The sequence below is a fragment of the Homo sapiens genome, chromosome 9 (assembly GCF_000001405.40).
Source record: "Homo sapiens chromosome 9, GRCh38.p14 Primary Assembly".
Lineage (NCBI taxonomy): Eukaryota > Metazoa > Chordata > Mammalia > Primates > Hominidae > Homo > Homo sapiens.
In genome coordinates, this window is record NC_000009.12 from 2,802,800 (window position 1) to 2,874,888 (window position 72,089).

The 72,089-nt window shown below is 39.3% G+C and overlaps 1 protein-coding gene across 1 annotated transcript, besides 7 other annotated features; it reads right to left on the reverse strand.

The window, feature by feature from the left end:
• Positions 1-1,352: 1,352 nt before the first annotated feature.
• Positions 1,353-41,296, reverse strand: PUM3 (pumilio RNA binding family member 3). The gene is made up of 18 exons (NM_014878.5): positions 41,246-41,296; positions 35,627-35,718; positions 34,381-34,602; positions 31,232-31,367; positions 30,558-30,633; positions 28,452-28,545; positions 28,163-28,229; positions 26,975-27,149; positions 25,876-25,979; positions 24,274-24,352; positions 21,918-22,016; positions 20,982-21,035; positions 17,219-17,299; positions 9,421-9,563; positions 8,562-8,784; positions 7,545-7,632; positions 5,015-5,105; positions 1,353-1,664 (listed from the first exon to the last, which is right to left on the reverse strand). The coding sequence occupies exons 2-18, from the start codon at positions 35,706-35,708 to the stop codon at positions 1,532-1,534; spliced, it is 1,947 nt and encodes a 648-aa protein (NP_055693.4). The 5' UTR covers positions 35,709-35,718; positions 41,246-41,296; the 3' UTR covers positions 1,353-1,531.
• Positions 5,689-6,564: an enhancer, noted in NCBI's record as "NANOG-H3K27ac-H3K4me1 hESC enhancer chr9:2808488-2809363 (GRCh37/hg19 assembly coordinates)". NCBI's record gives its function as "activates a minimal SCP1, AML or CMV promoter by ChIP-STARR-seq in primed H9 embryonic stem cells {active_cell/tissue: H9 hESC(primed)}" and the evidence as "EXISTENCE:reporter gene assay evidence [ECO:0000049][PMID:30033119]".
• Positions 8,316-9,189: an enhancer, noted in NCBI's record as "NANOG-H3K27ac hESC enhancer chr9:2811115-2811988 (GRCh37/hg19 assembly coordinates)". NCBI's record gives its function as "activates a minimal SCP1, AML or CMV promoter by ChIP-STARR-seq in naive H9 embryonic stem cells {active_cell/tissue: H9 hESC(naive)}" and the evidence as "EXISTENCE:reporter gene assay evidence [ECO:0000049][PMID:30033119]".
• Positions 21,830-22,124: a silencer, noted in NCBI's record as "tiled region #9529; HepG2 Repressive non-DNase unmatched - State 17:Gen3'". NCBI's record gives its function as "represses a minimal TATA promoter and a strong SV40 promoter by Sharpr-MPRA in HepG2 cells {active_cell/tissue: HepG2}" and the evidence as "EXISTENCE:reporter gene assay evidence [ECO:0000049][PMID:27701403]".
• Positions 40,325-40,886: an enhancer, noted in NCBI's record as "H3K27ac hESC enhancer chr9:2843124-2843685 (GRCh37/hg19 assembly coordinates)". NCBI's record gives its function as "activates a minimal SCP1, AML or CMV promoter by ChIP-STARR-seq in primed H9 embryonic stem cells {active_cell/tissue: H9 hESC(primed)}" and the evidence as "EXISTENCE:reporter gene assay evidence [ECO:0000049][PMID:30033119]".
• Positions 41,270-41,564: an enhancer, noted in NCBI's record as "tiled region #29; HepG2 Activating DNase unmatched - State 1:Tss, and K562 Activating DNase unmatched - State 1:Tss". NCBI's record gives its function as "activates a minimal TATA promoter and a strong SV40 promoter by Sharpr-MPRA in HepG2 and K562 cells {active_cell/tissue: HepG2 | K562}" and the evidence as "EXISTENCE:reporter gene assay evidence [ECO:0000049][PMID:27701403]".
• Positions 41,270-41,627: a biological region, named in NCBI's record as "Sharpr-MPRA regulatory region 29".
• Positions 41,388-41,627: an enhancer, noted in NCBI's record as "active region_28138". NCBI's record gives its function as "activates an Ori minimal core promoter by ATAC-STARR-seq in GM12878 lymphoblastoid cells {active_cell/tissue: GM12878}" and the evidence as "EXISTENCE:reporter gene assay evidence [ECO:0000049][PMID:35858748]".

Genomic DNA, 72,089 nt, shown 5'->3' on the forward strand with positions numbered 1-72,089 from the left:
CTGGGAAGGGAGGGAAGAGGAGTGGGGAACAGTGATGGTAAAAGTTCTTAATCTGCATTTCCTGTAATAGGAAATCAAAAGAAAATACCTGCAACTGATAGATGTATTTAGACATTTAGCAGAGCGAAGAATAATCAGTAGTTCTGGGGAGGGTGAGGCAGGGGTGCAGAGGAATGGGGTAGATTGCTGCTTCTGCTATAAGCTTTATAAAAGTACTCCTCAAATTATGTACACATTATCTTAGTTTCAAAGATGAAACAAAGAGCAGGGGTTCTTTCCCCCTTTCTCTGAATGGCTTCTTTATACAGAGAACACAAATCACAATGTATTAGCCAAACAAATGCAAGCTCTACTGTTGCCTTTTCCCCATTCACCTCCTTATCCCATCCCAGTTCCTCCAGCTCTCCACCCACACCCTTATATTGGGTGATGTGAGAATCCATGTCAAAAGTTACAGCCATCAGCGCTTTTGCAGTCTGGGAAGGATTCAATACACCGTGGCAGGAGGGGTCCTGGTAGTCGGTAGGCTGGAGTAGTCCTGGGACCCCATGGTCTGGAAAGGAAAGGCACAGCCAATTCCTCAGCAGGTGTAACTGCAGTGACAGACCTGAGTGAGTACCCCGTTAGACTACTTTGAGAAAGCAGCCAGATACTCATAGGCATGACTACATGAGCCTGACTGAGCTACCAATCCTTCTAAGCTTTGTTTGCTCAAACAACTGCAGTTTTAAAATTCAAACATCCTAGCTGTAGTTAAACTTCTGCACGTAACAAATTTCCACCTTCTTCCTTCTTATTCAAACTCCATAGGCTTTGACATTTTAGGGACAGTCTCAAGGGAGAAAGTCTAATCACAAGGAGCTATTTACTTGGAAGGCCCAAAATCAGAGACAAGGAGAACTTCCCAGTGACCCTGACTTTAACACCGCAATCCACAGTGATCCCCTAATTCATTTAGCACATTTCCTCCTATGAGCTTAACTTACCTGAGTGGCTTTCAAACAAAATCTAGCATGGAACCTAATCCATAAAACAGCTAGGTAGGCAGCTGTGAACCCCCCACTGCCCCGGTACTCATTAAATTCCACTTTACTGTGCCCACGACTCCCCCTGGCTCTTCTTTTCCACATCCTGCCTTCCTTTGACAGGATGAAAGTCCTCTCAAGTCCCACCTTCTCCAGGAAGCCTTCTCAGACTATGCTCACTGAAGATGTCTTCTCCCCTGAATCAACTCATTCAACTACACTTTATATATCTGGTTGGTCCCACCATATATGATTGGTAAACCTTCCACATTAATTGCCTCACACTGATATGCTTACTACTCAGTGTAACAGAGGAGACAGCTGAGATTTTTAAAAAAGACCATTTAAAAAAACAATTTATATAAATAGATTCGTATACAAAGAAGAAACACATATACAGAGTACCCCAATTACCAGTATGGTGGACCCTACCCCTTCTTTTCTGCATTGGGAAACAGAACAGAGAACAGAAAAAATCATTCCATCTTGCTCTTAACTCTTTCCACCTATGTGCTCAGTTTTTCAAGTAGAATTTCTATTCCTTTGCTGGTGCTTTTGGTTTTTTCCAATGTAGGAATCAAGCTTTTCAGTGCAGCTTTGACTTTGTTTGCAACTTCCAGGTCACAACTCTGGAGGAGGCTGAAGAGAGGAAAAAAATTAAATTTCATAAGCATTCCTAGATCATCTCCAATACTACCTGTACCAACAGTAAAAAAGACTTTGTTAACTGTGACACAAGCCTTGTAACTATATACACATTATTTTTCATTCAAAGGATGAATGATGAGACCAGTAGCCCATATTATAACACCACGGAAAAAAACGTTTTAGAATCTTGCTGGTGGAGTCACCCAAGCAAAGACATTTGTAGGACCAACATCATTCCATACAGAGTTGGTTCTACCTTCACATTATCTTAGGACTTACTTACATCCTGTCTTAAAATGATTCTACATGTATTCTATCTTCCCTTCCCCATCTCAGGACTATAAGCTCAAGAGCAGGGACCGTATTTTATTTATTTCATGATGCTACATTTACAGAGCAGACAGCCAAAATATGCCCACCACGTGGCTGAATGAAAAGGTGTGAACAGAGGCACAGAGAGGTCAGAGTTAGCAGGTCTTCTCACTGAACTCCACAGCACTAACATTGAGTGAAAGGGCGAAGGGCTTCACTGTGGAGCTTCACTGCTTGGGTGGGAAACCTGCCTCTACCACTCAGTAACTGTACAACCAAGAGCATGCTATGTAAACTCTCTTAAGACTCAGTTTCCCGAATTGTAGAATGGGATTCACAACAGAGTCCACCTTCCACCTCACAGAGTGGTTTTCTGAGGCTCAAATGGCCTTGTATCTAAAGCACCCAGCCAGAGCCTGACACTTAGTAAGCACTTAATAAATGTTAGCCATTCTACAAAATAAGCCCGGCCTCTGCGTTCTGAAACCCTGCCCGAGTACTCTATCAGAAGTGAAAGGAGCCATAGAGGCTGGTAACAGCAGGCCCATTTCTCTGTGGATAGGACCTACAGCTCTGACCGCAGAGTACCAGTCCTGAATTTCCTGTTCTCTTCTTTTTCGGGACCCTTTGTAAATACGGACCTCTGAAACACATTTTAGAAATGAGGTACTTGGTATTTTCCAAAGTCCCTGGTCCCAGTAACTTCCAATATGTCAACAAAGAGGAGGATAAATTATCAGCACCAAGCAATATTCTACTGCTTATGGGAGATAAGAAACAATTCAGCTTGCCACCTACGATGCTAAAAAGTAAAGTTCCCTCGTAATGAATTTGTGACTCACTAGGTGTTTTTATTTCATACATCTTGGCTAAACACACAGTTATACAACACATAATAGTAAGTTATTGCTTACTGAGCATATGCCACATATTAGACATAATGCTAGGCATTTTATATGCATCATCCAATCTAGTTTTCATAACGACCATAGGGTTATCATTAATCTCATTTTTTTTACCACCAAGAAAATTAAGGCCCAGAAAAGCTGAATAATTTTCCCAAGGCTATGCACTAAGCTAGAACCCAGGCAGTCTGTCAAGTGCCAATGCTCCCAAATGTTAGAGAATTCTGCTTCTCTGAGTTACTTTTCAGCCAACATACAAGGCTGATTTTCTTTTCACCCAAAATTTACAAAAACAATTTTTTTGTATTATTGTTATATATAGCTCAACTTCCATTTAGAACTTCAAATATTTCCTCTGCTCCTGTTCCAATTCTGAGTAGTGCTCCATAATAAACCTATAGTATCCTTCCTATGTTTGAAATCCACCTAATGGGAGTTCTGATTGATGAACAACCTTTATAAATTAATTTCATGGCATTGCTGAAATTTCCAGTTAATTGAGTGTAATGAAAGAATGTGTCAGTAGGTGTTAACACTCCAAATGCCTGGTAAAAAAATTTGTAATGAAAAAGTTCATGTATCAGCTAACGAATTCTGACTGTTTAACATCAACTGGAAAATTAACTAATTTTAAGCAGAAATGAACAAAATGATCTGTAACACTTATATATTTGGAGACACTGACATACCTGAAGCTATGAATGCTCCTGTGTGAGTATTATGTGTACCAGATCACGTATATGTTGAAGAAACACTTAAAATAACATTTACAAACAACATAGATTAAGTTGCATAGCATGTTGCAAGTAAAGTATCTTGAGAAATTCAAACTAGGGTTGGTATCTGTTTTCCCAAACCTTAATAACACAGCAGGGGAAAAATCAACAGTAATTGCTTCAAAGCAACATACAAATCTTTTTTTAAATGAATGCTCTTAACAGAAGGTTTTCATCTGCACAGAGAATGTATGGAAAATTTCAATGATTTGTGGATTGATTATAAACTCAACTAAGTTCAGAGAATAATACAAAAGAGGCCATAGCTCATCACTGTTTTTTTCTCATTTTAAGTCAGATATCAACAAATAGCACACACACTTCAGTAGCAAATGCTCTTCCAATCCTTTTACAATCTTTTAAAACAATGAAGGAAATTACATGTAGAATTAGGCATGATTTAAAAGTCAACATTGTCACAGTTTTCACAGGGATGTAAGTTATTCATTAAAAAAAATACAGGCTGGGCACAGTGGCTCATGCCTGTAATCCCAGCACTTTGGGAGCCCGAGGTGGGCAGATCACGAGGTCAGGAGATCGAGACCATCCTGGCTAACACGGTGAAACCAGGTCTCTACTAAAAATAAAAAAAATTAGCTGGGCGTGGTGGCGGGCACCTGCCGTTCCAGCTACTCAGGAGGCTGAGGCAGGAGAATGGCATGAACCCAGGAGGCAGAGCTTGCAGTGAGCTGAGATCGCACCACTGCACTCCAGCCTGGGCGACAGTGTGAGACTCCATCTCAAAAAAAAAAAATTATGTTTTGGTCAAAACCATAAATGTGGTGAAGCCACCTGATACCTTGTGAATGTTATAATTTGTCAAAAAGATGGTAGTTTAAAAATCCTAAGGGCCAAGCACAATGGCTATGCCTGTAATCCCAGCACTTTCGGAGGTCAAGATGGGAGGACTACTTGAGCCTAAGAGTCTGAGATCAGCCTGGCCAACACAGGGAGACCCCCATCTCTACAAAAAATAAAAAAATAAAAATTAGTTGGGTGTGGTGGCATGCGTCTGTAGTCTCAGCTACACAGGAGGCTGAGATGGGAGGAAAACTTGAGCCCAGGAGGTTGAGGCTGCAGTGAGCTGAGATCGTGACACTGCACTCCAGCCTGGGTGACAGTGAGACTCCATCTCAAAAAAAAAAAAAAAAAAAAAAAAGATTCCTAAGGACTGACTGAAAGAGTTACATTTGCTTTCTAATATTTGGTATGTTTGTCTAGACCATGAGTGACTGGGAGTAATATTAGACTACTGAGAACAAATATTAGAACTGAGAAATCAACGTGAAGGAAGTGTGTCTTTTGCATGACCAGGCCCTGCTCAGAGAAGGGCACATGTTATACATACCTAGAAAGAATAATGGCACCTCGATTTACACTAGCCCAGGACTTCAGGTTCTTCATACCAACATGCTCTACAAGTGTTTTTGCAAAACAACCTGTAAAATATACTGAAGCTTAGTGAACATCACATAATAAGATATATACTCCCTACCCCCTTCTCTACTGCCCTTAAATCTGCAAATATTTTTAAACAAAAAAGCTAACAAAAGTAGCTTTCACCCAATCTCCCTTTTAACACAAAAAATTCCAGTGCAGGTTTATCTAATGCATTTCTAAAAGAGCCATTTCTTTTAACTCTGATCCAAAACCTAAGCTATGTTTAGCAGTAATTACTCAAGATAAACTATGAATTCTAATAAAACACTCACTTGGTTATGTCTGCACTTCTTTGTATTATTTAATGATTTAACTTTGACCTGAAAGCTATTCAGGAAATAAATGTTTCACAGTAGCACCTCATGCTTGGTTGAAATCAAGTTCTTCCTCATGGAGAAATGCTCACTCACAAGGTGCCATGAACATAACACAGTGTTCACGTGTTCAACAGTGGTTGATAAATGACTGTTCTAGCTTAAACTTGGCATTTCTCTTTACAACGCTTACATACTCACAAATCAAAAATACCATTTTTCTCCCGTTATTCTAGTATTTGATTCCCAAGGTCGTGGTATTATCTTTTTCACTTTGCAATTAATGCTTGGACAAAGGAGAAATTCTGATAGCTAAGATTTAGTGCAGATGGAGGTAGGGACAACCTATCTTGAAGGCAAACATCATAGTCAGGTAGCATGTACTATATAATTCATTCAAAGATACCTGAATGTAAGGACTCTTTAAAAGCCAAGAGGCCTATGGCTATTCAGCCTTTCATGGTACCTGCTAAAGAGGGACAGAGTTCAGCTAGTGAGGCAAATTGTTTTCCAAAGCTGACCACAATAATATCTCCTGTCCTGTGTGCTCTTCTAGAATGCAGCCACTCCCCCATCTATAGGGGGAATCCATGTCTTCTTTTGAATCACAGTGGGCCTCTGTGATTGACTTGACCAAGACAGTATGATGAAAGTGGCATTAAATGACTGCTAAGGATAAATCATGGAAGTGCCACGCATTTACTTTGTCCTCTTGGGATGCTCACTCTTAAAAAAGCAACCACCATCTCGTGAAGGAGCCCAAGCAGCCTAGAAAGGGAAACTGAGGCTGTTGGTCCCCAGCCAACAGTCAGTACTCACTTGCCAGCCATGTGAGTGAGCTAAGCGAAAAGTGGACACTCCAACCACAAACCGAGCAGCCCTAGATGACTCTGACTCTGAGCATAGAGGGGCAGGCTCCACCAGACCCTGATCAAGTCATTGTTTTGAAAACTACTAAGTTTTAAGGTGGCTACTATCCAGTAAAAGAGAATCAAAACAGCTAGACGTGCAGGAGGACAAACTCATTTGGTGCTGAATACGACAAGACAAACACATCAGACCCAAACTGGCAGATTTTAGGGTTCTCAGCACATTTTAATTAAGAGGGAGAAAAACCACTGGACATTAAGCCAGACTACTTTTCTGGCATAAACTCAACTATACATCAACTTTTTAATAATGAAAAAGATTATTCCATATGTTATTTTTTTCTTTAATATTTATCACAAGGCTTCTCTTTTACAAAAAAATTTAGTGAAAAATAGCCCCAGGTCCCCATTCTTAAAGGTAAGGTGAGAAGTGACAGCTCTACTGCTATACTGATTGCCACACTAGCCATCAGAGCTGCCACTTGCCGCAAGACATGAATTCATGATCTGTCACTTTTTTCCAGACATTGTAATGAAAAGCCCAAACTGTTTTAACTCAGTAGGGGAAAAAAATCTCTCCAGTGGTTTAAATACCAGATGGAATTTGGATTTTGTAAGTGAAGGTCTGGTTGGAGATAGGACTGAGAGGGGAATGGCATGCAAATGCTAATGCTGTCCTTCTCTAGAGAGCTGAGTTTCTACAGAGCAGCTGTAAGGCTTACAAAAAACCAGAAAGCGCCAAAGACTGGCTTACTCTTTGGTCACATGTATTTCAATGCCAAATAAACAGGCACTAGTCCAAAACTCTCTTACGAGGATAATCTTCTTCTGCTTATTCTTTCTTCAAACATAGAGATAAATGTCATGCCTTTCTACTGAGGTAATGATACTCAACAATTGGGGCCCCCTACCCCCTCTCACCATCCTCATTAGAATGGCATTTTAAGGCATTGACCAAGCCAGGTTAGAAGCCTGCAGCAGCACAGGAAGGAAAACAGAGAGAGTGAGGGGGCGGTGGGGGGGGCTGGCGGGGGGGGTTTGGAAAAAAGAAAATTAAAAGAGTTCTCAGGCACAAATATTTCTAGGGGAAAAAGCATTACCAGCAACCACTGAATCATTTCTTATTCACAGACACCATTTCTAGACACTTGGCAAACTTCATTTGAGCTTAAATGGCTGGTATAAAGTTCAGGGATGCCAGGAATTACTGGAATTCCACATGAGATACAAGAAAAGGTCAAATTTCATAGCCTACCTTCTCTCCCATTTTCTTTCATCTTTTTATCTTGCTCTATTAACCACTTCAGAACTAGATGTCCTGCAGGATGTTCTGCAATGTGAAGCTATGAAGGGTCAAGAACAGTTAATTTTAAAAGTTGTTTTCATTCATACAAATACATTTGAATGAATACATACTATTTATGCCACCACATACAGATAAGGACTCAGCCACTTTTAAAGTTCCACAGGCTTAAGAGGTCTTTATCTAGGACAACCATCATACTTGGGGGGACCACAGATCTATTCTGATCCCCAGACTGAAAGACAGTTATGCCAGATAACACAGCCACGGCACAGCGCTTCAGTCTCCGCTTCATTTAATCTGCTCTGAACAGTAGCAGCACAAGGCTCATCTTAATGCTAATCACGTCTTGGATTGAAATATGTCATTCTCAGACACAAATAAACCTACAGGACAGAACACTATAGCACAAACATCAAAACCCAATGCTGCATGCTGTTTAAGTACACATGACCACCGAAGGGGATTATCTGATGAGCGAATCAAGAAAGCATCTTTTCAGCTCAACCTTACTCCTCTTCAAGAGCAATACCAAGCGTTCCCAGTTATTTGGGCTACTCCTTAGCAAGTATGGGAGGCAACCGGCTCAGTCTCCTTATAGAGAAACTTTCAAGGTACATTCATCTTTCCCATTTGTTAATATGGTCAGGAGCCAGGGCTTCTCTAAGATCCATGGCCCACTTCTCTTCCCCAATCGCAGGTGTCAGAAGCACCTTGGGCACTCAATACTTGGCAATGATTTCATTCATAAGCAAATTCACATCTGTAAAACATTCCCAAGTACCAGGCTTTGACCCAGATGGTTAGAGAAAATTAAAGATGAATGTAATTGCTGCTGTGAGAGGTTCTTGGTTGTTTATTCAACAGGTATCTCCCTCCCCAGCTTTCTTACTGACACCCCACATCGTCCAAAAACGAAGTTTTTGTGGCCTTTGCAGCTTTCCTGCCTGTGCTTTAATGGCACATTACCTCTCCGTCCTTGCCACCAGGATGCAGTCCTGTTGCTGCCAAGCTGGCGATGGCATTCATGGTAGGCTGAACGTCTCCAGTGGCAGATCCCAGAATGTCAGACACCAACACACACGCAGACTTATCTAGCACCACTTCTTGGGCGTGTTCTTGCAGGTAGCTTAACAAAGCTGGAGAAATGGATTCTAGGAGCTCCCGTCTGCGGACCTCTGTATCTTTCTTACTGTTGAGTATGTTGAACGGGGTATTAAGGTAAGATAAATCGCAAAGGAAATGTGGTGATATTATCACAAAAACCTCTAAGAGCTTATCACAGACTGTATCGCACTCTATTATTATTGTCTATCTTTCTGTTAAGCATGTAGACAATAAGTGATACGAGTATGTGTTCTGTTTTTAAAAATGTTTGTGTCCCACGATCTGAATAGTGCCTGGCACAGAACAAGGGCTCAATAAAGGGAGTCTGACTTGTGTAATACCAAAAAAAAAAAAAAAAAAATCCAAAAACCAAATAACATACCCAGAAAACAACACATTTACACTGCTGTATGGACACCATACTCTAGGGTACTCAAATATGTGGTATCGGTAGCTTTGAAAATAAAGCAAAATAAAAGCCAAACCACGCACTTGAATGCCTACTATGTGCCAGGTGCTCAGGTGTTCTTTTGGCACGACACTTTTATTTCCTTGTCAAGATAAAAACTTTAGAATCTGTCAAAAATATAGGCTTGAAAATGGAATTCACCTTTTCAGCAGTTTTAGAGAGGGTATGGATGGGTAAGTGGACTTCTGGAAGAATGCACTACTCAACATTAACAGAGGAATAAAGAAGTCAAGCCATTCTACTTGGTTTTACCTGTGTGCATTTCCATCTCCTTTTTGCAGAACTTCAATGATTTCTCGTACTGTATGTGCAGGATCTCTGGGGCTTAGTAAGTACAATAGGACCTTCCTTCCATATTTGTCATTTACTATGCTAGGCAATGAACTGATAATTTCCTATAAAATTATAAACAAAAAAAAAGAATCAATATCTGCATTCTCAAAACAAAGTACCACAGGACCTTTCTTCCATATTTGCCATTTACTATGCTAAGCAAGGAACTGATAATTTCCTATAAAATTATAGTATATGTGCTGCCAAAGTGAGCACAATGTCCTATAAAATTATAAACAACAACAAAAAAATGAATTGATATCTACATTCTTAAAATAAAGTATGCCTAGAATTTCAATGGTGAAGAATACATACTTAACTACTATTTTTCCCAGCGTACTTCATGGAAAATGTGGAGCTAGTTCTGAAATTGTGTCATTAAAGCACACAGAGATTTACATTTAGAACACAGAATCAATTCTCTTTTGTGACTAGCATTACTGAACAACTCATTTGTATTAACTGACCAAGCCCAAGGACTTAAAAAATATTTAAAGGTGTTATCTTCATTCATTATGGCCAGTATTTCTTGGGCCACTATTACTAGGGACATCACTTGCTGAGGTCACTGAGTAGAGGCAGTTAACTTGCAGCTGCATTTAAATGTAGCACCGGCATGAATGAAGAACACTTCTATTAGAATTTCCCTGCTGAGATGTATGTGAAAGGAGATAAAGAAACTCTGTTAAATCGAACAAGTGGATAAAGGCTTTTAAAGTTAGGTTGCTTATTCATGGCAAATGAAGGCTGTTTAGCTACCGCAATGAAAAACAAAAACAGAAGAGGAGGGGAAACCAAATCCAGAAAGCCTCGACTAAGCAGTTACAAATTACACTATATGACATTTCCAATCAACATACCCAAGAACAGTAACCTCCTTTTCTAGTTGTTCGAATTTAAGGGACAAAAGCAACGTCATCCCCACCCTAACTAAACTCCTGTGTAAATCTGCTGTTTTCAAAGATAGAAAAGTCACTTGAAAATTTTTAAAAATTCCTTTATTCTTAATAGAGAAGATGCAACAGAAGAGTCATCAATTTATTTCCCCACCTCTAACACTCCTATTTCTTGTAACAAACTTTATAAATATTCAATGCATGTTTGAGCACCCCATATTCTTCAGAACTGGCTGGGCCTCGGAAAGAGTTCTGTCCAACTGGCCAGGTTTACAGATGAGGCATCCAGAAAGAGGAAAGGATCTGCCAGGGGACTCACAGTGGCAGTGTCCTGGTCCTCCAACTCCAAATCTAGTCTCTTTCAAAGAAAACATAAAACCTCCTCTTAAGGAAGGGAATTCTCTCTGAGATGATATATTCAGATCTGCTCTTCTTAAAAGGGCCTATTTATTATGATGAGATTAGTAATTTTAGTGTGAGGAACCAAGCTCAAAATCAAGTCAGCCATCAACGATGGGACCGTGAATCTCACTGCATCATGATCCTATGGCTGATGATGCTGCTCCAGGTTCCAAACACCATGTTTCTCTTTTTAAAATCTCAACCTTCCCTCATTTTTTGCACAAAAGTATAGCATGCTTCTGATAACAGTAGCTAACACTCGTTAAGTGCTTACTAGGAGTCAAGCACTACTGAGAGCTGCACACTGATCATCTAACGTAATCTTCTGACCACTATGTCCTGTTTCTACCAGTCCAATCCCCATTATGCTCTCCTAACTACTTCTGAAGTTTAAGATCACAGTATAAAGATTCCCATGTAACACATAAAAGTTTTCAGAGAGCTGAAAATTCAATAGGTCTAACCACCTCAAAATGAATAACTAATTACAACCACTCAGGGAAAATGAACTTAAAATTTCAGTAACAAACGGGAAAACACACAAAAAGCATACAGAACTTGTTACAAGGCAGGGAACTCTCTCAAGGAAAACAAGCTCCAAAGTGAACTCCAACTATTTTTTTTTTTTTTTGAGACGGAATCTCACTCTGTTGCCCAGGCTGGAGTGCAGTGGCGTGATCTTGGCTCGCTGCCATCTCTGCCTCCTGGGTTCAAGCAATTCTCCTGCCTCAGCCTCCGGAGTAGCTGGGACTATAGGCTGCACTATGACACCCAGCTTATTTTTGTATTTTTAGTAGAGATGGGGTTTCGCCATGTTGGCCAGGCTGGTCTCGAACTCCTAACCTTAGGTGATCCACCCACCTCAGCCTCCCAAACTGCTGGGATTATAGGCATGAGCCACCACACCAGGCCAATCTATGTGTTGCTGATAATGAAGTGTTTAGTGCCCCAAATATGGCATACCTTGAGTGTGCCTTTAGTGTACCTTTAGGTACCTATATTAAGCTTTAACCAACACATAAGAGAGGACAAATGCTTTGTTATATATTTTGTTAATTTGTTGAAAGAAAGAGGTGAGAATAATACATAGCCTGGGCCAATTTCTACAGTTTAAAAAACAAAAACAAAAACAAAAACAAAATTTCGCTGCCCTTAACAAAATGACTCTGAAATATAACACCTTTAAAAATTTGTTTTTTTGAGAACAAAACCAAAACAAAACAAAAAAACTGGGCAGTATGTAGTGAACAACTATAATGGCTACTCTACACTTTTAGTTAACATTTTTTTCCTTGGTATAGGGAGGAGGCATGAAGCCGGCAATGTATTCCTCAATACACTGAGCTTTCTCCACAGCTTCCATGCTTAGGGACTAATCCAACACATATGGCTTGGGCAGAAATGGTTTTATAAAATGAGAAACTGGGACTTCATGATATGCATAAAACCTGTGCTTAAATACTACTCAGACCAGTCCCCAAATTCATTGAACTTTACTCCCTTTTGGTTTGTAATTAAGGAATTTAGAATCTAAATTCGTATTTAATTAAGGCTTTTAAAAGAATGCATGTTTATAAATAACAATTTTACAAAAAACTAAAAAACATTTCTTCAAAATGTAGTATCATTTTTTCAACCCACCTTATTGATCAGCAAAAAAAATGTAGTATCATTTAATCCTTCCCCAGCTCACCCTCGTTACAGCTTTCCCCTACCATCAAAAACATACACCTTTGAAAGAGTACTACTCCATTTCTCTTTAACTTGGGTTACAGAGAAAATGGGGAGGAAGTTCTAGATTATCACATGGTGTGTACTAACAATTCCAGTAACATGTATAAATAGGTAAGAGACAGCTAAGGCATAGTTGATTTTGTGCAGAATTTAATCTCCGGGGTCTTAAGTTCAAGCTGTGTAGCCTTTGGCAAATCCATTAAACTCTTTGCATATTAATTCCCTTACATTTAAAAGGAAATGATACACCTGCCTAACTCATGGGCTACTACCAGGAGCAAATCAGAAAAAGTCACACTGCAAAGTGAAAGCTGCCATAAAATAATTATTTCATATTAAAAACATACCTTTCAATATGTATAGCCTCCTTAACTATGGAGATTAAATAAAGCTAGCTGAGTCATGAGTTTTTACCCTCAAGAGAAAGAATACCAAAAATTGTTTAATTCAAAAGGTTTTGGCTTGGCTTACTCCTAACAAGAGTTAACTTACAGAAAATTCACAAAGGCCCATTTATTGTAATTTCTTCTTAAGCTCTAAAGTAGGCATGTAAACAAAGAAAGCATGGGAATTACAAAAGACTTCCCTTCTGAAGACATCTTTGGCCAGTTCTGACTGCCTTGCGCTGAACTCCAGCTAGATACCTTGGCACTCCTGTTTTGCCAATGCGCTTTTAAAGAGGAAGGGTAAAAGTCAAAATAAAGATACACACATGAAGTAGGGTTAAGGCGTGTGCGTTTTTGGTTGAGGGTAGAAATGTAAAAATCAACCCATCCATGGTGCTGAAGACTGAGCCTGTGGTGTCCACTCTTACGGTAGTTTGCTATGGGGACAAAAAGAAATGCAGACTACTGCATAGAACCTAAAAGCTAGTGAAGAGGGAAGAGAGTTAATAAAAAGTTAAAACTAAGAGATTTAACTAATGGATAACAGAAATATAGAGGGCAGGTTAGATCATCAGGCAGCTTCCCAAGTATTTTGTTCTGAAAACAGGGTGACTGTTTCCAAAAGTCTACCTTTTCAGCTGCACTAAAAAAACTGGAAGGTCTAGTTTAGTGGGTACGCTGCTTCATTCAGTTTTGCAAAATAAAAAAAGTCCTGGAGATTGCCTAACAATGAGCATATTTAATACTACTTAACTGTATCCTTCAAAATGGTTAACATGCTAAATTTTGTTATATGTAGTTTACCTCAATTAAAAAGAAAACAAATGTGAAGATCTATCGCCATGGAGCTCACACTGCCAGGGACTGGAGCTGAATGGTGCCCACCACCTTGCAGAGGGTGTGTGCTCTCGCCATTTCCTACAGTCCCTCCCACATCTCCTTGTCTCACACCTGGCCTGGCCACTCATTTACCTATCTGGTCAATGAAGGTTTGCAGGTTTGTGAGCCCTGGGTGAGATCATGATTAACTGCTCAAGGAAAGGATGGCAAAGAAAAAGACTATAGTAGTTGAGTGGGTGGGGAGACCACATCTGACTAGAAGATCACTATCTGCTGATTACACTAGAGCTTAGTCTTAACAGAAAACAAGCAGTGATTATCGGGCTATGATTTCAACTTGACATTTTGGGAAATCTAGTTACTCTAAATGGAATGCTTAGCAACACACTAAGCTTTCTTGGCTATTTTTAAAAGCACTGCGTAATGCAATGGTTTCGTAGTGGCTGAGTGGGAAATAGGAACACGTGACTCTCTATATAAACATACATGCAGCAAATTTGGCAGCCCAGCAATTCTGCTAAGTGCCTTAGAGAAACTTAACATGTACCCAAGGAAATATACACAAGAATGTTCAAGGATTTGGATTAGCAAAAATTAAGAATTAAAGTTAGTTTTTAAAATTGTAAACAACCTAAACATCCATCACCAGGAAAACAGAAAATAAATCGCAGTATAGTCACATGTAATAGAATACTATTTGGCAGTGAAAAATAAATGATTTAGAATAGGGATGGGTAAACTATGGCCCATTGGTCAAATTCAGCCTATAGCCTGTTTTTGTCCATCTTGCAAGCTAATAATGGTTTTTACATTTCAAAAGGGTTTTAAAAAACAAAAACAAAATGCACAAGAATACATGATAGGACCATATATACCCCACAAAGGCTAAAATAATTATTAACTGGCCCTTTATAAAAAGGCTTGCTGACCCCTGACAATAAATCTCACAAACATGAGAAAAGAAAAAAAGCAAGATGCAGAAAAATACATGTAAGACATCATTTATACAGAACTTGCAAACATGTAAAATAAAATTAGATACATGTTTTACAAAATAAAAAATGTCCACATATAGTGAAAGGATAAGGAAATGCAGATGAATAATAAATACCAAATTTATCATAGTAGATATGGGGCGATGATAGGATATCAGGGATGGGTACACAAAGGGCTTAAACTTGAACTGTATTTGTCAAGTTTTATTTCATGTCAGGTGGTGGGAGGCTGGATGTTCACTGTATTATTCATACCTTTCTGTATATTTTAAAGACAATGGCTTTAAAAATATGCATCAATATTTATTCACCCTCAAACAGCAATTGGCTAGTATACTTATTTACTTTCCAGCGACCATTGCTGTCAAACCGTCTGCATATCAATTGACTGCAAAGGTAAACTGGATGAAACTTTATGTTTATTTAGGAAAGTAGTAAGAAAGAGCTCGTATCCATTTTGAAAGGCGAAGAGCTCAGCTGACCAGGCTGTGATTTCAACCTGACATTTTGGGAAGTCTGGTGCCCTGAACAGAGTGCTTAGCAACACTAAGCTTTCCTGGTTATTTTTAAAAAGCACTGCATACTGCAACTGTTTTTGTGGTGGATGAGTGATGGGAAAAATCCAAGGGCAATTAGCATTCCAGAATTTTATCACGAGCTACACAGTTTAATAATACACAGAACCTGTTGAACGTTTGTCAGTTACAGGAAAGAGATCGGCAAATCAGGCCATTCAGGGAAAGCTGCCCTAAGTATGAGAAAGTCGTTAAGAATGTGGGTTAAGCAGTTGTGGGAATCAAAGTGATAAGCATAAGGAATTAAAACTTTTTCAACAGCAACTTTAAGTGGCATACATCTTTGGAAAAAAATTAACAGACAATTCTGGCAAATCATGAAGGAAATTTGGTTTCTCTTGAAATCCATTTGGAACAGCTATGCACATTTTAGTTGTCGTGAAAATATTAAACAAAAGCAAACTTTCAATATCCCAGCCTGTTTCCATTTCTGTGAAACAACTTTATTCATCAGCCAATTCTATGGCCTCACATCTCTGTCACAAGAATGAAAAACAATCATTATTGATTGGAGTCAAAAGGGTAATAAAGTCACAAGGAACATGTCAAAATACTCAGTTTGTAACATGAAAGTCTTGCCAACTTGTTTCTTCCCACAATCCTATCCCAAAGAAAGTCATCACAATCTTAAAACAGTCAAGGGTAAAGTTGGAAAATGACAGCAAGGGCATGAGAAATTCACACACACTGGGACCTACGGCTGGCATCTAAGAAAACAATCTTCCCCTCCACTAGCTGGTATACTTTTTCTACTACACTCAGCTCTACTGATCCCAGGAGGCTACAAAGAGAGACCACAACACCACCACCTGACAACAGGTAAATTCTCTTTTTGAATCATCATATTCTTCTTTCTTGCAGATGTGAAAGTACCACATGTCATCACTAAGATTTCTCCAAGGGTCCCATTTATGTATATCAAACAGAAAGGCTTGTGTAATTTTCAGATGAATAACCTATGTCTATACAGATTATGTGGTTTTCCAGACGTTTCCAAGTTTGGTCACTACTATCAAACTAGTATTTTCTTATCCCCACCCTGCTGCAACCTCTACCATATACTCAACACCACTCATACACTAAAAACAAAAGAAAAGACAATTGTAGAATCAGAAAAAGAGACTATTGATGCAGAATGAAGAAAACACATAGTTTAGAATGCAATTTTTACTTTGGAGTACTTCCCCTAAGAGGACAATTGGTTTTTCTGAAGGCAACGTTAGCGATAAATACACTACATTCAAGTATTACCACTTTATGGCCACTACACTGGACTAGAAGGAATTTCTGAAATGTCAAAAGGAAGCTAGAGTTTTAATTTTAGTAATAACTTTTAATCTGACCCTACAAAAGCTCTAAGAAGCATCACAACTGAGTGAGTTTTGTACATTTCTCTTCTCCATCAGCTCAATCCAGCACAGATGCATTGATTAACTGGGTAACTGTGCAGAGGTAATTATTTCTCCACAGGGAGAGAGATAATTTAATAGGTCACAGATACTCTCTGCTTGTATTTGAGTTCTGGAATAACTAAGGAATTACTATGCTAGTTTCTGATCATATCTAAATATCACTTTGCTAATTTTCCATAGTTTAGAATCACGTATGTTCTAAAGTACCATGTTATCCTAATCCAAAATAAAAGTGTTAAATCTTAATTTGACCAGTCTTAAATATTTAAAACAGTATTAATATCAAGTTACAAGGTTAAGATTTACACAGGAATAAAACAAACCTCCAAAATAAAACATAATTAACTTAAAAGTAAGCAAAAATACTGATAGAAGGCACAGCTGCAAGTCTTTACACATGCATGGTGAAATCAAGCTTACACATCCACAACTGGTTTATCGATGTAACTTAAATTCAAGACCATCAGGATTACTTACTGATATGATTATCTGCTTCACAAGCTTAGTATCATCAATACAATCAAATGCCGCCAGTAAAACCAAATGGGAGTATTGGCCCTGCAAGAATTGGAAGCCAGCAAAGGTTAAAAACAAGTGCATAGATCTTCCCTCTTATTTCACACATGGAATATCTTCATAAAGGTAGAGCGAGACTCCGCTCAAAAAAAAAAAAAAAAAAAGATTACCTACATTGACAACTTGTCTAACATAACAAGATGAATAAAAGCCATTTTAATGAACTTCCTCTCTTATCACGACCTCATTAATTATATTCTAGAGGTAAGGTTGATTTTTTTTTAAAGCACATTATTCATTACCAAATAGTCTAAAACTAATACCTATTTACATAGGTTACTGTTAATGAATAGCTACTTGAAAATTATACTTAAAAGTTCAAGTTATAAGATTAACTTCAAAAAACCTACATATATAAACACATATATGATACTCCAATCATGAAAAAGAAAATATAAACTCATACAATTTTACACACATACACACACACACACGATATACATAATACATGTACACAGAAAATCCTGGAAGGCAAGGCATTGTAATAGTCATCTCTGGGTTATACAAATGATTTTTAATTTTCTTTTCTATATTGCTCAATTTCTTTAAAGTGATCTCACAAAATTAGAATATAAATATGAAAAAATAAACTAGAAGAGTATAATTATACACTGAATGAGAATGATATAAAAATCATTACTTTAAAAAAAGTATAGCTGCATGAGATCACAGAAATACACATGTGGCTTTCACAACACTCATCTTTTGAAATAAAATTATTTCCATGATGCTAATACTGTTCCAAACATTTAAAGAACACCTACTTTATGTTAAGAACAAAAACAAAAGAAAACAAAAACCTGTTTCCAGAGCTTGTGGCATGAGTATCCTGGATGTTGATATAATTGTTTCAAACTCTGATAGGAATTTGATTTTTGATAATAGCCCACAATCATTCAGAGCCAGATCTGATAAATATCACAGATAATACAATTTCAATTAGAAACAATAACGAAGTTGCTAACTGTAAAGTCAAAAAGACAAACTGAAGACAAACAACAAAGGTCTTACTATACAAAGACCAACAACCAACTAAAAATGGGCAAAGCCAGGTGCGGTAGCTCACGCCTGTAATCCCAGCACTTTGGAAAGCTGAGGCTGGTGGATCACGAGGTCAGGAGATCGAGACCATCCTGGCTAACAGGGTGAAACCCCATCTCTACTACTAATACAAAACATTAGCTGGGCATGGTGGTGGGCGCCTGTAGTCCCAGCTACTCAGGAGGCTGAGGCAGGAGAATGGCGTGAACCTGGGAGGCGGAGCTTGCAGTGAGCCCAGATCGCGCCACGGCACTCCAGCCTGGGCGACAGAGCAAGACTCTGTCTCAAAAAAAAAAAAAAAAAAAGAACATGAAGAGTCAGATCACACTAAAACAGAAGTACAAATGTCTTTAAATGTATGAAATAATGCTTTATGAACTAATTAAGGACAATAATTAAAACAATGAAATGCCATTTATCCTATGGGTGATGGTGAAAACCTCTGACAATAGACTAATTTATCAAAGGTTTAGGGAAAAGCAGGCACGCTTTTATGTTGATGAGAATGTAAAGTGGTTCAACTTCTTTGAAGAGCAATTGACAACACCTATACAAATTTAAAATGCAGGTATGAGCTGATCCAGTGATTCTAGTTCTAGGGATTTATCTTGCAGACGTGTTTCCATGTAAGTACAAAGACTTACATATGAATATATTCACTGGGGTACTAATTGTAATTTTAAAAACTCTAGAAACTACCAAAATGCCCAACAGTGGGGACTGGTTAAATAAATTATGGTATAGGCACACGATGAAATATTACAGTCACTAAGAAAAGTGAGGTAGACAGATGTATGTATATTGAAATAAAATGACCCATAATATGAATTAAGTGAAGGAGACAAAATATAGAACAACGTGCCTAGTACAAAATCACTGGTTTCAGTTCTCTTAACTCGGACACACATAAGCATAACCAAGCATAAAATATTTCTAGGTGAATACAACAGAAGGTGGTACAGAATTGAATGTAAGTGAGAAACAGACAAATCCACAAGTATAGTTGGAAATTTTAACATGTTTCTCTCAGCAACTGATAGAACTAGAAAATAATAAGTCAGTAAAAACACTGATGGTATGAACACTGTCAACTACTTTGATCTAATTGACAAATATAGAATACCCCACCAAACAACTCTACAATATATTATTTTCAAAATACTTAGACCATATGTTAGGCCATAAAACAGGTCTCAGTAAATTTAAAAGGAACAAAAGAATATAGAATATATCCAGAAACCCCCAATATTTGGAAATTAATAATTCCAAATAATCCATGGATCAAATCCATGGGTAACGTTAGCTTATCACCCCTTTAGAAGTAACTCTTCGAGATTTAAAAAGATATGTACTTAGTGTTAAATTACCTGACATAAACAAACTGTAGAACTAAAACAATATAATTTTATTATTTTAAAATGTTATACTCTTAATACCTTTGTGAATTTTCTATTAACATTCTAGTTTTTACTCATTTTAATGTAAGGTATTCAAATTAGAATGTCACGCAAAAAAATTTACTTAATATTGAATTATGAATTATAATTATGAATTATATTTATATTTATAACATAATAATATAATGTTATATAATATATAACATTATAATTCATATTATAATTATGAATTATGAAATATATATGAATATTGAATTATGAATTATAAAAAATATGAGAATTCCATATTTCACTTTATTATAGGAACGTTAGCTGCCTTCTGAATTCTTCTAATTTCTAGCCCAACAGAAGACAATAGTCAAGTACACAATCACACAGCATTAATTTTAACTTGTTTGATTTAGTATTTCAAACAAGTTGAAGTATTCCCCAGATGCTAGTAGTTCTCACTGGATGTTTTCAAAGGATAAAGTAGTTGATTACTACATAATTTTAGTTCATCAATAAATTAGAAATTTGTTATCCATCAAATATATAAAGTATAACTCAAAAATTAAAATTGTATTCACTACATATATTCTAGTTACAGTACACCATAGCAACAGCATGAAAAATTATTTAATAACTAAAAACATATAAACACTATTTTTGAAGCAACAAATCCCCCAGAAAAAACTTTTGTACCTATGAATTTCATTAGGAAAATTGTTACTGCATTTCTAAAGAGCTATAAAATTTAACAACTAAAAATTTCCATAACCACACTGCAAATTTATTCTTAAAAAAAAGATACATTTTAATTTCTTTTATGGTTTTGGTCATAAGGAAAACTACTATCAAGTTTCTGAAGTGCAATCTGGCATCATTTACCCAGAGACTAAAATATGTACATACTGTATCCAGGCAGTAATTCCCATATTTAATTAACATGACTGGACAAATTCACCAAAAAAGCTAGTAAATATCAGGTTTTCAAAGAATATCTAATAAAAGTAGAGAACTATCACAATACAATGTTAAATTAAAAAAGGAGAAAAGAATGCATGTGACATGATTTCCATTTTGTGTAGATAAAATATGAAAATACATGTAGATGCAAAGAAAAATATAATAAAACAATAATTTTCTGCTTGGTAATTTTCTGAATTTTTCCAAATTTTCTATAATAGACATGAATTCATCTTACTATCAAAAATAATTAGAATATGTAGTTTTATTATACTTACATTAGCCACCTTTTCAACATAAGTCTTCATTGTTTTCACAATCACTTTCCTGTCCTTAAAAAGGAAAGATTGTCTCACTGAATTTTCAGTTATGTATTAAGGGTATTTTGTAGTTAAACATTTTAATATAATATTTATTAAGTTTTCATTTGAGTGGCATATGTTTTCATTAGTAAAAATAATAGTTATACAGCCAGAACAAAAAAACTGTAATATACCAAAGAAGTTGGCTTAGAGCTATTACAAGCTTAGATGTGTATGTGATAGGGTTAGGGTTAGGGTTAGGGTTAGGGTTAGGGTTTGCAAGCCACCTTTCACAGTGAGACCAGACAGATCCTTCTTCCAAGGTCTAAACTGTCCTCAAATGCAGAGTCTAGCAAACAGTTAGTACTCATCTGCATTTGTTGAATAAAATTAAATTTGCATTAAAAAAAGTAGATATAGTACAACTATCTTTTAAAGGCAGAATTATGCTGACCAAGGAAATAATGATAATTTCTGTTAAACTTCTGTGATTAATAAGGATCTTTACCTTTTCCCTCAAGTACATAACACCTATGGGAGCAAATGTGTGTGGCCAGCTGTTTGTTATCTCTTCCCATTTTCCCCTGCCACAGTATGATCATTAAAAGAGGAGGTACCAAAACCTCTATAAACTAAAGCTTAAATACATATTATGTTTACTTGCTTGATAGATCTCTTCCCATCCTTTAATGAAACTTCAAGGTTTCTACTAAAGCAGAGGAAAGAAGAAACACTAGGCCTAAAGAAGATGGCTCATTCCCATCAGGCTCTAAGGCACAACTTTTGGAAGATAATGCACAACAGGGCAAAGACCAAAGGGGGTTAAAAGTCTAAGGACAGCTAAGTCAAGCCTGCAGATAAAGCATGGCCCTGACTTGTACAGTTTAAATGCCCAAGTGCTGTCACACTTACCTTGGGCGTGCCATGCCACAGGCAGTGCATGGCCACTCTGGCGCCATCGTGTGTGTGTGCCAGGTAGACCACCGCTTCGCGGATGGCTTCAATCATTTCCTAGGGAACAAATGCTGTCAGGAACAGGGCTCTGCTTTATTTTCTTCTTTCTACTGTTTTATCTGTCTGTCTACAGGGGGCAGTTATGCAGAGAGAAGGAAAGGAAGAGAGTGCCAGGTAGCAAACAATTTCATTTTGTAGACAATCAAACAGAAACACGAGCTCTTTCTAGAAATGTTCTTTTCCATCAAGAGCAGTAAATACTGCTGGCAGACAATATCTATTAAAAACAATACCTGACTTTTACCAATGTCTGTTAAAAAAAAGGTCAAGCTATATGTGTAATATAATATATTCTAAATAATTTTCCAAGAAAAAGAAGCCTAGGAGGTGGTGGTGATAAGAAGGGAGCTTTTAACAGAATAGCGAGACAAAGAAAATGCTCTTCCCCAAAAGAGACCTGTATGCAATAAACAGAATCAAAACACTCATTTTGACTGAAAAGCTTCCCTTTTCAGTTCATAACTGGATTATCTCCAAAAATCACATTCTTTACCATAAACACGCTTACATAACATTTCCTCATGAAAAATTTCTATACTAACATTTAGACTAAGACCTCACCTATAAAATGACCCTTTAGTAAAAAACATTTAATTTCTCACTAGGTAGCTTAGCTTAATTTAACCTTTAGCCTTCATTTTCCATGTATATAATTTCTTATTTACATTTTCTTTTTTTTTTGGAGACGGAGTCTTGCTCTGTCACCCAGGCTGGAGTGCAGTGGTGCCATCTTGGCTTACTGCAACCTCCACCTCCCAGGTTCAAGCAATTCTCCTGCCTCAGCCTCCCGAGTAGCTGGGGCTACAGGTGCCCGCCACCACCCCCGGCTAATTTTTGTATTTTAGTAGAGACTGGGTTTCACCATATTGGCCAGGCTGGTCTCGAACTACTGACCTTGTGATCTGCCCGCCTCGGGTTCCCAAAGTGCTGGGATTACAGGTGTGAGCCACCGTGCCTGGCCCTATATTTTCAAAGTCTAAGGCATGTAGGATGTAAATGAGTTCTGGCAACTAACAAGTGCAGAGCTCCATTTTAGTCTATTCCCAATTTAAAAATGTACATTAAATAAATACAAAGCCTCATGCCACGAAAGAGAGGGTAGGTGCCTAATTTCATCAATAAGGAACAAACAATTTCAGCCTCAAGTATCTAACAATCCCTTCCCAAGATGACTCTCAAGAGCAGTTTCAACTAACATATCTGAACTTAGGAATCTCTTCAGAGCTATCCAGATGGAAAGCCATGCATATATTCCAATTATGCTTCCATTTTCCCCGAAGGTTTTTTTTTTTTTAAGTCTCTTTTGAAAATGCCCCCAATACCAGAAAAGACAATTTGTCTCATTACTTTACACGCATGCTAAGTTCCAAATGATTTTTTGCTGTTACTGAAACATTCAACACTAAAAAGATACTTTCTACCACTGAATATATTCAAATAATCATTGTGTCATTTCTGAGCATATAGTCCTGCCTCAGAACCGTGGGATACTGTATTTTTCAGGAAGTAAGAAAAATCTCCAAAACAGAAGGTGCTGCTATGGTCATCAAACCATAAGCTTACGTGGGTGGCTACCATCAGGAAATTATTTTGCATGCCAATTTTAAGAGGGTCAAAACTCCAATGAATGTATAGTCTGGCGTTATTTGTTAAGTCAGTCTCATTATTTTCATTATCCCTTGTGATTGGAAAATGAGGACAAATGGACAATGAGCTCACTGTATGATGAGGCAAGCAAAGTTCAGGGAACTAAATGATGAATTCTCATTTGTATTCCCATGACTGACTTGAAGGGCAGTGCAATTTACCTTCACTCTGTTCTTCTATGATATAAAGTCCAGGTTTTCATCGTCCACTTAGTTTTACAAACATATCCTCCTCTAACCTTTTAATGCCAAGCTAATTTTTTTTTTGTATTAGCACAGTTGAATTTAAAACTATCCGAATGCTTGAATATTCCTCCACGAGTTAGTTAATTTTCAGATTAGGTTAGCCAGCGGATACTCTCTGGATTATAATTAAGATATAAAAATTTAATATGATTAGTAAAACTAGGGTCAATTCTATTGTTTACTGGAATAAAACCTAAATGGAATTAGCAAACGTGTTCAAAGGGAGTTGAGTAAATTATCTTCCCTAAATAAGGAAGCAACTCTAAAATTTCCACAAGACAACGTACATCAAAGCAGTTTTTCAAATTTCTACACCGCTCCTCCTCCATGTTTTAGTTTAAAAACAAAAACCAAGAACTTACTGATCTGAGTTTGGGGGGTGCATAGGTAAAAAAGTCCAAGAATACTTTATGCACCAATGAGTGCTTAATCACAGCTTCCCTGAAAACAGAAAAAAAAAGCAAAAAGACACAACAGATCTGGCACTACAGTCATACAAAGACAGGTAATCTCAAAGTCCTAAAGTAATCTAAACAAGTGAAATGGTTTTACTGAATACAATTTGTCATAAAATAGACTGTATTTTTCAGAAATACTAAAACTTAAACAAAAATTTAGATGGTAAAATTGATTTAGTGCCATCTACAACCAAGACCAGAGTATAAACTTCTAGTATTTAATCGGCAAACATAAAATCAACATTTGAAATATGCTCTGCTCTATTAAATAAGGACATCTACATTTTTTCCCCCAGCACTGGACATAATGATTAGAAATCCACATGTGGATGTATTTTTTTAATAGTTGTTTTATTTCTGTTAACACCCTTCACAATCCATCTGTTTCACAAAATAATTTTAGCAGAATTAAAACTTGAATGAACCAAACATTGTCAGCAATTGCAACAACACCTACTTAATCCAAACCCCCTAGTGTGACACTTGGTGGATCCAGGTGTACAGTGGAGGCCGATGGTCAGGCATAAAAGACCTAAAGTTCACAGGTGATACCCAAGTAGACAGCAAAAACTAACACTGCCTTTATGGGCAAAGCACTGTTCTGAGTGTTTTGGAACAACCAACCCATTTAATCTTCACAAAATTCCTATGAAGTCTGTACTATTATTATCCCAATTTTACAAATATGGTAATTGAGGCACAGGGAGGTTAAGTTGCCAAAGATTGCAGTTAGTAATAGTTGGGGGAGTGGGGAACCAGGAGTCGTACCCAGGCAGTCGGGTCCCAAAAGCTATGCTCAGCCACTCCACTACTGGACAGATGCCATGAAGGGCACATGCACAGGCTTCCAAGTCTTACAATCCATTTTTTAATTTTTTTTTATTTTTTTAAAGCAAGGTCTCACTCTGTTGCCTAGGCTGGAATGCAGTGGCACAACCATGGCTCACTGCAGCCATGACCTCCTGGGCTCCAGTGAGCCTCCTGCCTCTCAGCCTCCCAAGTAGCCAAGACTATACACACATGCCATAAAGCCTGGCTAATTTTCTTATTTTTTCGTAGAGATGGGGTCTTGCTATTGCCCCAGATGGTCTTGAACTCCTGGCCTCAAGTGATTCTCCCAGCTTGGTTCCCCAAAGTGCTAGAATTATAGGCGTGAGCCACTGTACCTTGCCTACAACCAAATTTGAGTAACAGATTATATTTGTGAAACTGTTTAGTATACATGGCTTCCATGTAACATTTTATTTGGGGAAAGAATGTTTCATTGCTTAAAAAAGCTCATAAATCACGAATGCATGTTAGTTATCATTTTATAGGGTACAATATCAGAAAAAGAAATCTCCTTTTGCACCAAGAATGGTTTCAAACCAACACTTTTGCACTCTTATTTAGAATAGATTAATACTTGTAAGCAGGAAATAGCTACCTCTTCTGGGCAACAGTTATGGAAAACCTTCCTCCTTTGAATGTCATTTCTTAAGAACAAAACAAAAACAACTTTCTTACTTTTGGGCCATTGGAGTTAGAATCTGTTTCATTTCATCCATAATAAGTTCTAATTTTTCTGGCTGTACCTCTAACACTTTGTCCAGAGTTCGGTGATCTGCTGACTGCAACAAAACAAAACAATCAAACCCCTCTAAATTTAATCAATTTTTTCACTTCAGGAAAAAGAAAAGTAATTAGTCATTTTAAAATAAGTTTTAACAAATTTAAGATTTCCCATATTTACATAATGAAAGCTCTGCTGTATATCCTTGTGGAGTAACCTGATTAGCTGATTCTCAGTCTGTGTATCTATCAGTGCATTTAAAGAGCCAGGCCAACCAAGTTAACCAGCTAACAGTTACTTGCCAAGCACCTAGCTCTTGCCCAATTATGAGATCAAGTAGTCACTTCACAAATTCTTGCCACCATATGTTTTATAATTAGTTGGCTATTCCTATTAAATATAACGAACTGTTAACAAAATTAGTACAGCAACAAATTCAACCCAAGAATTGAACCTGGCTAATGGAGGCAACCCGGGAATCAATCCATATCCCTTCAGACACATGTGTGCATTTATGTTCCAAGGTTTGAAATAGATTCTTTAACCAGCTAGTCCCACTGCTAACTATTCTCAGATTCAATCCCTGTACTCTATCCAAGGTTAGGTCTCTCTGTTCCCCTTCATCTCCAGACACAATCTGAAGAAGGGCAATGCATGCACATGAAAAAACACAGGAGAAGCTAGCAACAGAGAGCCCAATACACTTCAGCCAGAGCTGGTTGGGGGTGGTCACACAACTTTGCTAACTATTGGGAGTCTTGTCCTTCAGTATGACTGTAAAAATAGAAGTATTGAAGTGCTACACACAGAGCACTCAGGAGAGGAACAAAGTTTGAATTGAAGGGGATTTAAAGCCAATGCTCTGGAGAAAGAGAAACTTGCTCACTATACCAGAAACAAAATAAAGCATGAGGGAAAATCAAGGGCATAAGATGGTCTCTTAAAGAACCAGCCACAGTAAAAATACATTCAAAAGATATATAGGGCACCGGAAGTTAAGGAAGAGCATATCGAAAAGTAAAAATACTAGAAAAAGACTTCTGGAGATGTCACCTTGTAAAGCTGAAATGTGTTCCCATAGAGCTCTTCCGTCAGCATGTTCCTCTGCTCCAAAATGGCTTTGTCATTGTATGCGTACTCCACGATGGCTGATGCTTCCGCATGCCGCAGCATCTTCCTCACGTGGCCTTTAAAACTTCTGATTATCTCTGCAATCTGTGGTTTACTTCTAAACGCAACACAATCATGGAAAAATAAATGATAGAAGGAGAAAGCTGGGTGACAATAAAACACAACTTACTTCTCCCAAGACCAACTCATCAATCTGTGTCACTCTGAGGAGTAAATGAGCTAGCATGCATTGAGAAGCTGTGGCCAGCACATAGTAAATGCTCAATAAATGTCATTTCCTATTAAACTGTTCTGCTCGAAAAAAACAGTAGGGCAGGAAAAAAGATAAAAGATTCAAGGAAATAGAAAATCATATTCTAAGATTCCTTTTGAAGATGGGACTTAATCACAAGTATTTTAACTATATCCTAAAAGAATTAAACAGCTGGAAACTACAGCTAGGAATACATTTTTGAAAATTTTGTCAACTGCATATATTACACTTTTTGTTGTTGATTATCATATTCTAGCACATTAATACACTCAAAAAGATTGGTCAAGACAAGTACTAATTCCACTTAATTTAGGAAATTCTCCCATGTTGACATTTTCTAACCCACTGACCCTCTATCAGTTTACTCACCTGTCCCTCCCCAGTCTCCACCCTCTTAATACTGGTGGCTAATTATAAGTTAATTATTCTATTTCTCTTCTTCCAGAGGTTCAAGATAAACATTCACAAATCATCCATCATGTAAAATTATTTTTACTATGCTACAATACCAGTCTACTTCAAAAGTGCTTATCTGTTGCTCACTCTGTCTTTAAAACTTTTGAATGCCAACAAATCAGAAGGTGAGGGTATACCTCCATCAAAGTCATAAATTTCAAGGAGATTTGCAGGACATTTCTCATGTATCTTTTTAGGAATGAAGGCAGTACCATAATTTTACATTAATTTCGATAATTGTATTTAAGATGATACTCTCTAAAAACAACACAAGCATCTGCTGAGAGCCATTACTATTACTTATAAAGACCACAGACTTCCTATCTCGCATCTGAGCACAGTTGGAAACCATGTCTTCAAAAGACAAAGAAAAAATGTATTTTATACATAAAACAACTTACCCATACATGAGAAATTTCTTAACAATATTTCTCGAATATTTGGCTTTACTTAACTCAACCAAATCATCTGAAAAACAAAAATACATTACAGTGACTTCAGATCTCATTTCAGTTCTCTGGAAACAAAGGGAGGAAATTTGTCCCAGGCAAGGAAAAAATAAAAACAAAAAAGGATCTGGAGAAGACAAACCTAAACAAAAATTGTTTTCTAGGACAGTCTTGGGTATTTTAAGAGAAAACAAGTGACTTATTGCAAATGATAACATAATCTTTAGTATGTAATAAATACCTCGCAATTCTTCAAAAGCCTGTTTTCTCTGTTCTTCATTACCATACTGAATGTAACACTGGATCACACGAGTTGAATCGTGTGCAAATGCAATCTGCAGGAAAAAGTTTGAGTTAGACTAATTCTCTTTTGAGACTTATGTTTCTCACTAATTTATTGTGACCTCTTCTGGAATTTCTTGTTAGAAAAAAAGGTAGTCTTCATGAATAAAATCAAACCTAGATTACTGAGAACTACTTGTTTTAATTATACAAAACATCATTCTGTTGTTTTGAGGCCTACCATATTTGATAGGTACAATAATGACATTGAGGCAAGGATAAATTTAACCATTTTGCAAGACTCCTCTCATTGCAATTAAAACCAAAGCAAACCAAACCATCTGATGATTATACAGACTATACTTCTCATTTCTTTGATAAGTTACCGTCCCTAAAAGGGAAATATTTCTGTTTAAAAGGTCTGTTACTGTATGATTTTTATATAAGTGATCTAAGAATGTTTGGCTTTGGCAACCAGAAGTATACCTGTAAGATCAATCTAAAAGTCTTCCTAAAGAAATAAATACAACTATGTCCATAAACACTGTCAATTATATAATAAGTTAATCATCCATTTGTCACATTTTCATTATAATTCCTGCACATATATCCAGTTATATTTCTAGAAGAGTTGTTGTGTTTTGAATCTGATTCTCTAACCCATTCCTCCTCATGACTGTTGGAAGGACCCACTGACCAATTTTCTAGAGCGCCCTCCACGAATCATCCATCATGCAAAATTATTTTCACTACGCCACAGTACCAGTCTACTTCAAAAGTGCTTATTTGTTGCTCACTCTAAAGTTTCTGAATTCCAACAAATCAGGTGAGTGTATACTTCCATCAAAGTCATAAATTTCAAGATTTGTAAGACATCTCTTAAGTATCTCTTAAAAAAATAAGGCTGTTTTTGTGCATATATTGAGCACCTATTATATAATCAACATAAATGCCTTAAACATAGTGTTCTTATTTATAACTCAAAGCAACAATAAGAATGAGCTGTTACTATTCCCACTTTACAGATGAGGGAAGTAAGGTTATGAGAAGGAACTCGCTATCTCTATTACCCCGAGGAAGAATCTTACTTCCCTGAGTCCCAGATACATCAAATATACAACACGGATGATGACATACAGTAAACGACACAATGCATGTGCTGGTTAACACAATTCCTAGCCTATAGTAAATAATCAATAAAGAAGTTATTGTTATTGTTTAAAGGCACACATATTTTAAGCAGCCCAGCCAGGATTTGAATACCAAACTCACTTCTAACACCATGGTCATACAGCTGTGACCTCAGGGTAGTTGAGAAAGAATCCTGAGTGAAATATTTATAAATTGTCGGAGCTGAGGGGGCAGTCCTATCGTAAAAAGATCCTGCTGAATTTATAAGAAAGCGGCAGCTGATGACTTGCTACTTTCCTTCAAACTGTAATATAGCATCTGGTTAGACCTATGCATCTGACTTGACAAAGGCTGCCCCTCCAGGTGCCGTAAAACTATGAGAATCTGTTGTCTTCCAAGCCATTATGTATTAATCCAAATACACAAGAGTCACAGGAAATTTATTACAAAACAGGATTAAGCAGCAACAATGAAAACTACTTTAGAATTCTGAAATGATTATATTTTAGTTAAAGATCTTCGCATGATGTTTACAAAAGCATGGAGGAAAAGAATGAAGTAATATGTTCACATCACAAATATAAAGAAGTTGGCAATTGAGAACATACTAAATTATATGGAGTTTAGAACAACACATTTATAAAATACTACTGAACTAATAAACTTCTCAAGATAACTTTAAGGAAACACTGGCTTATTTTAAGAATTATTAAAAAATGACTGAAAAGACTGATAATCTTTTCAAAACTCCCTAGCAGTAAGGTCCCTCACTTTTAAATTTTTATGTAGTTCAGTGTTATGGAAGATATTTAAAACTTTTGGCCAAATACACCGGAAACAATGATAAGATCATCTGTCATGAATGGTCAGCTACTCCTGAGAGTGAGGCAACTTCAACTGTTAAAAATTGCAACAATGAGTATATGCTACTTACAGTTTTAATTTTCCCTTGAATCAACTTCTGCAAATCACTCATTAACTTTACTCTTTTTTCTTTGTCACAGTCTTTTCTACAAATGAGGAGAGGAAGGAAACACAGTTGAAATAAAGAAGTTATTTTAAACACACAAAATTAAAAACTGTACCAGTATATGTTCTCCAAGTTCAGCATGATTTTCTTTTCTAAGGCAGCAAACCTCTGCCATTAAAATTACTATTCCAGAGCAGCCAGACAAAAGTAATTTTCTCAAAGGCAGAAACTCATCTCAAAAGGTATAATTTTAGGTATCAATCCAAATCTTAACAGCCAGAACTTCAGAAGTAAAAAAAATAATAAAACAAATCTAAGATAACAAATACTGAAGTATCTCAAAATCTAGCTGATAAGAAATTGTCCTTCATTTTCTCAGAAATCTCTCAGGAAGAATGTCAAATTTATTTCAACCTCATACATTTTCATAAGCATATCCGATGCCATCATAATGATTCTACACACTTCTGTGACGGGCAGACTTCCAAGTACTGATGTCTCTAATGGGGTGTCATGAGGACCCCCTCAATAACCCAAGTGCTATGTCATTTATTTTAGGACATCTCACTATTTACAAGGTACACTGACTTCTCCACTGTTGCAAAGGGACTAACAAAGGCATCTTTAGGTAGAATTACCTTCTTAAAATCTCCCACATCTGCTTTGCCCGAACAACAATGTCATAGTTGGTTTTATCACTGAGTTGTCTGCTTTGCTTCAGTTCTTTCTTCTTCTTTTTGAAGTCATCCCATTTGGGCTTCTTGGCTGCTGATTCTAGTTATTATAGAAATTATTTTCAATTACATTTAACATTCTAAGTGTCATACACCAATACAAATTAGGTAAAAAGGGCAATCACTAATCAGGATCAATGCTCATTCTGGAAGCTAAAAAGGGGAACATACCATCCCCCATATATACTTCACTTTGCTTTCTGAGCAGTTTGTACATTTTACATTTGGTTAAATTTAAATCTTCATTAATTCTTCTAACAGGATACCTATTAAGAGAAAAGGACACTAAAAGAATTACAAAAGTAACTAGAATATTTTAAATATCTTTTTCAATTGTGAAATAAAATTCTACTTTTTAAGATTAAGATCATTGGACTTTAGGTATAATTAACTTCCAATGAAAACAAAAATTAGTCCAAATGAAAACAAGAAAAACAACTTCGAAAATTCACTGTTCTGAGTGCTGTTGTATATTAAGTCACTTATTTCTTACAACAACTCGAAGAGGTAGGTATTAATATTACCCTCTCTTCCATGGTGGGGAAAAAGAACAAAGCAGTTGAGCTCTCTATCTGAGGCCACACAACCTGCAATGGTAGAATTAGGACTCAAACCTAGAAACAACCCTCTGCTGTCTTAGTCATGACAATGAACAACCAAAATTTCCAAGTTCGCCACAAACAGAGTGATACTATAAAAGTCGAATATCTATCACCACTTTTTTGTCTTCAAAATCCAAGTAACTTACCAATTGAACTAATGATGCCAAACAAAGAACAACTTACTAAAATGGGTATTATTTACATGAGTATCTGGCACAGAATCTTTTGGGGGAATTAGTCACTTCTAACTATCTCCCTGTCTCTATAAAAAACTGGGAAAAATGCAAAAAAAAAAAAAAAGAAAAGAAAAACCCTGTAAAACCAAAACCTAGCTATAGCCACTGATAATTTTCCCCTTGCTTCTTCTCCATACATGTTTTAATCTTTAAAAACTCAAAAAGTGGCCAGCTGCAGTGGCTCACGCCTATAATCCTAGCACTTTGGAAGGCTGAAGAAGAAGAATCATTTGAGGCCAGGAGTTTGAGATCAGCCTGGGCGAAATAGTGAGACCCCGTCTCCACAAAAAATTAAATTAAAAAATTAGCCGGGTGTGGTGGTACATGCCTGCAGTCCCAGCTACTTGGGAGGCTGAGGCAGGAGGATCACTTGAGTCCAGGAGGTTGAGGATGCAGTGAGCCATCATCACGCCATTGCACTTCACAGTCTGGGCAACAAAGTGAGACCCTCAAAAAAGAAAAAAATTCAGAATCTGCCTTCACTCAATATGATTAGATTATGTTTGCTCATGAAATTAACATTCCTCAAGAACATAATTTTTAATGGCTATCCAATATACTACAATGTATTTATTATTCCTTTATTGTTTACTTATATATTCATTCCCTGTCTGGTAATACAAAAGATTATAGGCAACAGAGGGCATATTTACCATTATATTAATATGGTATCCTCTACTATACAATAGAGGATAGGAACTGATCCAGGGCTAATTTAATTCCATAAATATTTGGGTACCCTTGACATATGTCATGCTAGGCTGCAGTACATTTATCAGTGTGGGGGTTGTCTAGTAACCAATCTCTCATGTTATTTTATCAGTCTAGTTACTGATACAAAAATATGAGAAAATGAAATCCAGAGTCCCATTTTGAGATATCAGGAACATATCTCCCATAGCAAAAGAAATCATAACTTTCCTCATATCAATGTGAGAAATTAATGTATATGTGTTTAAAATGCAGGCATCAAAAACTCCAGTAGAGAAAGAAAGATTTGGGATCTAGTAGAGAGGTTAGGAAAGAGAAAGTAGAAAAGAGAGCTGGAAGAGAAACTTCTGGCAATTGGGGAGGAGGAAGATGAGGGAGAAAGAAAAAATGAAAAGAGAAGATCAAGACTGGAGCATGAAAAGATCCTGGAGCCCTAATGGGAAACGATGGCATTTCCCCTCCTTCCTCTCTCCCTACCTCCTTGTCTTAAGGCTGCTGTCCCTCTGGTAAGCAGCCCTTAGGCAGGGTAAAAAGCAAGCACCAGGACTAGGGGATGGCACTGAGAAAACCATCCCCAGTGGTCTCAGCTGGCAACAAAGGAGCAGTGTTAAGACACGCTGTGCTGGAGAAAAAGAGAATAAAAGGCACCAGAAAAATTCTCAGGATGTTGCAAAGAAAGTAATGATATGACAATCCACATAACCTGGAAACTGCTTGTTTGAGATCAGTGCAGGACAAAGCACGACAGCGGAATGTTATAAAATAGAGAGCAAAGTTCTGGGTTAGAAATGACCCACTGAACATCGTTGACAGAGATGGGCAGTTTGTTTCAACAGACAAGCACGAGACCTGCCAATACTTCCAATCAGTGAGCAACTTGTCCTGAATCAATTAAAATCAAATCTGTCATGTGTGCACAACACCTTCTCTGGAACTACTATGGATCTGCGCCATCAGAGGGATTTATTGTATTAGACTGGCCTAAGCTCTGTGAAGGCAGGGTCTCTATGTTTCTTGCTCACCAAAGCATCCTTAACCAAGGCTGACACTTAGCTGGGGACAGACTGATTCTTTAAAGCCAGATTCTATGATTAGTTGGGGCCTGTATCCTTACTGATTATTTTTGTGTGTGTGCGTGTGTGTGTGTGTGTTTTGCCCTATCTCCTGGTACAATGCATAGAAAACTCAAATACTCGTTCGATGAACGAATAAATTTTAGCTTATAAAAAGAAATGTTTTATTGAGGTTCCACTGTATAAAGCCATTATAATTTAACTTAACTCCATGGCTAAGGTAATTCAGAAAAGGGCTAAGAAATAAGAAACTCTAAGCACCAGAGGAAAATTGTGAGCATGAAAGATGCTTTGTTGTTTATTTAAGCCACCTACCTGTCCCAAAATGTTACCTGCCAAGGAATAAGAATGTGAGGTTTCTAACGCACCTCCAGAGTCCCTGTGCACAATCGTTCAGGCACTAGTTCAGGCATGAACGAACCAGTACTTACCATCGCTTCTACCATCTGGCTGGAATTTTCTCTTCTTGTTGAATTTATTTGCCGGCTGGAATTTGTTCTTTGGTGATTTGTCCCCTTGCTGCTTATTCTTGAACTGCTTTACACCCTTTTTCCCAAGTTTTGTGATACTTTTCTCAAAGTTCCTAGATGTGACTTTAGGTCCACCTTCTTTAGCAACTTTCCTTGTTGGAAATGTCTTTGAAGAACCAGAATCTAGTGACAATAATAATTATAAGTTCAATGATTCTGGGCCCAAATCTCTTTTATCTATTGGATTATATCCATTACAGAAAATTATACTTTTTAATCCCAATACCATGTCTTACTCTCAAATATGCAACATATAGCCTTTTGAGTAGAACTGGATTTAAACAATCAAAACAAAAATAAAAAATTCTTTCCTTGATTATAAAACCACCTAGAGAGTAGAGAAATGTAAAATAAAAGCTACCCATGATTCTACCACTAAAGATAAACACTGGTGTCAGTTTGGTATGTTTCTCTAGTTTTAAGCATATAGCAGAGCTATTATTTATATACCTTTGTATTCTGCTTTAATGATGGTCTACACAGAATTTTCAAGAGTTCAATAACAAAAGAAGTCTTAAGAAATGACTTCTTGAACATTCTTGAAATTTGGAAAGTATATCATAAGGACATCTAAAATGTTAATTTTAAAATTTTCTAGTTTTAAGAAAATTTTAAAGCCTATATTAAAATTATTTATCAAAAACTTTTGATCAAGAAGGCTTACAAATTAGTACCTAACAAATGAGATGCAAACAGTAATGGCTAACATTAAGGAAACATTAATCATTTGTATAGTCCCTTGACTTTTCTGTTTTACAATACTGACACCTGATGGAATAATAAAGACATCACCATTATAAATTCTGAACCTAAACGTATTTGGCTTATGAGCAGTATGTATTAAACAGTCCTAATTTATCAAATGTTAAAATAAAATGTATGGTGAACTAGTGTGAATAAAATGAGGCAACAGCAGCAACAACTGAGATAAGGAGTCTTTCATGAATAAGGCATTCCTCAATCATTCTTGCAATTTCTTAAGTGTCTAAATGTCATGAGCAACATGTTAACTCATACACAATAACACATACTTCTTCCTACTATTTTAATCCTAATCCTAGCCAATGAATACAGATTGAAATTTACTACATGCCCTCCCATCCCCCAATTATAACAGCCAAACACCCACATGGGAAGCATATCTTACCACTATTTTTATGAAATCTGTTTTTTTCTTGTGCTGTCTTTGTACTCTTTCCTGTGAATTGCTTTTTCCCTTTAACTTCCATCGTAGCAACTCTGGAAAACCAAAACCAAAACCAAAAACAATCACTGCAGTTCTCTTCATCAAATAAGAGCTGTTTCATAGTCATTGCCACATTTAGTCCTTCAGTCTACAAATACAATACAAATCAGCCAGATATAGAATGGACAAGTACTTAAATCCAGCAATTTTGCAATCACTGACTCAAATTTTAAAACTGAAAATGAACAAGGTATCAATAAAAAAACTAAGAACAACACACACCCTGGCCAGTGTTTGATATCTCTGGAGGCATCACTTCACTTCCACAATAGTACTGGCTAAAAATAGACCACTATTGACACTAAGTATAATAAGCATCAGAGTTTGCATTTTGTAACCTGGGAAGACTAGGGGATGAATAACTGACAAAATTATCGCTTGATTTCTTGGAGCCTAAAAAGCCAGGAACAAACAATAGGCTGCATGTACCACTACATGCATTTAATATAAGAAAATAAAGGATTATCTGAAAGATTCCTATGCAATCCAACACAGCTAAAACAAAGATTAGCATCCAGTGTTTAATCTGTGATTGTTTTAGACGCAGCCAAGCAATTGGCAGTGAACTCCAAAATAAGATGTTGAAATAGTTAATATTTCATTGAAAGGAATCTGTCTAATAGGCGCTTTATAGGCTACTGAGACACCATGGTGCACAGGATAAACAAGTTATAACCCCTCACCTACCCAAGGTCCCTGAAAGCAGCAGAACAGATCAAGAGAAAAAGCCATTTGGCTCATTTCTCCACTTTCCAAAGTTGGACGATCAACTCATTTGAAAGCTGGCTGTAAACAACAGATGTTAGGGATCCCTAGACAACACCAGATATTTCTAGATTAGAATTGCCCATTCAAGAACTAATTTCTCAGGATATTACCATAAGAGAAAAGAAGGGTTCTGGGATAAAATATATTTGGGAAACAGTAAGTTAAATGACAAGAATCAGCCCGTAAGAAAAGGCTTTTCAGATTCTTTAATTTGCTAATATATACAATCAATTCTCAAGCAAAGGCTAAAGGATGCAGGATTTTCCAACTCCAGTTGAACCACTTTTTCCTGGAACATCATAAGGGAACAGCAGACTTCCAAGGAGTACTCTGGAAAGTGCTGTTCTAATCTAGACTTTTCTAATGATTTTGAAAAATGGACAGTCCCTGAATTACTCAGCTTCCTCAGGGCATTTAGAACTGAAGGGTCACATTATTACTTGGCTATGGCCATCATAACCATACCTGCATCTCTCAGCTCTTCTACACCTGTAGTTTTCTAAGAATCCATTCATTTACATGTTTTCTCTGTATGTTTGTTCTAATTTTTATATTGAAATAATTTTAGCTTTACAAAAGAGTTGAAAAGATACACAGTTCACATATACCCTTTCCCCAGCTTCCCCTAATGTTAACATACAGTTAACTAAGCTACAGAGTTGAGTTGGAGTTTACCAGTTTTTCCACTAATATCCTCTTTCTGTACCAGGATACACTGAATCTGGCCATCAAGTCTCCTTTGTATTTTGTAGAATATTCCTCATTTGGGGTTTGCCTGATGTTTTCTCATGATTAGGCTAAGGCTACACATTTTTTGGAAGACTACCAGAGGTCAAGCTTTCTTCTGGTAGTACTCTATCAAGAGGTACATGACATTAACATGACTTATTACTGTTTATGTTAACCGTGTTCACTTGGTCAAAGTAGTGTTTTCCAGGTTTCTCCACTGTGAAGTTGCCACTTTAACCTTTCCATCTTTATTAGATCCAAACCACCAAGTCCAGCCCAAAGTCAGAGGAAAATTAAGCTCCACTTCCCAGAAGGAGGGGTACTAAAGAATCCAGGCATACGTTAAACTACCACAGCAATTAATAAACATTTTAGACAAGATGTTTGGAGAATATGTAGACATCCTATGTCCTCCTAAGTTTTACCTGCTAACTTTAGCATTTGTCGGTGGATATCGCCTGCAGCAATTACTGCATTTAAATGGTGATCTTCTATTTCTCTTATTACTTTTGCCTTTGTTATTCTCAACTTTTCTGTAGGGAAGACTTGTCCCATCTTTTCCATCTATTTACTTGTATCATATAGTCTCAGATATTTATTTCATTCCTTGGTTATAATCCAATACCACTGTTATTTTGTTGCTCAAATAATGCTAGCTCCAGCCAGGGGGAAGTTTCTCAGGTTGCTTCTGTGTCCTTTTGACGCGGCCCAACTGTTTTGTTTTGCTTTTAAAGCACATCCTTATTTCCTGGCACTGGCTCCAGGTTCCTTCTGTATTTTCCTTAACCTAGCCCTGAAATCAGCCACTTCTCCAAGGAATCCTGGTTCCTTTCATTGAGAATGGTATTTAAAAACCAAGATCTGAGTGCTAGGCGCACTTGTTGTCACTGAGGTGTCCCTGTTTCTATGTCCTTTCGGCAGACAGATTCAGGAAACACATATATGTATATTAACTTATGCATATGCACATACCTATATTTATTTTTATATCTATTACAATAACTTGAAGCTCATACTGATGTTTCCAAATCTAATCAAGCACCACATATTTTCCTCCAGGCATCTCCTCTTGCTCATTTGTAACTTCCTTCTCTGACAGTGAGCAACCTGCTTCCCACCATCTACAATTTATTTATACACATATTCCACCCTACTATACATGCATAGTTTCAGAATTGCTAACCTGTACCCCGTGAGAAATAAATTTACAATGACAGTACAGTGTTGACGTACAATTCTTTTTTGTATCCATTCAAAATACTTTTCCAAAGTTACTTAGAGGCTTGCATGGTGGCTCACACCTGTAATCCCAGCACTTTGGGAGGCTGAGGCAGGTGGATTACCTGAGGTCAGGAGTTCAAGACCAAACCCCATCTCTACTAAAAATACAAAATTTAGCTGGGCATGGTGGTGTTGCAAACATGTAATCCCAGCTACTCAGGGGGCTGAGGCAGGAAAATCACCTGAACCCAGGAGGCAGAGGCTGCAGCGAGCTGAGATTGTGCCACTACACTCCAGCCTGGGCAACAGAGTGAGACTCTATTTCAAATGTTAAACTACCATAGCAATTAATAAACATTTCAGACAAGATGTTTGGAGAATATATGGACATCCTACCTCCTCTTAAGTTTTACTTGCTAACTTTAGCATTCAAGTCAGTGTATTCTGCCTGCAGCAATTACTGCTGCAGGCCAAAAAAAAAAAAAAAAGGTTCTTAGATCAGCCCTTCGGCCCCTCACCCTCTTTAGTGAAGTTACATGTTTATAATATAGTTTAACTGATTTGTCACAGCCTGCATTCCATCCCCAGAAATGCTGGCAGATTTATTAAATGTGCATATAGTCAAGTTTACTCTTTCTGGTGTATAATTCCACGGGCTTCAACAAATGGCTAAGACTCATGCATCCACTACCACAGTATCTTACAGAAAAGTCCTGTCACTCTAAAAAGTCCCCTGGTACAGCTCCTTTGTATTCAACTCCTTCCCTCTTTCCTGACTGCCAATGATTAGGTTTTCACTCCTGTTTTGTCTTTTCCAGAATGGCATTCTTATACATGGAATCATACAATATGTAACTTTTTGAGTCTTGCTTTTTGCACTGGGCAAAATGCAATTTGCTTTGCTTGGGAACCCTGTACCTTCGTAATGAATCATCACATTCAATAGTGTCTCTTGGAATTCGCCCCCCTTTTTCCTTTCCCTCTATTACCCCATTCAGGCTCCTGTTACCTCTTGCTCAGTTTTGTTTAGATCCTATCTGCTTTGATCCACTTTCCGCTGCCTGATTAACCTTCCAGTAGCACACCTATTTCATGTCATTTCCATGCTCCAATAGCTTCAAAGCTTTCCCACTGCCTTCAGGAAAAAGTTCCAACTCAGGCATTCACAGCCATTCAAAATGTGGTCTTAATTCACCCCACTCATCACCACCACACAGGAGCCACTATTCTTATCAGAATAGTGAAGTTTAAAGCCATTCTCTCTACCAACACAATTTCTACCCATCCTTCAAATTCAGTTTAAATGACATTTTCTTATAGACCAACCTCTACATGTTAGCATTCCTCAAATCTTTGCCCTAGGGAACTTCCCTTCTCTCTCCACACTTCTCCCTAGGTGGTCTCATCCAATCTCCTGGCTTTTTATGCTGAGTACTCCCAAATCATGTCTCCATTATGAACTTCTCCTTGGGGTCCAAACTTGTGTATAACTGCTTATCTGATACCTCTAATTATGTGTCTAACAGGAACCTTACCCTTAATATGTCCAAAACATAATTCTCTATGTTGTTCTTTATGTTATTGTTGTTTGCCCCACAAACAACAATATACTATTTTTCCCTGCCCTATCGTCCTCCATCTCAGCCAATGGCACATCATCTACTTTACTGCTCAAGTAAGAAATCTGAGTTACCCTTGACATTTTCCTCTCTACTCTGCCACGCTGAACCATAAGTTAGTTCTCTTAAATGTCCCTTACGTCACCACCCTAATGCAAACTATTACCAATACAATCTCTTGAGCTTCCAAATGTAATACATTTTCTAAAGAGAACCAGGGCCTATTCATGATTCTCACTTGCTTACAAGTCTTCAATGTTTTCTACACATGGTAATAGGAACGGAAATGTTTTCCTATTGTACAGAAAAAAAAATTCCCCATCATGACCTTCAAGGCCCTACAGAACCTAGTTCCACTCTATCCGGCTAACTTTATCTTGTACTCTAACTATACTCCTTCCTAGCTCCCATCTCAGGAACTTAGCCCATTATCGCCTCTGCTTGAAGTACTCCCTGAGCTTCCAAATCTCCGTTTAAAGATCACTTCTTCAGACTCCACTATCTGCCAACTCAGCATCCAGTTCGTTTCCTCCCAGCACTTAGAATCTGCGTACATTCAGGCAAACCGCCTAGCACTGGAGTTGGGGTTTGTGAAGTAGCACAGACAGGCTGATCAGGCCGAGCACGGGCTGGGATTCCGGAGTGAAGCTAGTCCACTCTAACCCGGCACGCAGGGCAACGTGGTGGGAGAGAGGTCGGAGTCCCGCCCTTCTTTTTTTTTTTTTTTTTTTTTTTGAGACGGAGTCTTGCTCTGTCTCCCAGGCTGGAGTGTAGTGGCACGATCTTGGCTCACTGCAAGCTCCGCCTCCCGGGTTCACGCCATTCTCCTGCCTCAGCCTCCCAAGTAGCTGGGACCACAGGCGCCCGCCACCATGCCCGGCTAATTTTTTGTAGTTTTAGTAGAGACGGGGTTTCACCGTGTTAGCCAGGATGGTCTCGATCTCCTGACCTTGTGATCCGCCCGCCTCGGCCTCCCAAAGTGCTGGGATTACAGGCGTGAGCCACCGCGCCCGGCCAGTCCCGCCCTTCTTGCCAGGCTCCAGTCAGTCCCAAACTCCTAGCCCAGAAAGAGGCCAGAGGAGACTGCCCAGTGGACAACAGCCCCGAGAGACCTTCCCGACTTCCAGCGCCCGGCAGGGTGCGAACCCCTCCCAAGAGCGACCGCTGAGCCTGCCACACTCACCGCACACGTGGGACCGAGACAGCTCGCGCAGCGGATCCCGACCGCCTCTCCGCTTCCGCTTCCTTGCCTTGCTCCGCCCCCGGGCCGCTTTTTTTCATCTTCCGCGGCGGATCAGGGACTAAGAGGTGGAGCTTCCCAGAGAATACAAAAATTCGGAATTTCTATTGGTCCGCTGCTGTTATGCCTCCTCTTGAGGCGCGAGGATTTTGGCCCTTGCAAGAATCCGTCGGGCGGAGGACGCGACAACGGCCACGGGAAATGACGTCATTAACCCTGTGGCTTCCGTGCTGGAAAGAGAGGGAGAGCTCTTGCGAGGCAGAACAGGCTGCTGAAGGACAGACCTGGCTGGCGCGGTTAATAAGAGGCCTGCATCCCGTAGCCTGAACAAATATTGAAGTAGCTAAAGTTTCTAAAGTGTGTTAATTTGCATACTTCCTCAGCAGTCCAGCGTGGAGGATAAAAGGGGTATCTTGTGAGTCGATTTGAATTGTAATCCCGTTTTTTTCACTTGCTAGCTGTGTGGCTCTGGGAAAATTACAGTTTTTATGAGCTTTGGCTTCCTGATCAATAAAATAGAAATAATTAAGTGATACGTGCAAAGCGCTTAGCATGGAACGCTCTCAATAAATGTTTGCCATTTTTAGTGTCTGCTCGTGCCTGGAAACTGCTGTTATTCCATTTTATACTTCAGGAAATAAGATTGTGGTTAGGATATATGCCCCATTTTCCAGATGAAGAAACTGACACCACAAACTTGCTCGTGTCAAGCAACAGAATTTTATTCTTTAACTGTTCTAGAGGCAAGAATTCCAAAATCAAGCTGTTGGCAGAGCCCTGCACCTTTTGAAGGCTCTAGGGGAGAATGCTTTGCTTCTTCAGCTTCTAACGGTTCCAGGCGGTCCGTGGCCTCTTGTTGCATGACTCCAATCTCGGCCTGTCTTCTAATGGCCTTCTCCTGTGCCTGTGCCACTTCTCTGTGTGTTTTTAGGACACTGAACATTGAATTTAGAGTCCACGGGGATAATCCAAGATCATCTCATCTGGAGGTCCTTAATCACATCTGCAAAGGCCCTTTTCCCAAATAAGGTCACTTTCACATGTCCTGGGAGTTAGGACATAGACATATCTTTTGGAGACTATTCAACCCACTGCATCTGTAAAGTTGAGGAACTGGCACTTGATCCCTGGTGCCAGACTTCAGATTTTACTGTCTTCCAACTTACTCCGTTTTCTGGCCACTAAGGAGTTAGAGTTGAAACTGGTAATTTAGTAGACTGTATGCTTCTTGATGACAGGGGCCATCATTACTTTCCAGGCACTTATCTCACTATGCAGCACATAGATACTTGATAAGTTCTTGTCGTCTACCTTAACTGTTACTAGTTTACATTTCAGCTCATTTAAATCTCATAAGAACGTTTTAAATAGGTCTTTTCTCATTTTACAGAGAAAGGCAAAACATAGTAGCTTTGGTCCAGTGAGCCTGACTCTAAACTCAACGTGGCTGCCTCCGTACTGCTTTCAATAATTCAGTAAATGCTAAGAGAAGAGAATATGGAACAGGAATTGCAGGAGGCCCATCAGCTGTGCCTTTTGGGCAAATAGCATAGTAGTGGGGATATTAGACACCTTGAAACACCTGACAAGTAAATGCTGGCCAAAAAGAAAGAAAAATCGCAAAATACACCCTATCACACAACCCTGGGAAGGGATACGTTTGTGTTTTCAACTCGACAGACAGCAGCACCCCATATCCTTGAAGATAGGTCCATGCAGTTGCCTTAAGCATCTGCACCAAAACCCTGCTATTCATTTGCCTTTTCACCAGGGAGGAAAAAAAAAATGTTATCACATATCAAAGCCCTTGATTATTATTAAAAACTTTTTTATCAAGTCTTCTGTGAAAGTGGATTGATTTGGATTTTTTTTTTTTTTTTGGAGTGAATTGAAAGCATCGTGTGGTTTTGCAGAACAGCACAAAAAAAGCTTATCCTGTAATTTTTTTTTTTGTCAAGCAAACCCATTAATTCTTCAAATATCTAATGATCTAAATGTAGACCACTAGGTGTACTCCTACAAGCCTAAGATGCTCTTCTTGCGTGATACACAATTTAATCAGAGCAACTAGACTTGCACACATCCAAGAGGTTAATAACAGTACTATAGCAATGCAATGACGAGCATTGAGATTAGAATCAAAGGAACCTGGCTTACAATCTAAATTCTGTATGGCCAAGGACAAGATAGCCAACTTGTATGGGCCTCAGTTTCTGCATATGTAAAATGGGAATAACAACACTTGTTTCTGGAGTTGCTGTGAGGCTTAAAAGTGATAATATCTTAAAGTTCTTAGCCAGTAGTAAATGTTGAGTGATTTGTAGCTTAAGAGAGAACCAAGGTGTACCCATTTGAAATACTTTGGGGCCGGGCGCTGTGGCTCACACCTGTAATCCCAGCAGTTTGGGAGGCCAAGGCAGGTGGATCACCTGAGGCCAGGAATTCGAGGCCAGCCTGGCTAACATGGCCAAACCCCATCTCTACAAAAATACAAAAATTAGCCAGGTGTGGTGGTGCATGCCTGTACTCCCTGCTACTCTGGAGGCTGAAGCATGGAGAATCGCTTGAACTGGAGAGGCGGAGGTGCAGTGAGTGGAGATTGTGCCACTGTACTCCAGCCTGGGCAACAGAGTGAGACTCTGCCTCAAAAAAAAAAAAGAAAAAAAGAAATACGTTTGACTTCACATAACGGAAAGTTCAGCTAATGGTGGCTTAAGCAATCATTTTCTTAACATAAAAATTTGGAAGGTACTTGGTTGTTGTGGTTCAATGACACAACAATGTCATCAAAGACCCACGCTCTTCCAGTCTCTGTTCTACCACCATCCTCAACGTTGACTTTTTATTGTCCCATTTACTGCTTTTTGATTGCAAGATGAACTCCTCAGTTTCCATATTTATCTAAGAGTTCAGGGCTAGTGAAAGTGCAGAAAGAAATGAAATCCACTATTTCCTCCCAGTGGGGCTCCGTCCTTTTATCCCAGAAGGAAAAGACCCAACAGGAGTCTCCCTTCTATTTCAGTGCCAAGAACTGGATTACACGGCCACCCCAGAATTGAAAGACCATCAGATACAATGTTAACCAGGCATTTGGATTTCATTCTTTTTCTAGTACTCTGGTAAAATTAAAGATCACTTAGCAAATATGCTTTTATCCAGCAGTAGAGATTTAATTTGTGACTTAAGCTAATCTGGTTTAAAACTTAAAATAACTATAGTATCCCAGGTGGTGGATAGCAATCTGGGCAGCGCATTGAATCACCTGTGGAGTTTTTGTTTTTGTTTCTTTAAGTAGCAGTAGTTCTGATTTAATTGGTCTGGAATGGGACCTGAGCATTGAGAATTTGATGCCTAGATCATGCTAACATGCAGCTAAGGTTAAGACCCAGTTATTTAAGGAATGGGGTTCAAGTTTTGTTTGTCTGTTTGAGACAGAGTCTTGTTCTGTCACCCAGGCTGGAGTGCAGCGGTACGATCTCAGCTTACTGCAACCTCTGCCTCCCGGGTTCAGGCAGTTCTCCTGCCTCAGCCTCCCAAGTAGCTGGGACTACAGGCGTGCGCCACCAGGCCCGGCTAATTTTTGTATTTTTAGTAGAGACGGTGTTGGCCAGGATGGTCTTGGACTCCTGACCTCAGGTGATCCACCTGCCTTGGCCTCCCAAAGTGCTGGGATTACAGGTGTGAGCCACTGCCCCGGGCCTGTTGATTTGATATTTTAGTTAACTAGGGGTTAAATCTCCTGGTTCCTCTTTGTATTGCAGGCACCAGAATTTAAGAATTAAATATACAATATGCTTCTCTCTGTAAGTAGAACATTGGAGAGAATTGTATCTTTCTTGCTGACTGAGTTCTCCTAAAGTGATTTAATACCATTAGATGTTAAAAAATGGTTTAAATTTGAACTATACACTTTCAAACATACTCTGGAAAATGTTTGCTTCTTTTTTCAATTTCACATAATTTTGTGTAATTTTCTTTTTTCCATAAAAATAAAATAGGTTAGGTGTCAGCTCCCATACATCTTCCCCTTCCCAAAATCAGTTCTCTGGAGTTCTAATTAGTGGATTTTTAACGAATTACGTTGTTTTTCTGTTTCTCAAATGCATAAGCAGAGATAGAGGGCATGTTACTGATATAAAGCATAAGTGATATTTTGGCAAGGATTGGGCTTTATTTTCAGGACCTATTAGAATCATAAATCCATGGAAACGGAGCAGTTGCCAACACATTTTTATTTAGTGAAAAAGAACTGCTTCTGAATAGTGTGCATTATGTTTTCCAATATCGTACATTTGCTACAAAGTGCACTAATGTAGTCTAAACATTAATTGAACATTCATAATGCTGTAGTTGCTGTCTAGTAAACACAGTATTAACCTTGTCCTATTTTGCTTTCTTTGATGACAAACTTTGGAGCAGCAGAAAATTACATGGCTAAGATGTAAGTTTATCTGATTGTAGTAGTCTCACCTTAATAAAAGCTTGTGTCAGCACATGATGGAGAAATGAAATAAAAAGTAGGTAATATCACTTAAAGCCCAAGAATTGTCACTTATACACAGTGCATTTATAATGCACTATGGTTTTGTCAAACAAAACTCCTCAAGCAACACATACTAGCTTCAGTTTTTTGTCTAGGATAAGAACGATTAATACGTTGGCATTTTAAGTTTTTAAAATTCTGCTTTCAGGCTTGATAAAAGTTATTTCCTTTGGAAAGTATCAATTAGTTTTTTCGTGTGATTTCCCTAATTTGTGAGCAATAAAGATAACCAAGCATATATTTTATTAGGTGAACAAATAAGAAAATTGTTTGTTTCAAATATGAATAAAGAATAATTTTCTTGCAAATCAAAACCACAATGAGATACCATGTCACACCAGTTAGAATGGCGATCATTAAAAAGTCAGGAAACGACAGGTGCTGGTGAGGATGTGGAGAAACAGGAACACTTTTACACTGCTGGTGGGACCGTAAACTAGTTCAACCATTGTGGAAGACAGTGTGGCAATTCCTCAAGGACCTAGAACTAGAAATATTTGACCCACCCATCCCATTACTGGACATATACCCAAAGGATTATAAATCATGCTGCTGTAAAGACACATGCACACGTGTGTTTATTGCGGCACTATTTACAATAGCAAAGACTTGGAACCAACCCAAATGTCCATCAGTGATAGACTGGATTAAGCAAATGTGGCACATATACACCACGGAATACTATGCAGCCATAAAAAAGGATGAGTTCATGTCCTTGGTAGGGACATGGATGAAGCTGGAAACCATCATTCTCAGCAAACTATCTCAAGGACGAAAAACCAAACACCACATGTTCTCACTCATAGATGGGAATTGAACAATGAGAACACTTGGACACAGGGTGGGGAGCATCACACACTGGGGCCTGTCATGGGCTGGGGGGAGGGGGGAGGTATATCATTAGGAGATACACCTAATGTAAATGATGAGTTAACGGGTGCAGCACACCAACATGGCACATGTATGCATATGTAACCTGCACGTTGTGCACATGTACCCTAGAACTTAAAGTATAATAAAAAAATTAAAAATAGAAAAAAAAGAATTTTCTAATTATTCCTCCCACTTTTTAAAACTATAGAAATTTCATGTTGGTACTTAGAATAATGATCTAGCTCTACTTACCTACCCAATATTCCTCTCTTCCTTTATTTTTTTTTCTTTTTTGGAGAGACAGGTTTTGCTATGTTGCCCAGACTGGTCTTGAACTCTTGACCTCAAGTGATCCTCCCACCTCGGTCTTCCAAAGTGCTGGGATTAATGGGCATGAGCAGCTGTGCCCAGCCTACCTCTTCCTTTTAAGATGAAGAAATAAATTAACCCACTTGCTCAAACCTATTATGTCAATTTAAATTCTCCAGGAAGCAGATGTCAAGATAGAATTAGGCCAAGAGACATGTTGTGAGAAAAACTTCACAATAAGCTGAGGGGAGAGGAAATAGCAGTAAATAGGGAGCACCCGATACCATGATACAGCTCTGACGTGTGTCGAGAGAGAGGCGGAAGGAGGATGTGGTAGAAAGTCTTCAGGCTGTAGTAAAGCTCTGAGAAAGCCTCGGCGAGGCCAGCATGGCACTGCAGAGCAAAGATTTCTCCTTAAAGGAAAGCTAAATTGAGTAGGAAAGGCCCAGCTCAAGTACCCCTGCTGTGCTCAGTCATTGGCTGGGAGCAACCCAGGGAGTGCATGGCCTCAGCATGAATGCTGCAGTGGATGCTGAAGTTGTGGCAGCTGGAGGCATAAGCTAACTACACCTCTCGCAGCCGGTTCTCTCTTGAAAGGAGATTGGAGCAGTTCACTCCATGGCTGCCAGAGTCTACCCCTCACACAGCACAGGGCTATTTCTCCATGTGTGTTTGGGGAGTGGCTCCTCCATTGTTCCTATGGCCCTCTGCTCAGGAGGGGAATGTTAGAAGAGAGAGACCAGGGGGACAAAGTATAGTCTCCTGGGGGCTGCAGCAAGTACTCATCATCTCACTCCAGCACTATCCATTCTAAATTCACCTCATCCTTGGCTATTAGCTTGGCAGGTCTTGATGACTAACCTGGTCATGTGACTTAAACCATTGGTTTTACAGGGTCTGAGACTCTAGTAATCATAACCTCTAAGCCAAGGGTTGCTTCCTATGTTCATTTACCATTACAGTGGGGGCTAAGGAGAACTGAGAAATACCTAAGTGGATCGCCTAGGTTCTATATGTATTCCTCCATGTCTCAGTTGACCAAAAGCAGTCCTATCTCCTCTAGTTATCGGAGTTAATCACACTTGCCCAGATGGAGACGCCCCTTCTTACCTGTTAATCTTGTACACAAGGAGTCCAAAATGTCCAGGAGACACCCGTAGTTCAATGAAACTCTTGCTCTGTCCCCTGGCAAGAGTGTGCCTCCTTTGAAGACAAGGACTTCTAAACCTGCAGAGCCCAGAGTTAAGGCGACAGGAAACATGCATTTCCCCAGAGGGCCATTGAGAATAATGGTAAGAATGATGATTCCTGCTTCTTTCCCCTGGTTCCTTGACCCATGTATTCTTATTAGGAGCATAGCACTCTATGGAGATCTCTGATTTATTTATTCTGCATTCTGGAGGATAGCACCTCCTTTTTGTAGACTATTGCCTGTAAACTGGTACTCCAGCTGTGCCTTCGATAGGCCACTGCAATGTTCTATTGTGGGTTGGTTGCCTCTTGATGGAGCATCTGTGATGTCATCTGGGAATCACATGACCATGGGCTCACTTCTGCACCCACTTTGCTGTGAGTTGTGGCCCCTGTTTGGATGCTATGTTACATAGGTTTACATGCTTGTGGATCATGCACTGCATAAACGTCTGGATATTGATGCTGGCTGAGGCTCTGTGGGTGGGAAAGGCAAACTCATATTTGGAATAAGACTATCCCACTGAGGGGAAACTGTTGGCCCTTCCAGAATAAAAGGAGCCCAAATGTTGTCAAGTTGCCACTGAGTGGCTTGTTGGTCTCTTTAGGAAATAGGGCCATTTCAGGAGTGCTGCATTTGTTCCTGTTGCTGGAAGACTCTACATTTAGAGGAAGCAGCAGTTAGATTGGCCTTGGTGAGTATAAGTTCACGCTGTTGGGCACATTTGTAGCCCTCACCTCTGCCATTGTGTTCACTCTATTCATGTGTCCATCATGCCCAATGCTGAAGACTGACGAATGTCAACTGGCCACGATATTTTGTCTACTTAATTGTTCGATGTTTCTCCTTTAGTGGATGCTTTCTGATGGGTATTAGCACGTGAAAATGTTTATACTTTGTGTAAATTCTCATCTGACTCCTGGAAGCTTCACCAAAGTGGCCTGTGCCTGAATTTTTGTAAGATTTCTCTCCTGCCCTCTGGAACACATGTTTCTTACCAAGATTCCTAGCATAGCAGCCATGTCTTCATTTTATTGATGTAATGGATCAAATGTGATATTCTACAGGATGTCCAGATGGTCCAGATCTCTTCGGACTATATTAAGACAGAGGGTGGGCGAGCTAACATAGCCCTGGTGCAAAACTGTAAATGAGTATCGTTGTTCATTCCAAGGAATGTGAACTGTTTCTGATCTTATTTTCCATCTATTTTTTTCCATCTTTTTTACCATCTGCTGTGGCAACTCAGGCATTTCACCTTTGCTCAGCAACTGGGCACTGCTTTTACTAGGCTTTGGAAAGCCACATAGCAGTGTGTTTGTCCCATCCCTAGGGCCTTACCAGGGTGCTAAAAACCGTATCCCAAGAAAGTGACCCCAAGTCAATGCACTCTTGCTTGTTCACTTTTGTCTTCCAGCCCTTTGGTCAAGAACTCTCATAGTCCTGCCCCTGAGAACTCCCCAACTCTTGAAAGTAAATGCTGTAGGTAATTGTTGCAGGTCCTTTAGGGTACAATCTCTCTGTATCCTCATCAGGCCCGGTATTTCTCTGGGATTTGACCTCATTTATTGGCCTGGCAGTCAGGAGAGGCATCTGGGGTAGCTCTGGGTGGGGGAAGACGGCAGAAGTTGTCTTTCAGAAAGAGACCTCGTGTTGTCTTTCTGCAGGAGGGAAGTTTAGGTCTTAATAAGGCCCTAAAACAAAGATTCAAGTGCAAATGGCTTAGTCCGGGAATGTCTGTATGGGAATGGGGAGTGAGGCAGGGAACAGAAGATAACCAAAAAAGTGTTCATTGTCAAACAATTTAAGATTGTGGGCAACTGAAGATCCATCTTGTTAGAGAACTTTGGAAGCCAATGTAGTACATATACCTCAGAGATAGCCCACCCAAGGGGTCCAGAAGCTGGGGCATTCATAGATGAACTCCCATCAGTCATTGGTTGACGACTGCTTCTGAGGGTGGGTGTGGGGGTAGTATTTCCCTAATATTTCTGGTCTGCTATATGAGCATCAACGTGGCATCTAGTGGCATCAGAGAAACTTTCAGAAAAAGATCCATCTGCTGGCAGTGGAAGGCCAGACAACGTGTACTGAAGAGGCCAGGGTGGGGATTCGGACAGTCTACCGGCAGGATCCACTACAGGATTATTAACAGTGGATTATTTCAGTTTCCTCAGCAGACCAGACCAATGGGCTGATAGTAGGGAGTGAAAAGATAGAACAGATTTTATGAGCTTGTATAAAGGAATATTTTCAGGGATTGGTCTTAAAGACCCTTGTCTTATAAGGCAACCAGGGATTTTGGCCATTTAATGACTTCGGAGTTAGCCTCAAAAGAAATGTTATCCCACACGCATTATTCTTAATACAGTACGGAAAATAAGTATTCACAAGATCAATCTTTTTAAAAAAAGGATCTGGGGAAAGGTGGAATAAACACACTCATGGAATAGTAGTGTAACATACAGTCATGGGCGATATAATGCCATTTTAATCAACAACTGTCCACATATACAACAGTGGTTCTACAACATTATAATGGAGCTAAAAATTCCTATCACCTAGTGATGTCATTGCAGCCATAATGTCATAGCACAATTACTTAAAAAATTAATGTAACCTAAGTGTACAGTGCTTATAAAGTCTACAGCAGTATACCATAGTGTCCTAGGCCTTTCCATTCACTCATCACTCACTCAATGACTCACCCACAGCAATTTCCAGTCTTGCACTCAATTCATGGTAAGTGCCCTAGGCAGGAGTACTATTTTTTATCTTTTGTATCATATTTTTACTGTACCTTTTCTGTTTACATATGTTTAAATACACATATACTGACCATTGTGTTGCAATTGCCTACAGTTATGTAGCACAATAACATGCTGTACAGGTGTGTAGCCTAGGAGCAACAGGCCATACCATATAGCTTAGGTGTATAGTAGGCTGTACCACGTAGGTTTGTGTAAGTGCACACTGTGATGTCCACACGATGATGAAACACATTTCTTCTTCTTTTTTTTATTTTTTTTGAGACAGAGTCTCACTCTGTCGCCCAGGCTGGAGTGCAGTGGCGCGATCTAGGCTCACTGCAAGCTCTGCCTCCCGGGTTCACGCCATTCTCCTGCCTCAGCCTCCCAAGTAGCTGGGACTATAGGCGCCCGCCACCACGCCCGACTAATGTTTTGTATTTTTAGTAGAGATGGGGTTTCACCATGTTAGCCAGGATGGTCTCGATCTCCTGACCTCGTGATCCTCCCGCCTCGGCCTCCCAAAGTGCTGGGATTACAGGCGTGAGCCACTGTGGCCGGCCGAAACACATTTCTAACAACACTTTTCTCAGAATGTATCCTTGTCTTTAAGTGGCACGCAACTGTACCTCAAACTCCAGACTTGCTCGTTTTAGCCATTCTGTCCTTTTCATAGAGATGAAACAAAAAATAAGAAATAATGGAAATCAAGAAACATTACCTAGGAATTAATGAAAAAAAATTAAAAGTACATTCTAACAGTTTGTTCAAATATTTCCAGCAGGAGCTTTTGAGAAAATCTCCCCCAAGTCTGATAATCAAAAAATAGAAGCATGAGCAAATAATATACTGAGGCATTAATTCAGTCTCATTCTCATAGCTGTAACAAAAAGAATGAGAGGTATTTTCCCTTTTCTTCACCCCTTGGCTCATCAGCAAGACAGAACAGACTTTAAAAGAAAAGAATATAAAAGAAAGATAAAGGAAAGCCGGGCTCCTTGAAGAATGGACCTGAGATATCCAAGAGGGAAAGCATTCCAGGTGTCAGGGAGCATTGCAGGTGGTGATGGGACTGCAGTGGAGGTGGAAGTGGGGGGTGGGAGGCAGGACTCCCACAATGTAGAGGAACACAAGGTGGAACAGAAGGGAATGCCTCTGAGGGTCCAAAGGGCTTGGGGAATGAGCATTTCTTTGACAATCACAATGAACTAAAGATTAAAGACTCTGTTCCTTGATTTTTTTTCTGGCAGCTAAAGCCCTGTGGGACTCTTCATGATGCATGAGACAGGGAGGGACTTCTAGAGACACTACTGAAAATATTCCACCACCTCTAGTGGGTGGCAGCTTAGCCAAATCTTTTCAATTTAGGAAAAAAAAAAAAAAGGCTGATTCTTGCAGCAAATTCATACCTGCAACAGAAGGAATAACTAAGACATACCCTATACTTAAAAAACCCCCGCTTTTTTGCAATTATGTACTGAGAAGCACCACACCTGGGAGGGCAATGAGTGATATTTTGCCAGGTTTATGGCTGGAATCATCCTCCCCATGACTATTCTCAGACTTTGTCCATCAGTGTAGGTGCCTAGACATTCTCAGCAACCTAAGAAGATTTAATTTTCCCCACTCTTCTTCTGAATTATTTTCTACTCTCTAGAAATTGACATGCGAACAAGAATGGGTACATATGACCAAGGAGAATGGAGATCTTTTAAAGGTATATATTTGAAAATAATGAGAAAGGATGAAGAGAAAGCAAAGCACAAAGGTCAAGAAGATGAAACAGAAGAGGAGGATGAGAAGAGTAGAAAAGGGAAGTGGAGGAAAAGGTGAAGAGTAGAAAGGCAGAGGAAGAAGAGAGGGAAGAGAGGCTAGGCCAGGTGCTGTGGCTCATGCCTGTAATCCCGGCAGTTCAGGAGGCTGAGGTTGGAGAATCACTTGAGGCCAGGAGTTCAAGACCAGCCTGGGCAACATAGCGAGACCCCACCCATCTCTACGAAAAATTTTTAAAAGATTATCCAGGCGTGGTGGTGCATGCCAGTAGTCACAGATTCTTGGGAAGCTGAGGCAGGAGGATCACTTGAGCCCAGTTTGAGGCTACATTAAGCTATAATTGTGCCACTCCATTCCAGCCTGGGCAACAGTGCAAGACCCTGTCTCAAAGAATGAAAGGAAAGGAGGGGAGGAGAGGGGAAGGGAGGGGAGGTGAGAGGAGAAGGAAGGAAGGGAGGCAGGGAGGGAGCGAAGGAGGGAGGGAGAGAGTCTTAGCAAATACTATATATGCTTGAATATACAGAGCTCCTCTCTTCCATTAGTTGAAGAAGCCCCAATAGTATATTTCGGCCAATTTGGTTAACTAAATTTTTATAGACGTAAGTGTACTAGGCATATGTCTCCTTATAATATTAATTTATGTAGTGACACAGACACATTTAAAATCACTTTAAAAATAATATACAAATCTATAAATATTGCTTGTTCTTACTTTGACATTTCATTTAGTAAACTTTGTACATTCATTTTTGACAGAAGTATCTTTGTTATCAATAGAGCCACTTTTTGAGTCATCCTATGCTATTTTCAGGAAGGACATTCAACATTAAGGTTTATAACTCAGGAATGATGCTTTGATGCTATAAGCAGCAGAGAAACCTGCCATAGCTCAGAACATACCTGAGAATCATCCAGTGACCCTCACAGGCCAGGAGAGTCCAGGTGGGACAGATCTCACAACAGGCACAGTAAAACAGAGTCCATCTAACAGGTAGATTGGGATCTCATCATGGCAGGAAATATGAGTCTTTTATTTAACAAGCATTTGATTGCTCCATGACTGGCATTTTTTTTTAGACACTAGGGAAACTTTAATAAGAAGCAAAGATGACAATCTCTATACTCATGGAGATTATGTTCTAACAAGAGGAAGAAAACAACAAAAATTAATAAGTAAAGCACATAAAAATTTAGATAGTGATAAATACTATGGAGAAAAATAAAGAACGGGCCACACAGTCTCTGGGCCCTTGAAAGAAGCAAGAGAATGCAGAATGCGCCATGTTAGTAACTGGAGGAACAGTGTTTTAGGCAGAGGGAACAGCAAGTGCAGATGTCCTGAGGCAGAGCCATGCTTTGTTTGAAGAACAGCAAGAAGGTCAGTATTGTTGGTGAGGGTAAGTGGAGAAGGAGATGGGTTTAGGGGGTTATCTGTGAGCCTGATTACAGTGTCTTGGATATTGCGAAGACTTCTGTTTTTTCTCTGAAGGAAAGGGATTGTGAGCAGAGGGGTGGGTACGATCTAACTTGTGGTTTTACAGTATCATTCTGGCTGCCATGTGGGGAATGAACTTAGCGGGGAAAATGTGGAAGAAGGTAGACCAGTTAAGAGACTCTTTCAATAATCTGAGAAAAAGTGCTGGTAGCTTGGACCAAGAAGTGGGCAGTGGAAGTTGTAAAAAGCAGTAAAGAAGGTGGGGAAAACTAGCAGAGCCCACATGCAGAGCCAGAATCAGAATCATAACTGTTGAGTCAAGGGCAACTTGACCAACATATGAAAGAAAACCCAGGGTCAGTGTGTCAGAAACCCCGGGAATCCACTAACATCAACATCACCTGAAGCCTGCAGATATCACGCCCCACTCACAACCCTACAGCCCTGATATCTCTTTGTACACCTTGTATTTGAAATGATCCAGGCATTATAAAAAATGAAAATGCTATTTTGAGGGAAGAGGGACCTTTACCATTATTGAAGCCTTGAGAATTGGAATTCAAATTGCCAATCACTGTCTTCTGCTAAACATTTCTAAAAAGGAGACAAAAATGTGATTCCACAGAACACTGAGCATTATCATTCATTGAATCTGTGAGATTTGTGAATTGACAAAACTAAACACACGCAGTGGACGGAAATGGGGAAGAGCTATGCGCTGATACTTTTAAATGCCACTGTGTTTCGCTATGAATGTTTCTAATTACAAGACAAACAGAAGTGTGCACCGGAGGAGGAGCATCAGCCACCAGATGGCACTATTTCCCTGAAATACCCAATGGTACCCAAAATCACCAGGATGGCATACTCTCCAGGATTCTGCAATACTCTCCAGGCTAGAAAGGAGAGTCTTTCATTATTATTAACATCTCTTCTAAAGTCAGGGTCTAGAACCACAGAGGCAAAGGTTCTGTCTGTTCTGAGGCAATTCGGTTCCCCTGGCACAGGATGGCCTGAAGGATTCTGTTTTTCCCAACAAAGCTCTCAAAAGAGTTTAATGCAGGAGCTCTTAATCCCTATGGCAGTCTGGTGAGACTTCTGAACTCCTTCTCAGCATTGTGATTTTAAATGCAAAAAATAGGATGCGTAGGATTGCAACGGAAGCCAGTTATATTGAAAAGCTGCTACTGGAATATTTAAGCAAATGCAAGACATAGTAATATATGTGCTTTTTTATGAATGCAGTAAATAATAAAAGCCAGAGGCAGGCCTCCTATCCATTGTAATCTTGAAATAGCAATAAGCAAAAACAATATCTCAAAATATCTGCAACAACTATAATATGATGTTGTGGCTTAACAATCATATTTTATAAACTATAATTTTACTTAAAAGTTAGTAAAAAAAAATAAAGGTGTATTTTCTTTTCCCTTCTCTCTCTCTCTTTCCCTTCCTCCTTTCTTATGTTCCTTTAAAAAATATTTTCACTGGCCAGGCATGGTGACTCACGCCTATAGTCCTAGCACTTTGGGAGGCCGAGGTGGGCAGATCACCTGAGGTCAGGAGTTCGAAACCAGCCTGGCCAACATGGCGAAACCCTGTCCCTACTAAAAATACAAAAAATTGGCCAGGCGCAGTGGTGGGCGTCTGTAATCTCAGCTACTTGGGAGGCTGAGGCAGGAGAAGCACTTGCACCTGGGAGGTGGAGGTTGCAGTGAGCCAAGATCGCGCCATTGCACTCCAACCTGGGCAACAGAGAGAAAGTCTGTCTCAAAAAAAAGAAAAAAACAAGACAAACAAACAAAAACAAACAAAAAATTATATATATAATGATTATATTATTATAATAATATATTTAGAATATATATATTTATATATATATAAATATATATATATTTAGAAACTGTTTCTGTCCATGAACCTCTTGATTTCTGTCCATGAATCTCTTGAATATTGGAAGACCCCAAGTTAATAACCTTTGGTTCAGTGCCTTTTTAATGACTGTATCATACATTTTTGCCAACTGAAGAAAGTAAAGCCTCCCTCAAGCTGGCCACACTCAAAGAAGAAATGAGTTAAAGAGATTTTTTTTTTAAGTTACATTTTTTTTAAAGAAAAGATCAGGTGCAGTGGCCCACACCTGTAATTCCAGTGCTTTGGGAGGCTAAGGTGGGAGGATCACTTGAGGCCAGGAGTTTGAGAGCAGCCTGGCCAATATAGCCAGACCTTGTTTCTACAAAATATTAAAAACTTAACCTGGTGTGGTGGCTCATGCCTGTAGTTCCAGCTACTTGAGGTGCTGAGGCACAAGGGTTGCTTAAGTCCATGAGATCGAGGTTACAGTAAGCCATGATCACACCACTGCACTCCATCCAGCCTGGGCAACAGAGTGAGACCCTGTATCTAAAACAAAATAAAAAACAACTTCCACCCCCCAAAACCATCTGCATTTTATACTGTCTCTCTACAAAATGTTTGTTGTGGGTCATGAGCAAATTTCTATTGCTATCAAATAGAATACACATATTTATATATATATGTAGCTAAATATTTATATATATATATAGCTAAATACTCTAGAGACTGGGATAAACTATAAATATAAATATAAATATATGAGGAAGAGAAGAATACGTGTTAACTAACTTTCAATAGTACAAATGAAAGTAATTTTGTTATTAATAATTTAATTTATTTGTAAATTGTCTCACTTTCTCATCATGAACAACATGGGTAAGAATATTAATCATTTTACCTTTGTGTCTCATGGCCCAGGCAAATCAAAGTTGTAGTTTACTGAGATAATATGCAAATGAGATCATGGAACTGCTGCTAGTGGGACTTTTTTAATCTCATGGGTAACAAGAGACTGCAAGCAAGAACTTCACATCCTTTACATTTTCTAAGATGGGAAGAAAATAAACTCTACAAACTGCATATTGGGGAACTCAGTCTTCGTTCCCAAGAATGTACGAACCTGGAAAGAGACGCTGATCCCAGTAGGTGGCGCCAGCAAGCAGTCACCAAGGACAAGTCCCAGCACAGTCACTCCACTCTTTTTCTGGAGCTTACTAGACTGGAGTGGCGTATTAAGAGGATGTGTGAGTCCCCTGAAAGGTGTCTGAGGATCTTGCTAATGGTATACTTTCTCACAAGTGAAGAGATGTATGCTAAGCACAAATTAGGTGAATTCAGAACATTTAAAAATAAATAATCAGCCATTCTCGTATCTTATTAGTTTGTAAGATCTGCCATCTTCTCCTTTTTTCTGTGGGAAACCAGTCTTCTAGACTCACACTGGCATATGAACTTGTTTTCATCAAATGAGTTAATAGGAATGGGAGAGTTGATTTAGGAAATTTTGGGCTACATTGAGGGAAGAAGTTGAATGTCTTGAATCAAAGAGATGATGCATTTACTCTCTTTTGGGTGAGGCAAACCAACCTGGAAAGTTGTACTCTGTTTGGAAAATCACATTTTAAAATTAGATACAGACAAATTGGAACACCTCAAGCAGAGAGTTAAGGATGCTGACGATTCAGGATATGTATAGGAAATAGTACAAAGGATTTGAGATGTTTCAACGTGAGAAGGAGCGTGGGTCATGACAGGGAGGGGGATAAAGCGTGTTGCTCACAGGTTGGGGCTGACACATAGAAGACTGTACAATTTAGACAGTAAGTGCAGTCACTAGTCTAAGACCACAAACGAAGGGGAAATAATTAGGTTCAACAGCAGAAGAGCATTCAGTCACAAATGTTCTAAGAGGAAGATATGTTAGCATCTCTAGTAGTGAGTTCTAATTCATCAGAAGTATGCAAGCATAGGCAAGCCCCAGTTACACCTTTTATGGATTTGGGGAAGAAGATTCAAGTATTGGATTAGTGGTAGGTAAGGTCAAAGTTTCTCATACACCAACTAGTCTAGGGATTGATGGTAGTTTATTCAAAAATTTTTACTGGCTGGTGCGGTGACCCACGCCTGTAATCCCAGCAATTTGGGAGGCCAAGGTGGGTGGATCACCCGAGGTCAGTAGTTAAAGACCAGCCTGACCAACATGGTGAAACCCCATCTCTACTAAAAATACAAAAAATTAGCTGGGCGTGGTGGTGGGAGCCTGCAATCCCAGCTACTCGGGAGGCTGAGGCAGGAGAATTGCTTGAACCCGGGAGGTAGAGGTTGCAGTTGGCCAAGATCGCACCATTGCACTCCAGCCTGGGCGACAACAGCAAAACTCCGTCTCAAAAAAAAAAAAAAAAAACACCTTTTTTTTTTTTTTTTACTATGTTCCTGGAAAGAAATAGGCAGCATGGTTCACAAATCTAAATTTATTCAATGTAAAGGGCTATCATTTATTCTAAAATTATTTACTTCTTACTTTGTGAGGGTGACACGCCTTTTCTTTGTATGAAATAATTGTTGGTGATAGATTGTAGTATGTTTGTAAATATACCTTACCTGTTGGAATAAAGTTTGGAAATACTCTATTGAACTCTCTAATTTTTATTGAAATATAATAATAAAAATTGAAATGTAAAAAATTAAAAGGTCACTTATCTTAGTGATCTTTAGGCTCCTTTCGGTCCTGAGATGCTGTAATTCTAGGCACTAATTATTCAGCATCGTTAAGGAGTGAGAGTCTCTTCCATTTGATTTGTCTTCCCAGTCAGCCTGGAGTGGGGCTGGCACATGTTAGGCCCTGCCTTCCTTGCGCACTCCTTCTATGCTCATCACTGTCTGGCTTCTCTTCACACTTTTACCACATAAGTGTGTATCCCTAAATACTATCATTTATGCTTTGCGTGTATTTGGCCTTTATAAGAACAAAATCATAGAAAACGTGTCCTTTTGTTTCTGTTCTCTTTTGCCCAACACTTGAAAAAAGAAGATCGATCTGGATTGTCGTGGATAGCTTTTATTTTGCGGCGAAATATAGCCAGAATATAGCACATTTATCGATTTTACTTTGATGGACACCTTTTCTACTTTTGGCTATTTTGAATAATGCTTCTCCAACATTCTTATTCATATCCCCTCATGCAGAGTAGAGAAGAACTGATAAGTAGAATATTTTATATTAAATATAACCTTTGTGAAAATCAAGTATCCTTTCCATGCACAACGACTGGCCCAATCCTTATTGCCCAAAAGGGACCCATGATTGAAATTCTTTCAGCCTGTTCACAAAACCAGGGAACACATATCCAAAAGTATCAAGTATGTTGTTGGAAATATGAAGAGGTCAATTTGCTGATTTTCCCCCTACTTCAGATATGTCTGCCTGAATTGGGTCAGTCTCTCTCTCTCTTTTGTTTTCAGGGTTCAGTTGTTTTTTTTTTCTTTTAATGCTTATTTGGAAAATGACTAGCATATACGAAAAAGGTACAAAAATATACAGCTTACTGAATTAGTGTAAGGTGACCATCTGGGTAACTAATGCTCATGTCAAGAAATAAACAACATTTTCAGCACCCTAAAAGTCCCCACAGGAGTCTCCTGGCTGTTCTTTGCTCTTTACTTTTGTATTGAATCTTCAACAATTAAACATAGATTTATCTGGTTTCATTCTTTTCTCTCCTTCCTCTTCCCCCTAACTGCTTGCTACTAGGAAGTCTTTTTATCTAAATTTATTTTATAACAGCATACTTGCTTATGTAATTCCTGTTACTTTCTTTCAGGCTCAAAAAATCTGGTATTATAAAAAAATTATTCTCTCAAATTTTTTTAGTAAAAAATGTTTTTTTCTACATATTTAATAGGGTAGAAAAGAGAATGGAGAATAAATGAACTTAATGGATCATTCAGAGTAACTTTACATGTCATGTGAATTTAAACAAGATGATTAAACCAGGAGAGCACCAGAATGCCACCATGCCTTCAGCTTTATCACAGCTATGCCAGTCTCATTATTGGTACTGGTCACCTCTTCCTTCTCTCCTCCCAAAGTTTCCTCCCCTATTTGGTAATATTTGGCCTCTTTTCTATATATACCAAGTACACTTATTCCTTTTCTTCTAAGTTTTCTATCAAGTCCCCATTTCAGATATTACACTAAAATCTGTATCAATGATAAGACCCACATCTCTCCCAATGATACTTGCATTTAAATAATTATCAAAAACATCCAACGGAATTTTATAAGCTCTAAATAGTATTTATATGCAGGCTTTATATGAAAATATTGATGTAACTTACCGTTAAGAAAAATGGGGTAAATTTTGCAGAAGAGAGACCTATCCCATGAGTCAACCTTTAGGAATGCTACACTGAAATATACAAGCTGAGCATCCCCAAGGAAATCTTGATAGATACAAAGAATATGGAGATTAATCATTTTATTCTCTCAAACAATGTCCCAAAAGACAAGAGAGAAATCTCTTAAACATAAGAAATCACACCAGGCCTAGTGGTAAAGAAATTTTAAATATAAATCATATTAATACACTTGATATTGTAAACATTTCTAACAACAGGGAGGCAGGAGTGTGATATGGCTTGGATCTGTGTCCCTGCCCAAATCTCATGTCAAATTGTAATCTCTAATGTTGGTGGGGCGGGAGGCGGGGGGCGCTGGTGGGAGGTGGGTGGACCATGGGGGTGGATTTCTCGTGAATGGTTTAACGCCATCCCCTCGGTGCTGTTCTTGTGATAGTGAGTGAGTTCTTTCAAGACCAGGTCGTTTAAAACTGTGCGGTACCTTCCCCCTTACTTTTTCTTGCTCTGGCTCCTGCCACGTAAGATACCTGCTTCCCCTTTGACTTCTGCCATGACTGAAAGCTTCCTGAGGCCTCCCCAAAAAGGAGAAGCCGCTATGATTCCTGTACAGCCTGTAGAAATGTGAGCCAATTAAGCCCCTTTCCTTTATAAATTACCCAGTCTCAGGTATTTCTTTATAGCAATGCAAGAACAAATGAATACAGAGTGGAAAGGATCTACACAGGGAAGATTTGGTTAATGATATATTGATGATATCAAGAGCAACATGTATAAAGAAAATGTGGTAAATATACACCACATGGAATACTATGCAGCCATGAAAAAGAATGAGATCATGTCCTTTGCAGGAACATCGATGGCACTGGAGGCCATTATCCTTGGCAAACTAACAACAGGAACAGAAAACTAAATATTGTATTCTCACTTATAAGTGAGAGCTAAATGATGAGAACACATGGATACCTAGAGGGGAACAACACACACTGGGGCCTCTTGGAAGGCAGAGGATGGGAGGAGGAAGAGGATTGGGAAAAATGACTAATGGGTACTAGGCTTAATACCTGGGTGAAGAAATAACCTGTACAACAAAACCCCACGATACAGTTTACGTATGTAACAAACCTGCACTTCTTCTCCTGAACTTAAAAGTTAAAAGAAAAGTTACATAAAAAAAGAGCGACATGTAAAGCTAGTAACCAGGAATCTCAGAGCTGCTGCTTCTTGATTAGAAGTCCCTTTTAAATTCGTCAGATCTATGTAGTGGGTTCTAGTAATCAACTTAATCACCTTGGGTATCCTTATCAATTGGAACTTTTTCCCTCTGGCTCCTTCCTAACAAAAATCTAAATAAAATGATAAAGATTTGTGGAAGGAAGCCTAGGCACCAGCTTGAGATGGCCTAGAGGAAGCAAGATTCTTCCTGGTATTGTGGAAGCCATACCCCATCAACCCTACTTCTGAGGGCTGCTCTGCCTTACCCCTTCTGTTTAGGTAACCCATGTGTTTGGCCACTGACGCTGGTCTGGCCCATCTTTTACCAGGTCCTTCACATAAATTTGGAGGTCAATACATTTCATTAAGAGGAGGTTGAGTTTCATTTGGAAAGCTGGAGAAAATATATTTTACGGAGGATCTTTCCATTTTAACTGTTAAAGCCCACATCTGCTCACTCTTGTGTGTTACTTGCACAAGACCTCTCTACGCATCATCATCCACCTGCTCCAGAGTTGCCAAACAACTGGATTTTGGAAATTAAACAAAACATTAACTACTCAATTATTCAGGAAAGTTTCATAGTATTTCAGGAAATGGTTGTCAGACTTTCAACCCAAGAAATTCATGGCCAGTGTGCTAGTGAATAGAGCTACAAAAGCTTTATTAAAAATTTTTAGCTCTGAACTACATCCGACTGATGGTAACCAGAGACCTGATCGGAGAAGCTTAAACAGATAAGGGGTATATGTTTTGATATTAAAAAAAAATAACAGAGGTAGTCAGGATAAGGCTTGTATGGTGACCACTGCCATCAGGAATGCAGACATCTTCCTCCTTTCTGCCTCACCATCCAGAAGGCAGCCACTCTTCTTGCAGTTTAGCAAAGCCTGAACAATGTGAACAGTTACAGTGAGTTCCAGAGTGGGAGGATGGAGAGGCTTTGCCTTTGAGGGCAACAAGAGAGAAGAGTTAAGGAATATTTCCCCTGAAAGAGAAGAGGTTGGAAGTCAATGGATGCCACATATTTTTGTGCATATTTCTGTGTAGATTTCTGGATGATTAGTGGATCAAAAGGATCTTGATTCATATTTTTAAATTGCTCTCCAGGGAGGTTGTAAAGCAGCAGTCCATGAGAGCGTCTATCTCACTGCCGCTCCTTGGTGATGCTTGCCCTCATCTCCCTATGTACCCCATGCACTCATGCCTTCTCTCCTGTTTTCTATCAAGCCTCAGTTTCATGTATTACACTAAAATGTGATCACTGATAAAAACTGTAACTCTTTTAATGGTATTTGGATTTCAACAGTTGTCGCAGACATCCAAAATTGACCATTGTAATTGCTTTACCTCATTTCCAGTTTGGGATTAAAAACAATATTTCATTGCTTTATTTTATTTTAATGTATTACTAGTAAGTGGATTTTAAAAATATTTATTGGACTTTTGCATTTCTGCTGGAAATTCTCGCCCATATCCTTTGCATATTTAAAATGTGTAGTGTTAGGGTTTTGTTTCATTTCCAATTTACGCAGGCTCTTCTTGTGTTAAAGATATCAGTCCATTGTCTACCATATTGGTTACACACTGATCTTCCAACTCACTGATTCATTCTTCAATTATATTCATCCTATTATTTATTCCATCTCTCATGTTCTCTATATAGAATAGTATAGCTTTCACTTGGTTCCTTTTTGATTTCTTCCTCTTGTTTCATGTATCTAACATCTTTAATCTTAAACTTTTTTTTTTTTTTTTTTTTTTTTTTGAGATGGATTCTCGCACTGTCCCCTGGGCTGGAGTGCAATGGCACCATCTCGGCTCACTGCAACCTCTGCCTCTTGGGTTCAAGCGATTCTCCTGCCTCAGCCTCCCAAGTAACTGGGATTACAGGCCCCCACCACCACACCTGGCTAATTTTTTTGTGTATATATATATATATATATATATTTTTTTTTTTGCATTTTTTGAAACCCCATCAGACAGGGTTTCACTATGGTGGCCAGGCTGGTCTCTAACTCCTGACCTCGTGATCCGCCCGCCTCGGCCTCCCAAAGTGCTGGGATTATAGGCATGAGCCACCGCACCCGGCCAAGCTTTTTTAACATTCATTTTTTATTCTTATTTCCACAATTCTGCTGTAGATGAAATAGGAAGGGAGCATCTGTGTGAGTTTAGGTGAGTCAGAGGAGAGGGGAGGGATGAGCCCCAGGTGGAGCCCTGGGTACCCACAGAACCACTGTTGATCTGTGCCATTTGCTGCCAACTCACTATGCAGCTTCTCTGGTCAGGGTTGCACCATTAAAAACATAGGAAGAAGGGGCCCTATGGGAAGGGAGACTCCCCTCTTCGTTGTCAGCAATAGCTCCGGGATTGAAGGAGAGCAGAGGATTACTCAGCCTTGTGTCTCTTTTCTTTCAATGTCTTGTTCCTATAAGGCTTAGTGCCTGCATCCAAACCATCCTGTGGACACTGGCAGAGGAAGTGTGGACAATTGCAGGATTTTTTGCAGTAAAGAGTCAGTTGCTCTCACACAGTGTCTAATTTACATTAAACATAATGGACACATAGTTCTTTTTAAAGTGAAAAGATGATAGAAAACAGAACACATAAAACATAAAAAGAAAAAGAAAAAGAGTCAATTGGTGGTTGCCCCAAGTAACCTAGGGAAGAGGCCTGTGCAGAATTTAATCAGCTTTTCTGCAACTCCTCTTTTCACTATTGCCTCGGGTCACCCTTCCTCTCAGCTGTAGCCACCCATCTATCCTAGCACAAAACAAGACAACCTTGTCTATTTAGGGACACCTTGCATTTTTTAAATTACTAGTTTCCAGAGTTCTTGTTTCCTCTTGGTTCTGGGGTTTCTCCAGGACTGATTTTGGAGGAAGGAGACAGCAGCCTGGGTAGTTGGTCATTTTATTAGTTTCCTAGGGCTGCTAGGAAATTGCCACAAACTGAGTGGGTTCACAACAGAATTGTATTCTCTCACAGATCGAGAGGCCAGAAGTCCAAAATCCAGGTGTTGGCAGGATTGGTTCCTTCTGGGGGCTCTAAGGGAGAATCTGTTCCATGCCTTTGCCTCATTTCTGGTGTTTGCTGGCAATCCTTGGTGCTCCTTGGCTTGCAGATGCATTGCCCCAATCTCTGCTTCCATCTTCACATTGCCTCTTCCGCTGTGTCTATGTCTTCTCTTCATATAAGGACATTTGTTGTTGGATTTATGGCCCACCCAGATAATCCAAGATGATCTCATCTTGAGGTCCTTAATTTATACATCTGCAAAGATTCTTTCTCCAAATAAGTTCACCTTTACAGTTTCTGGTGGGCATAGCGTTTTCCCCCCATTTATTTATTTATTTATTTTTAACTGTTTTTTTTTTTTTTTTTTTCTGAGACGGAGTCTCGCTCTGTCTCCAGGCTGGAGTGCAGTGGCGAGATTTCGGCTCACTGCAACTTCCACCTGCCAGGTTCAAGCAATTTCCCTGCCTCAGCCTCTCAAGTAGCTGGGACTACAGGCATGTGCCACCACACCCAGCTAACTTTTTTGTATTTTTTAGTAGAGACAGGGTTTCACCATGTTGGCCAGGATGGTCTCGATCTCCTGACCGTGTGATCCACCCTCTGCCTCCCAAAGTGCTGGGATTATAGGCGTGAGCCACCGCGCCTGGCCTAACTTTTATTTTAGGTTCAGGGGTGCATGTGCAGGTTTGTTATATAGGTAAATTGCATGTTGCAGGGTTTTGGTGTACATATTATTTTGTTATCCAGATAATAAGCATAGTACCGCATAGGTAGTTTTTCGATCCTCATCCTCCTCCCACCCTCTATCCTCATGTCTGTTGTTTCCTTCTTTGAGTCCTTATATACTCAGTGTTTACCTCCCACTTATAAGTGAGAACATGCAGTATTTGGTTTTCTGTTCCTCTGTTAGACATAGCTTTTTGGGGGTGGCTATTGAATCCACTGTTGTTGAGCTGAAAATTCCAAGGGCAGCTGGTTCACCTGTACTTGTTTTCATTAATTCATCCCAGCAGGGCATCTGTGTTACCTGATATACTACCTTTGCCTCTTGTGAGACATGCATTCCTGAGCTTTGGAGCCAAATTCCCCTAGAATCCACCAAAAGGGCCTTCTTTCTCTCTCGAGTCTCCAGGAGGTCATAAGAACTCTTATTAAGAAGACATTTCTCGGTCTGGCTTGGAGGAAAGCCGTGCATTTGTCCCAGGCCCTTTGACCTTCTCTCTCCTCTGTCACCCATAATAGAGACTTAATAGACATGCCTAGCAGGGCCAGACTATATAAAAATCTATAAGCCATTAACCATAGCTGTATTAAACTAATAAGAATCAATTCCCACACTTGCTTTCAAAGGATGCTGGGCTTCAGAAGTGACATGAAAAGTGACAGTCTGCATCTGGGCTGTGATCAGAGGGGTCTGGCCTGGAGCAGTCAGCTCCTCAGAGTTCACAAATTGTCTGACCCTCAGGAGAAGGCTCTTGGCATAACCTTAGGAGGATGATTCATCAGGAGTCGAGAAGTCCATTCCTTAACATGGACAAGAAATGAAGGGTCCAGGAAAGATTGAAAAGGGAATTAGTAATGGCCAAGCTCCCGAAGTCACTGGGCTTTGAAAACCCTGAGTTTTGCTTTGCCGAACAGCTCTGGGTTGCATTATGCCTATTGATCTTCCTGAGCTTTCGCAGCCTGTAAATGATGAGCCTTTTAGCGCACTCCATGACTGAAGGGCACACAACTGTGAGAACAGCTCATTTCATTTTTTTCAATTTATACAAAAGATGCTGTGGCCCAAGCCCTCTAGGCACCCATCTCAATACATAAATATGCCAATTAAGCTAAATGGAGATCCTGCAGGTTAAAAGTGCCTCATAAAAGAAGGAGGCTTTTTCAAAGCCAGAAAGTTTATCCACAGAAGAAACACCAAATCAACAAAAGTGGATCCATGCCAAGCCATGAAGGCCAGAAAAACAAGGCTTCTGGGATCCAAAAAAGAAGAAAAACAACCATTAGTTGTTCCCTAGAAAACTGGGGAAAAAATACCTTTTAGCTGTGACTTCAGGATTCCAATCAGATGCTACTATTATTATTATTTTTTTCATTGCATTTTCCTGGGCAGGGTTGATGGTTGGGGTGGGTGAGTGGGAGAGGGAGGAAATCAGTCCTAAAGCTGAACTGATACAAAAGTGTCTCAGTTACCCACCAAATGTCACAAGGGCAGGTGTGGGCAAATCAGTGTTAGTTAGATATGCTATAGCCTTGCCACTCAAGCATGGCCCATCACACTCATGCCTGGCAGCCACAGTAGCTGCATCAGCTGGGGATGGCTAAAAGTAGAGAATGCAGGCCCCATCCCACATTATGTTAGCAAGAGACTGCATTTGGCCAAGATCCCCTAACGATTTGCCTGCATATTAAAATGCCAGAAGCCTTGACCTACACTAAATGGCCAGCCTGATACTCACCATCCCATCTCTGGAGAACTTATACTCTTTCTGCCTACCCTACAGCACTGAGGGAGTGGAGGTCTGGATCCAGGGAATGGGCTAAGGGAAAAAGATAGACAAATGGGTTTTTGTCCAGCTTTTAGTCAACTTCAACTGAGTGTAAGAATCTCAGGAGATGCTTCTGAATGGATTTATATACTCAGACTTGTCCATCATACATCTCCAAATCTTTGATGATCAGCTTCCAATCAAAAACTAGGTTTCTTGGGTCATCTTTAACACCTTATTTGGGGTCTGAGGAAATAGCCTCCACTATTGGAGGGCACTGAGGAAAAGTTTGGCAGTTTAGAGAGCAACAGATGGTAGCAGGTGAAAGGATTTTTACTTTATGTTCTTGGCCCTTGGATGTGCTTTTGTGTGAGCCAAGAATGTTGTATAGTTCTTCCAATGTTTCTCCCACTACTAATACTAAAAAGGCTTAGAAATGCCACAGACCCAACAACATCACCAATGTTATCAAAACCATTTCATGAAACTCCAAGCATCTTTGCTCACTCACTCAGTTACTCCCTCAGCCATTGACTCTGTGAGCATTTATCCATTATCTACTTGTCATAAACCCATTGCTCTGGGATTGCTGCCCTCTCGTCTACTTTCTTTTCCTGCCAAAATTTACCCATAGTCATCAATAACTGCCTTCCTTTCCTGAGACCTTGCTGTCTTTATTTCTCTGCCATCTGTCTCTATCCCCATGTCTCTATAGAAATAAGCCTTGAAAATCCCTTCTATCTCTTTGCCAAATGCAAGACAGAAATTCTTGACCATCCAATTGGAAACAAGAACTAAGGGTCGTACTCTCTCTGTGGCTTCCACGATACTGCATTTTATCTGCTTTCTTACTCCTGTAACTTCTCTCTTTCTTTGCTGTCTCTATTTCCTCTCATTATTCATCTTCTCCAAGTTGAAAGAGCAATCACAAAGTTTTCAATTTCCATCTACAGACTCATAGAGTAGATAGGCAGTGGGGCAAGCACTCTACTACACATTTAACTTACATTTTCAGTTAAAGTCACAGCATGCCAACAAGTAATAGTTCTCATTACTATTTTATTTTGTTTATGTTTTAAATAGAGACAGCGTCTCACTCTGTCACCCAGGCTGAAGTGCCATGGCATGATCATAGCTCACTGCAGCTTTGATCTCCTGTAACTTCCTCTCACCTCAGCCTCCTGAGTAGCTGGGACTACAAGGCACACAACAGTATGCCTGGCTAATATTTTTGTTTTAAAATTTTTTGTAGAGATGGGGTTTCACTATGTTGCTCAGGCTGGCCTCTTAAACTCCTGGCCTCAAGTGATCCTCCCACCTCAGCCTCCCAAAGTGCTGGGATTACAGGCCTGGCCCATTATTTTAAAGACAATAAACTCAAGGCTCAAAGGAAGTAGGTAACTTACTCAAGGTTACAGAGCTTGTTAGTGGGGAGCCCAAGCCCATTACATCCAAAATATAACCAGCAGGAATCCGTTGCCCTCTGAGGGAATCTAGAATAATGGGAGCTGAAAGTACTGACCAAACTGTCAGGGCAATAGAAATCCTGGATGGATGGAGGGCTTGGTATGAGGGCTGGAGGGAAACTGGGCCGTAGAAGGAGTCACATAAGCGTTCTAGTCAGAACTGACTGAGGCTGGTGGAGCAAGCTGGGATGGGGGCTGCTTTATGGGAGCTAATGCTGAGATAAGGAAATCAGTCACTTCAGTGGAGGAGAAGCTTGGGTCTAGAGACAATCTTACCTGTTTCACCTATATGCTCTTGAACCCACTTTACCAATTTCCAAGTAGGTATTATCACAAATTAATTCAATCCGGTGAACGCTATTGTGAGCTTTTTCTGTGCCTCATGGCGTCTAGTTGGCAAAAGGGGAAAGACCACGTTGATTTAACTACCCTAAACCTCAATATCAGAGAGACATGGTGTCCAAGCCAAGCTCTACCACACAGTTGCTATAAGGTACTGTACAAGTTATATATCTCTCTAAACCTGTTTTCTTATCTGTAAATGGGGATGATAATAGTTTGTTACTCATTCAATTGATGCAATGTCTAAATAGATTATGCTCAAGAAGCACTTATTACATAGAAATACTCCCTGAAATGTCTGATAGACTGGAGGCTGGCGGGGAGGGGAATAAGACACAGTCTTTGCTCTCAAGGGCTTATAATGGGGTGGGAGAGGGTAGGGAAAAGACCTTGAACTGGGCAGTTTAAACATTTACCCATATTTGTCTCATGGGATTTTCATGGGGAAGCATTTGTTGGGTAAATGTGTGAGATGACAGATTCTATCTTTATCACACTGAACAGCAGAATGACAAAAAGGGACGGAAATGGTGGCGAACCAGATTCTTCCAGCTCATCAGAAGTAATAAACTTCTAACAATAAGAACTGTCAAACAGCAATGAAAGAGGGAGTTTTCCAACACTGCAATTGTATAAGTCAAAGATGGATGGCCCTTAGTAGGAAATGTTTTACAAAGGCATTCGCTGGAACGAAAGACTGAATTTATGTTGTTTTGCTCCTCCCCATCTAGCTGGCCTTTATGTACGAGAGACTCTCAAGGTCAGGGCAACCTCCTCCTCCTCCTCTTTTCTTTCATCTGCTCCTACTGGCCACTCTCTCACTTCTATCTTCTTCTGAGGTCTCTCTTCTGAGCTCCAGACACATGAATCCTATTGCTGATTGAACTCAGAAGGCTCCAATTCCCCAAGACCCAAAAGGAACCTATGATCTTCCCCCACAAAACCTGGTCCTTCTCCAATCTGTGAACCAGAACTCAAAGGCATTTCACAGGCATGTCACTTTCAAAGGACTTCCCTGCCGTGTTGCAAGGCAAAAGTGAGAGAAGGTACTGTCGGTAGAGGGAGATGTCAGATAAGAAAAGAACCTCACAGCCTCTGTCAACACACTTTTCAATCGTGGATTTTTTTAATCTAAAAAAAAAAAAAAGGTTTTAAAATCTGCTATATTTTGAGTTTTGAAAAAAATTAATGTTGCTGTTTTATAACCTCTGACAAGGTTTTATTCTATAGTTGGACAGGTTCTTTCTGTTAATTTGCCTTATGCAAGTGAAGCAATTTTTGTATTTGCGTTTTAACGTATATGATACTCACAAACACACCCATTTAGCCCGACTTCCCCCCAGTGCTACCCATTGCATATGCCACCCACAAAGCCCAACTGGGTGTGGCTGAGTCTAAGCAAGACATAATCATAGAGGCAGATCTGGAGAGGAAGACACATGCCACAGGCCAGAACACAGGTTCAGCAAGATTCTCACTCTAGTTATGTGTATCACTGTTTCTCACTGTCACAGGCAGTTCCTTAGACAGGCACACGATCCAGCCATAGTAAGCGTGTGTGGCCAGCCCCATTCCTGGCTTCATTTTGTCCCCATCCTTGTGTTTCTGTGTAATTTTGCCTAATTATAGTTTATACTATATTATTACATACACTTTATGGAACGAGCTCAAATCCTTTTGGAAAAAGGCAGGATAGATGAATAGATGGGTGGGTGGGTAGATAGGTAGGCACTCTTTACAGCCACCTAGGAAAAGGGCTATTGATAAATCTTTACTGTTTCCATCGATTGATTTCCACTTAGAATTCCCCTCTCTTCTTTTCTTCCTCTAATTCAGTTTCTCTTTGCACTCATCTTCCTCTCTTGCCTCCATCCCTGCTTCTCACCTCATCTCTGGGCCAAGATGGGGTTTGGGCTGACTGCAGGCTTAACACTATTAGAACTTTCCAGAGAGAGTCCCTCAACCATGTTCCAGAAGTGCTAAGCCAGTATTAATTTCCCTGGCTACTTTCCTGCCCTTGTTTCATTTCCTTATTCCCCCCGATCTTCATTCCAGAAAGATCATTTCCCACTTGTATCCCACCCAGGTTGGCATGAGTCTGCTTTTCTCTAAGACTGAGATCAATTTTATCTTGAGGCATTTGGGCATTAACTGTCATAAAATAGATAAGAATTCTGGAGGATGGGGAGTCTTGAGACAAGAACTGTCAGAGAAGAAAGAACCCCAAGTGCTTTCTTCTGGTAGAATGGACATATACTGGGAATGTCCCGTAGTTCTGGAAAATATAATGCCCATGCGTGCCCACGTGCACACACACACACACACATACACCCCACACACGATCAGATTCATCACATTTTAGCCATGCCATGAACCCTCACACATTCCCACAAATTTACTCTCAAAGGGAAGAACTGTCTTCAACTATTCAGCTCTCTCTTTCTCATCAGGACATGGCTTCATACTGGATTAGTTCATGCAAGATAAAGCTGAATGAATCAGCCAGTTCAAAAGTGGAGCCTCACAATCCTCTAAGAAAGAGAACTTTCAGTCAGAAAACATGTAATGAGTACCTACTGCATGCAAGGAAACCTAATAGGCAAATGCAGTGAGGGTGGAGGAAGACACATGAAGATGTGTGCAAGTCAGTCTCTTAAGACTCTTCAGGGAAAGCACCAAAAGCAAAATATTTATTCAAGATTGGCGATTTAGAATCAGCAGATGTGACGGATTATGATTGTTCTTGGCATTCATTGCCACCACATTAATCAAGCCAGATTCTTTCACAATTTACATGGATACATTGTTGCCTTTGAGATAAGAGACAACTATGAATACCGACTCTCCAGGAAAGGCAGTTACCATCAGTCAAGTCCATTACTGAGTCACCAACAGCTAGGAAAATGTTTATTCCCAAACCGCTGGAAGAAGGGGCAGACCAGACAGGGAACCAGTAAGCATTTTTTTTTTTCAGGGAAAAAAGGAAAGAAGCAACAAATTGGGGTATCAGTGCAGACAAACTTCAGGCAACTCTCCCCAAGATTGTGGCCCTCAAAGATACTGGGCAGAAAAGCCTAAAATATACTGCTTATTTTCTTTTGGTTTAGCTGCAGTTGCTATATTTTAATACAAAGCTATGTATTACCTATGCTATAAATAAAAGAACCAA

What these genes read in the sequence shown, in the direction of transcription:
- PUM3 (NM_014878.5), bottom strand. Translation starts at nt 35,708, where the DNA reads ATGGAAGTTAAAGGGAAAAAGCAATTCACAGGAAAGAGTACAAAGACA. An exon ending in AAGAAATTTCTCATGTATGG is followed by an intron (nt 27,150 to 28,162) that starts GTAAGTTGTTTT and finishes TGTTGCGTTTAG; the next exon opens with AAGTAAACCACAGATTGCAG. An exon ending in CTAACTCCAATGGCCCAAAA is followed by an intron (nt 24,353 to 25,875) that starts GTAAGAAAGTTG and finishes TTCTGTTTTCAG; the next exon opens with GGAAGCTGTGATTAAGCACT.